Source organism: Budorcas taxicolor, chromosome 11 (assembly GCF_023091745.1).
Source record: "Budorcas taxicolor isolate Tak-1 chromosome 11, Takin1.1, whole genome shotgun sequence".
Classification (NCBI taxonomy): domain Eukaryota; kingdom Metazoa; phylum Chordata; class Mammalia; order Artiodactyla; family Bovidae; genus Budorcas; species Budorcas taxicolor.
Window position 1 is genome coordinate 146,917,593 of NC_068920.1, and position 60,948 is coordinate 146,978,540.

At 46.2% G+C, this 60,948-nt stretch overlaps 1 protein-coding gene across 1 annotated transcript; it reads right to left on the reverse strand.

The window, feature by feature from the left end:
• Nucleotides 1-11,167: 11,167 nt before the first annotated feature.
• On the reverse strand, nt 11,168-60,226 carry GRHL1 (grainyhead like transcription factor 1). Its single transcript, XM_052648632.1, has 16 exons — nt 60,207-60,226; nt 56,920-57,106; nt 54,366-54,436; nt 51,578-51,965; nt 50,447-50,523; nt 48,871-49,027; nt 48,036-48,147; nt 46,979-47,073; nt 28,507-28,665; nt 24,166-24,253; nt 22,788-22,927; nt 21,677-21,714; nt 18,625-18,716; nt 18,203-18,288; nt 14,511-14,575; nt 11,168-11,308 (listed from the first exon to the last, which is right to left on the reverse strand). Exons 1-16 carry the CDS (start codon nt 60,224-60,226, stop codon nt 11,194-11,196), a joined length of 1,890 nt encoding a protein of 629 aa, XP_052504592.1. The 3' UTR covers nt 11,168-11,193.
• Nucleotides 60,227-60,948: the final 722 nt, after the last annotated feature.

A 60,948-nucleotide genomic window follows, 5' to 3' on the forward strand; every position in this document is an offset into this window, starting at 1 on the left:
CTGCAACAAACGGCGACTCTGGCGGGGACTCTTCTTCACCGAGACTGACATCCTGACCACTCGGGGTACTCAGGGGCCAGCTTGCCTGCCAATGGACCAGACCCAGCGGCCACAACTGGGACCCTTTTGTTCCTGGTCTTCTCCTGACGCGGACAACTGGCCAGAGTGCCCCGATCAGTAAGGAACAAGAGACTTTATTGACTGCTCTCCCCTTCCCTCTCTCTTTCCTTTCCTTAACCCTTCCTATCCTTCCCTGTTTTCCTAGTCCCCCGGTCCTGGACGCAGGAATCTGGTTGAAGGGCCCTCAGCCTGAGCTGAGGATTGGAGACTGATCACCTCCTTTTGGCAGAGAACTCGAATTCTGGTTCTGATTTCTGGTAGGCCCGAGTTCCAGTCCTCCCTTCTCTGGAGGCCCAGGGAAAAGTCCCGTAATGCCTGGGTATCTGTAGGTGGCAGGAGACGTCTGTAAGGCCACCCCTTTTGCCCCCCTCTCCCGCCTCCTCCCCCTTCTTTTTCAACCTGGCTTCCTTTCCTCCCTTGAAATCTTTGATGTTAGTACTTAGATCTGAAGTTCTGTGTCTCTATAGGAGGTTTTCTGAGAGACTGTATTTTTGTATTTAAGGGCTTCCCTGGTGGAGCCAAGGTTAAAGCATCTGCCTGCAATATGGGAGACCTGGGTTCGATCCCTGGGTCGAGAAGATCCCCTGGAGAAGGAAATTTTGCTTTGTCTGGCCACCATGTGGTTTAGACCTGCTGCCATTTTGTTAGAACTTGATTTTCTTTCCCTTTGCCTTGAGACCAGGGCTCTCAGGAACACTTATCTAGACCATCTCCAACTCCTGACACTGAGGAAAAAGGGAAAAAAGACTTGAAGCTAGATCTTGCACTGTGCCTGTCTAAATATGTCTTGGTATGTCTTTGTCTCTGGGTAATATTTTTTAGGTTAATTTGTATATGAGCTCTATTTATTTGGCTTAAAAAAGGTAAGCACTTACAAATCAAGCAATTCTAAATTAAACAATAAATTCCAGGTTCATGTGAACTGGGAAATATTCAATGTTAAATACCTGATATTAATGTTTGTTTGTGGACCTATCTAACACAGACATGTCTTAGAGTAATTAACGTTAAGTAGAATATTTTCATTGTACCTAGGTTTAATATAAGTTAAATATTATATCTGTTACAAGTTTGTCCACAAGGAAATTACCTCAAGTGATACACCCATCAACATTGACTAAATCTGGCCAAATGGTCTAAACCCTTTTAATTGACCTTTTTGATAAAACTTCCTAAATAGAACTCTTTTGAAGTTCTTTTGATCTCTAGCTAACTTTGGGGTGCTTCAAAGGGCCCCTAGAACATCCCAAAGAGAGATATTAAACTGTGTTTATTTGGTTGGTTAAATTACTTGGAAAAGATGATCAAATGAGTAATAAATCCGCTCATGTTATAATGAATGGTAAAATTACTAATACAGATATCCTAGAAATTATATGGAGTTTTTAACATTCTGATATGTCCTGGTATTTTAATGGAAAACCTGATGACTTCACAAAAGTTAACAAAAGAACTGAATGAACCAGTGAATATGCTTATAACTTTTATGGTTTCTATCTGAAAAATTATGGGTTTGAATCTTATGTTTTCAGGGAGTAGGGAAAATCTTCCTCTCAAACTAATTATGACAATACTTTGGTAAAATTAAACGTTATAAACAAAACAATTATATTTTCTATCTGACTCCTCCAAAAATTGGAAGTTCTTAGGTTTCCAGTAAGTTTATCAAATGAGTTAGGACGGGTACAAAAATCTCAAGAAATTTTTGAGACCTTAAAAAGGAAAGAATCCACCTAGATTTGTTAGGCAAAATCTGTGATAAGCCTTTGGTGTAAGTTTCCCAGCCCTGTTTTATTTTAAAAGTTCAGTCTGAGACTCTATAAATGTTTCAGCAAAATAAAAAGCCTATAATCAATTATGGTTATAAAAATCATCAGACCAAAATTGGTGAGAACAGACCTATTTAGGAAACAAACTAGCCTTAATTTGGTTATATTTAATAAAAATAAGGGTAACTTTAAGGAGAAAAAGATATTTCAAAATGTTAAATACCAGCTTGTTAATGGAGGTCTGCATCTAGTAAGACTTATATCTTAGATAGTTCTTTGCTGTTATGTGATATTAATGTAAATTTTAATTGAATTCTTGAAGAACGCCCTAAGTTTTTTTCCGAAGCTTATCTCAGTAATCTATCTTTGGATAAAGATCAGATGCCTCTTGACCTGCAACCAGGACTGGAAAAAAAGCATAATTTAAGGGACTGTCTCCAACATGGATGGAAGGACTTTTTTTTTACACTACACCAGGATGAGGAGACGACGACATCAGAGGTAGACAGCTTCCCCGAGATGCTGGACCTGATTCGTATGATCATTTATGTTTTCTTGACTTCTTAGACCTTTGCATATAAGTCAAATGCTTTTCTATTATAGGCATGATCCTATGCTAGTTTTAAAAATCAATCCAATTGTTGGGTTTGCGGCCAATTACCTGTGTCTAGTTCTGGGTTACCTTGGTAAATTTCTCTACTGCCAGACTCTAAGTGGTTGGCCCAGAGAAAATTTACTTAAAAAAAAAATTATAGTCATATTCAGGTCACTGCGCAGATGACCTGAGATATACTGGGCTACATCTAATGGAAGTTCTTAACAGAAGTCTTACTTGTGACTTTACTAATACTGCTGTCTATGTTATTTGTATTTCACCTGTTTTACAAAATTGCTGTTTCTTACACTGTCAAATATGTGTGTGAGGCCTCTAATAGAATAATATATAGTCCCATATGAGATCGATGATGGTAACTCTAGATATGGCAAGAAGCAACAAGAGGGAATATTTTCCTGGACCAAGAAGCTAGTAAGACAGGTGGTCCAGAGAATTTTGGATACTGTTTTATGGCTTAGTCCAGTAATAGCACATTGAGTGGCCTGTCAACAGAGTCTTTGCCAAACCTGAGAATGGACATTCTCAGCACCACGGGATAAAATGGTCATGAAATGCCCCCCTCAAAATCATGGTCAAGTTTATGAGCAAAAAGGGGCTCTGCCAACTGAAGACTGACACTCACCATCTGCATCTACAAAGATTAAATCATGGCCGCTGCAACTGCTGACTTTCAATGCCCCTGAAAGAAGTTCAGGGTGAAAATCAGGAATGAGGCACTCTGTGCTCTGAGAAAAACTGGCAGAACAGGCCTTCAGATAGTTAGATCTTTTCAGGAGAAGATTTTATGACTCCCAATTCTTGCATCTTCTCGTACCTAGAGAAACACTGACATCATTAACGGTGAAATCTGCTTTGGCTATTAAGGAAAAGTTTATAATTAAAAGTCAAAATAGAGTAGCTATGGTTCAGATATCCTGGGAAATAACTAGGTGATGCTATGGGTGTACTTTCAGATTAGACTTTCTATTGCTAAACACTTGAGTTTTCTGAGTTGTGTCAGGCTTGGATGTTACCATTTTCAAAACAATGTCTGCTGGAAGCTAGTAACCTTACTTTTTATAAAACTAGGCAACTGGCTACATGGCTACAAGTCTCCCTGAAGTGCCAGGTCCAGACTGGGTTACAGGCCTATTCTTCTAAAAAGAAATGAGATTTATTTTGTCTACTAAATTCCAGTTATCACTTCTCCAACTACTTCTAATTGGGTCTGTTACACCAAAATGGCAGACCAAGGAATTAGGATTTTAATCATACAAGACTCAGATCTAGAACTTGGAACTCAGAAATACTTCCAATTCAGTGTCTATACTCCAAGCTGGGGCAGTCCTATGCCCCATTTTGACAGAAAGTTATTACAGTCATAGTTGCCTAGTCCCCTAAAATTAAAACTGAGCGGGACTCTGTGGGGCTCTGGAGTACAGATCTGTTCTGTGTTCTCCATTTCTTATCTGTAGGATATAGACTTTGTTCAGCCTCCTTGACCTTCCCTGAATTCCAAAGTGTGGATTCAAACAATTGCTAATCAGGGAAGGGAGGGGATACAAAAACAGAAACAATCAAAGATTGATACAGCCTCCAGACAGAGTCCTGGTTCCTAGTCAAAGAAATATGCATAACAATGTCTTTGAGCCCCCCACCCAGGTGGAAGATGGTAACTTCAGACTGAACACAAGATTCCTGGAGCACAGCTCTGTTGCCTCACCACCAACCAATCAGAAGCGGTCACAAACACTGCAACCCTCACCCCAAACGTTGCCTTCTGTTTCCAGGGACCAGAGATGACCATCCTGTTAGGTCTCCTGTTTGGCCCTTGTCTATTTCATCTCGGAGAGGGGCCAACTAAATTGCTGTTACTACAAGGGTAGAAGCTGGTTTCAGATGTGGAAAACCCCAACTTAGATCAGGTAGAGAGGGAGACTTCTGCTCTGCTAGGCAGGCCTACGCCCATGCACAGCAGGAAGAAGTTACCGAAGAAAGAGACCTCCGCCCCAATTCCCAAGAAGTATCTTGAGTATGAAGTCTCTCAGGGGGCCTATGTGCTGCGTTAGGGGAAGAACGTTGTTTTTATGTGAATCACTCGGGGATAGTCAGGGAGTCCCTGGCCAAGATAAGAGAAGGGCTGAGTCAGAGAAAAAGAGAAAGAGAAAAGTCTCAGAGTTGGTTTGAATCCTGGTTCAGTTCATCTCCCTGGCTCACGACCCTCATATCTTCTCTGGCTGGGCCCTTGATCATTTCACTCTTGCTATTCACTTTCGGACCATGTTTACTAAATAAGTTGATAAACTTAATCAAAGGCCGTATCAACATGGTGCAGCTTATGGTGCTTAGGTCCCAATATGCAGCCCTACCAAACCCACCCCTGGTAAAAGACAATATAAAGCTAACCACAGACCCATGATTGGGTCTGTCTTGGGTCCTTGAGAAGGGGGGAATGAAGAGCCTAAGCTATTCCATCTTGTAAAAGAACTCCATTTTGTAAAGGTTCTGGGCAGACTTAGACTTTGGATATTACCCAACCTTGCCCCCCTGCCCACGAGCCAATCGGCCCTTAGGTTAAACCTCCTGACTTTACGTTCAGGAACTTGTGATTTACCTTGAAAGTAAAAACCAATCAAGAATCCACACACAAACCCTATAGAAGAAAGTAACCAATCAGTTGTCCTTCAGCCTGAACACCCCCTTTTTACCCTTTTACCTGAATATTCCCTATAAAAGCATTGTAACCCCAAACTCAGGGCTCCTCCCTATAGCCTCTGTGTCGGTATCGGTGGGAGCCCCAGCTTGAGCTTGGTAATAAAAACTCTCTTGCTTTTGCATCGGATATCGGCTCCATGGTGGTCATTGGGAGATTTTGCGACTTGGGCATAACAGGAGGTGTACGACAAGCAATAAGCATAATAATCAAGTAAGATATACAGTAGGTTAGGTTACTTGCCGGGTGGTCCAGTGGCTAAGGCTTGGCACTCCCAGTGCAGGGGGCCTGGGTTTGATCCCGGGTCAGGAAACTAGATCCCACATGCCACGACTAAGGTCCTGCAGGCCAGAATCCCCTGGTGGTTCAGTGGTTAAGAATCCGCCTGTCACTGCAGGGAACACAGTTTTGATCCCTGGTCTGGGAAGATTCCACTTGCCTGAAATGTTGGGCTTCCCTGGTGACTCAGTGCTAAAGAATCTGCCTGCAGTGAGGAGGCACAGGCAATTCAGGTTCAATCCCTGGGTCAGGAAGATCCCTTTCTTGGAGGAGGACATGGCAACACACTCCAGTATTCTTGCCAGGAGAATCCCCATGGACAGAGGAGTCTGCTGGGCCATGATCCATGCGGCTATGATCAATGAGGCTACAGGGTCAAACACTGTAGCACATGGTAGGTTAGAAAGCAACACTGCACATCACATGGTAGGTTAGAAAGCAACAAGTGCTATGGAAAAAAACGAGAAGGAGCCTGGGGGGCAGGGTCGGTGAGGGGTGGGGAGCATGAAAGGGGAGGACCTTCACCCTGGAGGGTTATTTTGACATGCCCCAGATCACTGGACCCCCCCAGGAATTTTAGAGACAGCCCGCTGAGTTCCTGTGGTTTTGTCCCCTTTGCACACAGGTACTCACCAGTTTTCTGGAGAAGCTATTTCCTGCCATTCCTATTTCATCAGTGGAATGACAAGGTGACCGAGGTGCCCTCAAACTAGAACTATCTGAGGGCTGGAGACTCAGGATACCCCTGAGCCTGGCAGAGAATGTTCAATATGGTTTGGATTTGGAGCTAAAGGGACAGTTTGGATTGGAGAAAGAAATCTGGGAATAGTCTATGCTCAAGACATTAGAATCTGAGGATGGAGAGACGAGAAGAGCAGCACTTCCTGGGCAGGTGTGGGGTCAGAGAGCGTCAGCCAGACATAGGAGAATCAGAGGATGCTGCCTGGTAAGCGTGTCTTATTCTTTCTCTGACCCGTGTCCCCTCTCCTATCTCCCCAAAGCCCTGATTTCAATTATCCAAGCCGTGTGGTTGAGGGGAGGAGACTCTTTTGGAGAGAACTAATGACAGTTCACCAGCGGATGGGTAAACTGAGATATTCTGATCCAAATGAATTTCAGGACATTTGCTGGGAGTCCTGCGCCTCTGGACTTGAACCAGGAGACACACAGATTTAGGAATTGTTGGCAGTCATCTTGAGACCACACAGGGAGAGTAAAACTTAGGATGGAGCCCCAAAAGGAGGCAAGAAATTAGGTTGCCAGTGACATCAAGGTCCAGGACCAACCTAGGCCACCTTCAGCTTCAGCGTTAGGAGAGCAATACATTTCCTTTATTGTTTAACCAGCTTGCCATTTCTGATTTTGCAACCAAAACTTTCTAGCTGATATACCCATCACAAAAGCCAAAGAAATTGAGGTTTTCTTTATGGTGAAATGTCCGAGAGAGAGAGAGAGAGAGATGAGCAGCTAGGTCATCCGCAACCTTGGCCGGAGCATTTGCAGTGGACACAGCATATGGCAGTGGAGAGAACTGGAGGTTTGGAGTTGGACACACTGCTTCTTTCCCTAGTGGTGCGATCTCCTGGGCCTCAGCTGTGAAATGGGGGTATGCCCCACTCACAGGCCCTGGGAGGATTAAAGGAGACCATCCAGCATCTGGCACTGAGCTCACTGCACGGTGTGGCAGGGACAGAATTCAGGCTGCCCCAGGCTGAGTGCGTAAGAAATGAGGAAGCGGGACAATAAACAGACTAGTCTTTCAAGGAGGTAAACAGAGAACAAAGAACAAACAGCCCCCAAACAAGAAGTTACGCTCAACTCCCCTCCAACAGACACACGAATCAAAGCGCTGAGACGTCGAGAGACAGACTCACAGTCAGTGGGCAGGAATGAAACTGGTTCTCTCTGGATAGCAGTTTCACAGTCTCCACAGAAAGTTTACTGACCACTGTCTCTGACTCGGTACTCCTCTGCTAAGAACTCACTGTGCACTTCCACTTCACAGGTATGGAAGGACAGACCTTTCTACATTTTTTTGCAGCAATGCTCGTAATAGCAAAATCTTGGTCTAAATGTCTATCAGTAGGTACTGATCTGTTGTTCAGTCACTCAGTCGTGTTCAACTCTTCGTGACCCCATGGGCTGTAGCCCACCAGGCTCCTCTGTCCATGGGATTCTCCAGGCAAGAACACTGGAATCTCCTCTAGGGAATCTTCCCGACCCAGGGATCGAACCCACATCTCCTGCACTGAAGGCAGATTGTTTACCATTTGAGCCACCAGGGAAGCCCTGGGTACTGATTAGGTGGTGGTCGTTTCTACAATGGAATACAATGCGGTCACTAAAAAGAACTCTTGTCTAAAGAATAGTGATAAATGAAAATATCTGCCAAGAACAGTATGACCCTACCTGCAAAACAATATGCACAGTGCACCTGAGTTTGCCTGGAGGATTCTGGCCTTGGAGGAATGCATGGCTGGTTCTCTCTGGGCATCGAACTGGGTGTCAGAAAGCTCACCTCTCGGAGACGCTCTCCTGGAGCTCTCCTCATTCCGTCTCCTGGCATGTGTTTTTTTTCTTGGCATGCGTTACATTTGTAAAATTTTCTAAAATTTGGCTAAAAGATTTAAAGGGGGATGATGGCTAAAGGAGTTCAGGATCGAGGGTGTGTGTGTGAGACAGAAGTGATCGGAGCAGAGAAGGGACTGTGGCCTGTTGGTGCACACCTGCTGTGACGCCCTCAGGGCAGCCAGGGTATGGGTTCAAGGCCTGACCACACCGCCCAGCAGCCCGTGCTTGTACACTGGTGGCAGTGTTTGCAGGTGAGATGCAGATGTTGCTGATGTCGGATGATGCCAGCTCCACAGGGTGGACAGAGGACACTGACCTTGAACAAGTGCACACCCGGTCAGCGGGAGCAGGCGTGGTGACCCCGCCCTCTGCACCTGCAGGCCGCATGCACCCCTTGTGACTCCGTCCCATGACGTCCAGAAGGCTCCTTGACACCCCTGCTCCAGGGCCCCGTCTCAGGCGCTGCTTTCCTGACTGCCTCCAGGTTAGGCAGATGACCCCCACTGTGTGCCATGGGGCCAGGTCCAGCCACGCTCACTTCTGAGCTTCTGACTTCTAACCCATCTCGCTGCTGCTGTCCTGCAAGGGGTGGGGCTCGTCAAGGGCACCAGCTTGTCACCTCATCATTGCAGGATCATGGACTGAGCACCTGGGCACCAGGCAGGCTGCCAGCAATCCAGGAAGACAACAGGCTGGGGAGGGTGGTGGGCAGGTTAGGGTCACAGGGTGCCGTGTGTGTGTGTGTGTGTGTGCAGGGTCAGGAGACCTGGGCTCTCCACTGGGGAGACTGGAGAAGCCCCTCGCCTCCAGGGCAAAGCCAAGCTCTGAGACAAAAGGCAAAAGCTAAGTGACCAAGGGAGAAAGAAACAAAGACGGAGGGAAGGCAGGATGTGTGAGGGGACAGGGCAGCAGAGTCCAGAAGGGTCCCCTGGGAGAGGCCACAAAGGCCCCAATCCACAGGCTCTGGGGCCTCAGGGGACCATGCACGGGGTCTCCCCCTCAGGAGTTCTGACCTGTGGCCCCACGATTAGAGCAAGAGGTCCACAGGCATTGCAGGAGACCTCCCTGGGAGTTACTTCATTTCTGTGATGATGTGTTCACTAGAAATATACATTTTGGCCCTGGATTACCGGTGCGTACTTAACAACAGCCGTTTGATTTAGAAATTCTGATGATCTGAAACATTACTGGTAGCTTTTTGTTCCTTTTTTTTGGCCAAGCTACACAGCTTACAGGTTCTTACTTCCCTGACTAGGAATGGAACCTGGACCCTCCGCAGTGAGAACGCAGAGTCCCAACCACTGGACCGCCAGAGAAGTCCCTGGTAGATTTTTAAACCAAACGTTTTCTGTTCAGCTTTAAACTAAGAACCCTGAAATTTCAGGTTTGAAAGCATTTACCTTAAGCTTTGGTGGTTAAATTTTGGAGATAGTTAAAAACTCAGTTGGGACCCCCTCAGTTAACAATTACTCAGATCATTTCAGACCCTCTAAGGCAAGACTAAGAGGAAGGAAGAGAGTTTTCCCAAGTTTACATGCTGGGAAACAAGGAGAAAACACGAAGCTGATTCTTTTCAGCTCTACTTTTTAAGATCTCAGATTCTGCTTTTACTGACTAATGAAAGGAAACGCCAAGCTAAATAACAGGAAAGGACGTATTACGAAATAGACATATAAAAATTTAATCCCTTTGGTTTAAAATACATCTTCAATTATACAATTAAAAACAAGACAAAATCAATTTCATAAAACAAAATACAAAATATTATTATATGACCCGTGTCCCATAAGATCTTATCTTAGAAAGCCAGCAATTTAGTTCACATACTTCATTAGAATATTTTAATGGAAGAATGTAACTATCAATCCTATGTATACAAAGAGCCTATTCTACTTCCCTGAACCTAAAGATACCTGCAATTTTTATTTCCGTTACAAAATTACACTCTTTAGTATTTTTATATATTTAAACATGTATAAAAATGTTCCCCATAGTAATACAGTCTCATAAACTCATGAATGCTTTTTAGAACTGTTAGCATACAAGACAAAGCCTGGAGGTTCTGAAACGTGATAAAACAGCAGTCATTTCCTATAGCACAGAGATCTGGAAGCACTCCGTCCCGAGTTGCATCTCCTGGTTCACGGTGACGACAGTACGCGCCGTGACCGCTGCGTTTATTCCCGCTGTCGGGGACACCTGACTGACACTAGCAGACACAACAGACGTGAGCTGCAGTAGTGCTTTTTCCTTTACTTCATTTGTTAAACAGGGCAGACATCCAAACAACAACCTTCTCAAGAGCGTGCAGCATCTCTGTCATCTGAGGTTTTGCCATGCTACAGAATGGTGGCTGTGTTCGGGAAAACCCAGAGAAAGCTTGTGAGCAGGATTCACTAAGCACAGCATGCTACCTGCTGGGTGTAGGTGGTCAGAAATAACTTATCCTCTCATCTCAAGAAAGTCCTTAGGGTAGACCTCTTCGCGTCTCCTCACTGTATGTACAGACACCACACGTATATATTATCTATTTATATAGGACAGGTATGTACACATTTACAGACACAGGCCTTCAAGACGTATTGCACTTACACACACGCAGCTTTAGCCTGACGGAGGCACACTGTCACCGTTCGGGTTCTTCATAATAGAGGCAGTTGATATGTTCAAGACAGTCGCAAAGGAAGATTTCGGTAACCTGCCCTGTTGGAGTAAACACTTACTGGGGAATGAGAGGCCGAGGAGAGAGGGCGCCCCCGTCTGGCGGGGGCACCGTGCCCGTGACCTGAGGCGGTCAGAGTCACACCGAGTCTGACGTGCACCGTGCTGAAGAGACAGTTCCATAAATAATGTAGCAGATATCCTAAAGGTTCCCAGGTAACCTAGCAAATTTTGGAACAAAGTTTCCACTTTTAATCCTAAGTATTTATAGCAGAAAATTCAAATATGCTTTCTGGGGTCATCTGAAAAATGTCAATGCAATACATTCAATGCTATCTCCAAGCCAAAAGCAGTGCCACCTCCAACTTCCACTGACATCCACCCACATTTGGAAGGTGGCCGACCGGCGAACCTGTGGCTTGCCAACCCCAAAGGCCCAGGTGACAGCTTCACTGAGCTCGCTGGGAGTCGTGGGCGGGGCATCCTCAGATCTCAGTGAGGGTGAGCTTGAACGATCCCCCGGACTCTTCCATCTGCAGCTGGAAGGTGTCTTCATTGGAGTAATGCTTCACGATATTGTCGTCCATGTTCACCAGGATCCTGGAAAAGGGAGATGAGACAGGCCTGCTCACTCCTGCCTGCTCTGCAGTCACACCCAAACTCCACAGCTAGCACTGCCACTTGCTAGCTGTGCCATGTGAGGCAAACTAGTTACATTCCCTATGCCTCACTTTCCCCATCTGTGAAATGGGTATAATAGTAGGGTCAATCTTACATGGTTGTTGTAGGGACGAAATGAGGAGCTTGGGTGAAGCACTTCACGTGCAGGGTGTACGATAAAGAAAACACAGTAGCTGAGTTATTATTTCGGTGTGCAGTGATCTTTCAATAAACAGTACTTATTACAGTGAACAAAGTCAGTCTACAGAAGAATCACATGGTCCAGCTACAGAAGGCACATAAGTCAAGTCAACCTACGCGTCTGGAAGCCACAGCTCCCTGACGACTCTTTTTCCCAATGAGTTACCCTCAAAGTTTAGCCAATCTACTATCAAAGCCAACCCTTCCCACTAGGCCCATCGAGGACATTCCACATGCTTTAGAATTAAGCCCCAAAATGCTTACTCTGTATACCCATGCCAAACAGTACTGACACTTAAGTACAATTCTAAAAATATTAACTTCTGAACAAAGAAGCAACATTCCATGATTGAAAACATGACTAAGGGCAGGAGGGTGGAGGGAGATGGAGCAAAGGCTTTGATGTTGGTCAAACAGAACTTGAAGCTTGGCCTCGGCACTAAGCTGACCCTGATTCTGGAAAAGCCTCCTAGGCTCTCTGGGCCTCAGCTGCCTCATCCAGAAACTGAGTAGTAACTCCTGTCTTAGAATAATGGTAACATGAGAATTAAGTAACACACGTGTGCCTGGTCCAGCACCCGACTCATGATGGGGGCTCAATAAATGGGGCAGCGACTGTTGTCAGCCTTGGTAAATTTCATCATGCGCTCTGGAATTTGGAGCCACTGCACTGCTGCCAAGCATGGGAGAAACAAAGATTTTACTTGGAAAAAATGCACAAAGATGTCCTAGAAAAATAAATCAACTTTATGTGGATAATCTAGTATGAAAAACTGTTATTTTTGCACTGATATTTCTATAACTGGTTATTGACTGGGCACAAATTCAGGTGGATAAAATTAATTTTCTATGACACTGACATCACTCAGAGGGGCTGTTCTATGACACTGACATCACTGCTAGTCTCTGCTCTATGGCACTGACATCACCCAGAGGGGCTGTTCTATGACACTGACATCACTCAGAGCGGCTGTTCTATGACACTGACATCACTCCTAGTCTCTGCTCTATGGCACTAACATCACCCAGAGGGGCTGCTCTATGACACTGACATCACTCCTAGTCTCTGCTCTATGACACTAACATCACCCAGAGGGGCTGCTCTATGACAGCGACATCACTCAGAGGGGCTGCTCTATGACACTGACATCACTCCTAGCCTCTGCTCTATGGCACTGACATCACTCAGAGGGGCTGTTCTATAACACTGACATCACTCAGAGGGGCTGTTCTATGTCACTGACATCACTCAGAGGGGCAGCTCTATGACACTGACATCACTCAGAGCGGCTGTTCTATCACACTGACATCACTCAGAGCGGCTGTTCTATAACACTGACATCACTCAGAGCGGCTGTTCTATAAAACTGACATCACTCCTAGTCTCTGTTCTATATACTGACATCACTCAGAGGGGCTGTTCCATGACACTGACATCACTCAGAGGGGCTGTTCTATAACACTGACATCACTCAGAGCGGCTGTTCTATAACACTGACATCACTCAGAGCGGCTGTTCTATAACACTGACATCACTCCTAGTCTCTGCTCTATGGCACTGACATCAGTCAGAGAGGCTGTTCTATAACACTGACATCACTCAGAGGGGCTGTTCTATGACACTGACATCACTCAGAGGGGCTGTTCCATGACACTGACATCACTCAGAGGGGCTGTTCTATAACACTGACATCACTCAGAGGGGCTGTTCTATAACACTAACATCATTCCTAGTCTCTGCTCTATGACACTGACATCACTCAGAGGGGCTGTTCTATAACACTGACATCACTCAGAGGGGCTGTTCTATAACACTGACATCACTCAGAGGGGCTGTTCTATGACACTGACATCACTCAGAGGGGCAGCTCTATGACACTGACATCACTCAGAGCGGCTGTTCTATAACACTGACATCACTCAGAGCGGCTGTTCTATAACACTGACATCACTCAGAGCGGCTGTTCTATAACACTGACATCACTCCTAGTCTCTGCTCTATGGCACTGACATCAGTCAGAGAGGCTGTTCTATAACACTGACATCACTCAGAGGGGCTGTTCTATGACACTGACATCACTCAGAGGGGCTGTTCCATGACACTGACATCACTCAGAGGGGCTGTTCTATAACACTGACATCACTCAGAGGGGCTGTTCTATAACACTAACATCATTCCTAGTCTCTGCTCTATGACACTGACATCACTCAGAGGGGCTGTTCTATAACACTGACATCACTCAGAGGGGCTGTTCTATAACACTGACATCACTCAGAGGGGCTGTTCTATGACACTGACATCACTCAGAGGGGCTGTTCTATGTCACTGACATCACTCAGAGGGGCAGCTCTATGACACTGACATCACTCAGAGCGGCTGTTCTATAACACTGACATCACTCAGAGGGGCTGTTCTATGACACTGACATCACTCAGAGGGGCAGCTCTATGACACTGACATCACTCAGAGCGGCTGTTCTATAACACTCACATCACTCCTAGTCTCTGCTCTATGACACTGACATCACTCAGAGCGGCTGTTCTATAACACTGACATCACTCAGAGCGGCTGTTCTATAACACTGACATCACTCAGAGCGGCTGTTCTATAACACTGACATCACTCCTAGTCTCTGCTCTATGGCACTGACATCAGTCAGAGAGGCTGTTCTATAACACTGACATCACTCAGAGGGGCTGTTCTATAAAACTGACATCACTCAGAGCGGCTGTTCTATAACACTGACATCACTCCTAGTCTCTGCTCTATGGCACTGACATCAGTCAGAGAGGCTGTTCTATAACACTGACATCACTCCTAGTCTCTGCTCTATGGCACTGACATCACTCAGAGGGGCTGTTCTCTAATACTGACATCACTCCTAGTCTCTGCTCTATTACACTGACATCAGAGGGTCTAAGGGTGCCAGTCAGCACTCACCCTTTTTTACACTTCTTGAAGATTTTCCCAATCTTTTCTTGGGGAACATCATATTTGTCAGAGATCTAAAGAAGCAAAAGAAAAATAATATTACAAAGTTCTGTGTTCATGACTTGACAAAACAAATACCTTCATACAGTGGTACAGTCACTTGGCTTTCTGTTTCTCTCATCTGCACACACAAAGACACAGATGAGCGCCTGTCTATCCTGTGGAGGAGGGCTACCCGCCTTTGGAAAGAGCTGGAATCAGGGGTCTGTTGCTTCCCAAAGTCACAGATGTCACAACTCTATTATATGGCCATGGTGTTTTGAAATTAATACCTTACAGAGAAGTGTTATGTTTACAGAGGAAGTACAGACCTACTCTTTCCACCCAAAATCCGTGTGCTGTACTTGTCATGCCTGATGAGCGAACGCTGCTGCAACAAGAAAACTAAAGTCCTCGGTCCACCTCTCTGAGCTGAGCGCTCCATGCATGTTGGCATCCACGTGGGCCCCTCTCCGAACTGCAGGCTCCATGCATGTTGACATCCATGTGGGCCCCTCTCTGAGCTGAGAGCTCCATGCATGTTGGCATCCACGTGGGCCCCTCTCTGAGCTGAGCGCTCCATGCATGTTGACATCCATGTGGGCCCCTCTCCGAACTGCAGGCTCCATGCATGTTGGCATCCACGTGGGCCCCTCTCTGAGCTGTGAGCTCCGAGCATGCTGACGTCCACAACGGCCCCTCTCTGAGCTGCAGGCTCCATGAGCGTTGACAAGCATCCTGTCTAGGCACTTTACTCAGTGCACAAAGGCCTCACTCTGGAGTGACACATGCCTCAATGGTGCCAGTTCTGACTCAGTTTCCACTGGCAGGTGACTGTTCTAAACCTTGGCCTCCTCTCAACAGGAAAGAGAGACCCTCACCTCACATACCCCACGACTATCGTGGGATTAAGGCGTGTCCAGCCCAAAGCAGGAGTTCATTTCAGATACAGACTCACTGGAAGGAAGGAACTGTTTGATTCCCCAGCTCAGACGGAACATCCAAGGGCCCTGGCCACAGCCAGGCCAGCGCCTCACCAGGGGCGGAGCCTCTCCGGAGTGGGCTCTGGCTAAGGTGTGGCCGAGGGTCCCAGTCCTGGCCCACATTCCCTCCCGACCAGGGGCACGGGGTCCACACAGTGCAGTGAGCTCTGGAGGTTTCCTCTCAGGCGTGGAGCTGTCTGCACAGGGAGGGGACAGCTACTCCAAGGACCAGAGGCTGATTCAATCTAGGTCAGACACTGTTACCTGAGGAGGTATCCAGATCGCTCCCACCCAGGGGTCACCGCCCTGCCCACCCTTGATCTGAAGAGCACGGCTCTGGGCGGCCCTGAGATCGGGGCTTCAGAAGACCAGCCTGCAGATCATTTTCAATCTAACAAAGATACATCGTGCACATCGAAACCACATCCAAGCTGCCATCATACACGTTCACCTCTTTTCTGTACCACTGGACTATCACTGTGTTTATGAAACCCCCAGCCCAGGAGATGGGAGGCTGGGATGAATTCCTCAAACGCTGTGAATGAATTATATTTGCACAGTGAGTCCCAGTCTTTTCCACGCTCTCCTCTCTCTCCATCATCAAGAGGTGAGGAGGGGCTATCAGGAGACAAGGAAGCGGAGGAACCGGGAGAAGTCACAGGAAGCCGAATGACCCAGAGCAGAGGGGCGACAGGTGGCGCTGGGCGCCGCTGGCTGAGGCGCAGGGGAGGAGCTGCGGTGACATCCGCTTCCTAGAGACCGAGAGATAGCGCCCCCTGGCTGCCACCCCCTGCACTGCCTCAGTTCTCCCCGCAGCATCCATCAGTTCAGTTCAGTTCAGTCCAGTCGCTCAGTCGTGTCCGACTCTTTGCGACCCCCATGGTCTGCAGCACACCAGGCTTCCCTGTCCATCACCAACTCCGGAAACTTACTCAAACTCATGCCCGTCTAGTCGGTGATGCCACCCAACCATCTCATCCTCTGTCGTCCCCTTCTCCTCCTGCAATCTTTCCCAGCTTCAGGGTCTTTTCAAATGAGTCTGTTCTTTGCATCAGGTGGTCAAAGTATTGGAGTTTCAGCTTCAGCATCAGTCCTTCCAATGAATATTCAGGACTGATTTCCTTTAGAATGGACTGGTTGGATCTCCTTGCTGTCCAAGGGACTCTCAAGAGTCTTCTCCAACACCACAGTTCAAAAGCATCCATTCTTTGCTGCTCAGCTTTCTTTATAGTCCAAATCTCACATCCACACATGACCACTGGAAAAACCATAGCCTTGACTAGACGGACCTTTGTTGGCAAAGTAATGTCTCTGCTTTTCAGTATGCTGTCTAGGTTGGTCATAACTTTTCTTCCAAGGAGCAAGCATCTTTTAATTTCATGGCTGCAGTCACCATCTGCAGTGATTTTGGAGCCCCAAAAAATAAAGTCTCTCACTGTTTCCCCATCTATTTGCCCTGAAGTGATGGGACCAGATGCCATGATCTTCGTTTTCTGAATGCTGAGCTTTAAGCCAACTTTTTCACTCTCCTCTTTCACTTTCATTAAGAGTCTCTTTAGTTCTTCGCTTTCGGCCATAAGGGTGTTGTCATCTGCATATTTGAGGTTACTGATATTTCTCCCCGCATCCATCAGTGCTACCTGGAAAATTACACAGTGGCCTCTGCCGATTTCACTGTAGCCATCTTCCTAACCAGAATGTAAACTCCATTCAGCACTGGGTCATGTACTCCGGTATCTCTAGTGCCAAGAACAGTGCCTGGCACAAAGTAGGCCCTTCACAAACGTTTGTGAAATGAATTCAACATTCGGCAGTAGTCAGGGGAAACCTGCTTCTAGCCGAGTTATGGACTCACTTTGAGCTCAAAGATTCCAATGATTTACAGGGGCCCGAGGTGGATACATATCAAGACACAGTGCTGACCCCTTGAATTTCACTTTGGGGCAAAGCCAAAACAGGGATCAGCCTGGCACCCTTCTCGTGTCTCTATGATGTCCCCAAGGGCAGGCTGGGGTCAGTGTGCTCTTGGGCCATTTGCTGAGATGCTGCGGCAGAAGGATCTCCGAGCCATCGAAGTTGTATGGGCACTTCTCAAGCTGGACATGCAGGTGATCAGAAGTGTGCAACTAGTGACTTCACTTTAAATCACCTGGCTGTGGTCACCTCTGGTCACAACTCTGCCTTTTCACAAATAGGCTTTGGGTAATGTCTGGACACAAATTCAGTCATTCCCCAAGATCAGAAGTTTCAAAGGCCGATGAAGGAGCCACTGTTTTATGTGTGGAAGTTTTCAAGATTTTGATAGAAATAATTTTTTGTTGGCTTCTAAGCAGTCTGTTAAGTGGCAGTTTCTCTTTAACCAAGCACAGGAAAGTTAAACCATTCCAAGGGTCATTACAAATCCACTCAGTTCAGTGGACTAGACGCTGGTGGGTGATTACTATCTACCAATGGGTGTGCTGGGCACAGTGGTGTGAGGTAGGTACAACCTTGCAACCGCTGAAGACTAAGCTGGGGGTGTGGGGGTCGGGGTGAAACGTGGCATGTGCCTCAGCCACAGACAAGGTGCTGGGACTCAGGAAAGGCTTTAGCACCACCGAGGAACCTGGATGGGCTGGTAAAATTTGTTCTGATCGAACTCTGTGCAAGTAAGAGGATTATGAAGCTCCTACTACTTACAGCTTCCATCAGGCCTTTCAAGGATGGAGTCTTGAGCATCAGGGCATCGAAGACTTCTTCTGACTCCTTCCGCACGTAGAGCAGCACTGATCCCCAGTGGGGAAGAAGGAGGGAAAAGTGTAATTCATTGATAGGAGCAAAACAAGAAAACAGATTGCAGGTATTGGGAAAAATAAAAAGAGACGTCCACATTAAGGATGGCAAACATGAACCAATATAAAATCTGTCTCAAGGAACACAGCTTTCAGCTTCTTTTTAACTCTGCTGGAAGTCCCGGCTCAAGCCAGGAGGAGCTGCTCTGATGGAGGAACAATCAAGGGAAGTCAACACTGATGGGGTCTGCTTGAGGAATTCATACTTTGGCTGGATTCAGAGCTCACTTTCCACTGGAAAATCCCACTATGAAACGTAAACCAACACACCTCTCTTTGGTTCTTCTACCCGGGTCAGCTTAGCAGGAGGCGGGATCACAAAGTCGTCTTCCGAGCTGTACGGCCCCCTCTTCAAGCTGGACCTGCAGATGATCCGAGGTGTGCAATTAGTGACTTCACTTTCAATCACTTGCAGAAACAAAAGGAGTTTCCGGGTGTTATCACTGGATTTTACATTTAAAATGCCCTTCGTTTTAAAATGGGCCAGCCTTTATTTTGTGGATGAAAATCTGGGGCTCAAGGGAAGAAGCTGACTGACCCGGGCTAGTGTGACCGAATAGCAGAGGGGGACCACACTCAGGAGCCTGCCGGACATCCCTGTTGCTCTCACACAGCTCCAGCTGCCCTCTTGGGAATGGGGTTTCTCTTCAGGAAAAAAAAAAAACTTATGAAGGAGGTGGGATGTGAGCTGCGCGTGAAGGTGGTAACAGAGGAGAGAGCACGTCAAAAGAGGGAGGATGTGTGAGCGGGAAAACACTCAGCCAGGCTGGCTGAGACAGAAAGTCCCGGAGGAAGATGAATCTAATCCAGAAAACCTCGATCACTCAGCTCTCAGGAAGTTTAGACTTCTATGTTGCAGTGATCAGGGGGTCATTCTGAGAGTCAAGAAGGCTACAATTGGGGTGTGGCAGAGACTGGAGCGGACACCAGGATCTACGAGCAGAAGACGAATGGGACGACTCTGGAGACAATCACAGCATCAAACCCCCCAAAATACGGCAGTGTTGGTGGAAATACAAAGGGAGGGGAAACATTTCCAGGTGCATATGAAGAAAGAAGGGCTTCCCTGATAGCTCAGTTGGTAAAGAATCCGCCTGCGATGCAGGAGACCCTGGTTTGATTCCTGGGTTAGGAAGATCCCCTGGAGCAGGCATAGGCTACCCACTCCAGTATTCTTGGGCTTCCCTGGTGGCTCAGCTGGTAAAGAATCCACCCGCAATGTGGGAGACCTGGGTTCGATTCCTAGGTTGGGAAGATCTGGAGAAGGGAAAGGCCACCCATTCCAATATTCTGGCTTGGAGACTTGCATGAACCCCAGTCCATGGAGTCGCAAAGAGTCGGACACGACTGAGCGACTTTCATGAAAAAAAAAGTGAAGAGACCGGTGGGACTGGCTATCAAAGGCACAAGTCACAGTGAGCTCACTGTTGTGAGGCTCAGTGAGTGAGCAAGAAAATAGTAAAAAAAAAAAAAAAACAAAACTGAAAATGAAGTCAGTGCGAGCTTCTGAGCAGAACCATCACTTTAAGAATAGCAGCTGGAGCTTAAAATGCTGTGTATCAGCTTCCAGCACATAAGAGCTCTCCAATGAAAGTACTTGCAGGACTCAGGTCTGAGAACACGAGTTAGAGAGGCTGTGGAGAGCCTGTCTTCCACGAGGCACGTGGCCCATTTGGGTGGGCGTGGGGAGCTGGGATGGCTCACAGAAGGGGACCAGACCCTCGCCTGGTGGAGCGCTGGGCGGGTGGAGCGCTGGGCGGAAGCACTGCTGGTGAGGCTGAGAAGGGTGCCCCTGGGAGCAGGGGGCATCAACACCATCACAGCAACCGGCTGTGAAGCTACTCCAGTTTTGCAAAGCTCGATCTCCACAAGGAACCTGGGTTTCTTAGAGCAGAGGCTGATTCTGGGCCAGAGTAGGGCAGAAAAACAAGTGCCTGGTAGACGCCATGCCTGAAGGTGAGGAAGTGCTAGATCAGTGAGGGCAGGAAGGTCGAGCCGGAGTGATCCAGGAGCAAGCGAGAGGGACCCCGCTGGCCCTGGGACCATGTGAGCGAGTAAACAATGATGACCGAATCACAGCGTATTGAATACAATGGGAAACCACAAGCCCATGCTGATGTAATGCAAATGAGAAATTAAAAGCTTGACAAGGAGTGAGATGTTTACAAAGCACCTCCCCTCAAAACACCTACAAGAGGAGAAAGAGTTTCACTATACAGCAGAGAAGCCTGGCAGAGCCTGTCTGAATCAAGTGACCAGAGCGAGCATCGCCAGCAGGAGTGCCCTGAAAACACGTGTCCCCGACAGGACACGCTGAGAGCAGGGCCTCGTCTGTGCCAGTCCTGCCCAGATGCATCATCTACCCTGAGAGGAAACCACGGACAGACCCAGACAGAGGGACAGCCTACAAAACGGCGGGAGTGTGACCTGCAGAAGCAGTAGCTCAGGAAAGCCAAGGAGAGGCGAAGGCTATTCCCGATGGAAGGAGATTCAGGAGCCAGGACAACGAAAGACTCTGTGTGAGTCTGAAAGGGACTCTTTTTTGCCATAAAGGATATTTTTGGAACAACAGCAAAGCCTGGACTGGCTGGTACCGTGCTAAGGCCTTGATGTCAACATTCTGACTGTGTTATGCAGGGGAACATCCTCATTTGTGGAAACATACAAACCTAGACAGAGTATTAAAAAGCAGAGACATCACTTTGCCTATAAAGGTCTGTCTAGTTAAAGCTATGGTTTTTCCAGTAGTCATGTATGGATATGAGAGTTGGACTGTAAGGAGAGCTGAGTGCTGAAGAATTGATGCTTTTGAACTGTGGTGTTGGAGAAGACTCTTGAGAGTCCCTTGGACTGCAAGGAGATCCAACCAGTCTATCCTAAAGGAAATCAGTCCTGAATGTTCATTGGAAGGACTGATGCTGAAGCTGAAGCTCCAACACTTTGGCTACCGGATTCAAAGAACTGACTCACTGAAAAAGACCCTGATGCTGGGAAAAGATTGAAGGCAGGAGGAGAAGGGGACGACAGCGGATGAGATGGTTGGATGGCATCACTGACTCGATGCACATGAGTTTGAGCAAGCTCCGGGAGCTGGTGATGGACAGGGAGGCCTGGCGTGCTGCAGTCCATGGGGTCACAAAGAGTCAGACACAGCTGAGCAACTGAACAACAACAACCAAGGACGCAGGGGTATCGGGTCACCGCCAGCAACTTACTCTCCAGCGGCTCAGGAAAAAGGGAGTTCTCTGTACTGTAACTATTCTAGAGGTTTGAGAATGTTTCAAAATAAAAACAATTCAGTAAAACAAAACATAAACCTTACCCTTCACCCTCCAACTCTTCTGAGGCAATGGGAAGGACCTAAGACCAAGGGAAAAAAAAAGACTGTTTTTCAAGCATATGCTAAAATATTTCAGACCTTAAACAAATTATTCCTAAAACAAAAGTAATTTGGAATGTAACCAATCTCACACAAAATCCGTTAGCCTTATTATTCAATGACCAGATTCTTAAAGATGTCTTGAACTCCTCCAGTTCAGGAGCTGGCAAACTACACCCCATGAACCAAGTCTGGCCTGATGCCCATTTATGTAAATACAGTATTTACTGGTGCACAGCCACGCCCATTCCTGGCACAGTGTTTAGGGTGATTTTGGCCCCACAACAGTAGACGCAAGTCACAACAGAGAGCCTTCAATCCCCCAAAAGCCTAAAATGTTTATTCTTGGGCCCTTTACAGCAAACGATTAGTGAGCCCTGCTCACCCTAGACCCATGAGAAACTGGACACCCTGGCAGTGCCTTTCCTGAAGAACTCTGCAAACACATCTGTCTGTCGGAATCTGTGTACAAAGCTCCTGGCATATGTCTCTGGGGCATCTACCTGAACTCAGGTGGAGGGCATGCTCCACTCCACCCAAGTCCAACCTCCACTGAGCTTCTGCTCCAAGTAGAGCGTGACTGCAGCTTTGATAAATTTCAGATTAGTGGCTGAGACGCGACCAAACATGTGCCAGTGACGGTCCCCTAACTGAAACTGCGAGGAGAGCGCTCAGACATCCTTCATCCTATTAAGGCTCCCACTCCTGGTATTCCTCTGGCTTTTCCCTCCTGTCCAGACCCATGGAGGTGAAATTCACAAGATCACAGACTCAACTTCACATGTTATTATTCCAGCGCCTTTTAAAGAGCTGAAGACACCAACAGATAACATCCGTACAGAATTAAGTCAGCAGGTCTGGGGCTGTGGTTCCACGGCAACGATGCTTACACATACCTGACCGTGAGAACAATACGTTGCCCGAACCAGACACTCCAAAGAGCTGATCCCTAACCCTGGGCAGACCTCACCAAGCTCTGGCCTCTGTTTGCCAAAGACTCTCCTTCTGTGACCTGTCGCCTCCTAGCAGCCACCCTGGGATCCGGGTTACCTACGTGAGCACCCCGCTGAAGACTGGCAAAGTGCACGTCGGGGATGAAAAGGACAGGTTGGGTGTCAAGATCAATGAAGGGCTTGAAAACTGTGATGTCCATGCGTTTGTGAGAGGGAAGAAGCGGCACTTTGACATCGGAAACTGAAAAAAAATAAATAACACGAGGACACCACAGTCAGCAGCTTCTATTCCCAGACTGCAGGCAGGCTACAGAGCATCTTTCTTGTTTAAGAAACTTAAATTATAGCAGAACAGCAGATACAGGTCATGCTGCCTGAACTGCGAAAAATTACACTTAATGTGTTTGTATTTGCACTAAAATCAATCGCACATCTTACCAAAGGCAGGAGAGAAAAAGCCATGTTTAAACACAAAGACACACACACACACACACAGAGAAAGATCCAGAACAGAGACAAAGTATGTGCTACTTCTGCCTGAAAGGCTAAAACTTAACGATTGTATAAACATAATTTAGAGGTAGTTTCACCCTGGATCTCCTCATTAGGTAATCTGTTCTGACAGCGGTGTACTCTTGACTTCAGAACAGGCACCTCAACTCCAGACTTTCATCTTCAGAACCGAACGCCAGGGAGGCAGAGAGACAACGTGACTGTCTAACTCTTTATTTACTAAATTACAGACTCCACCGTCCCCCAGCCCCCTGCCCTGAGGTGCTTAGAGATGAGCTTTCCAAGCTGCTGAGTGGCTCTCTGAAGGGACATCTCCTGAGCTGCACTGTGAGGCCAGCGGCAGAGCCCAGACGGGCATGCTCAGGCCACATCTGCTGGGCGCCGGCCATGCAGAAAGCAGTTGCAGCTGTCCGAGCTCCAGCTGTGCAGAGTGTGTGCTTTTTTCCTTCCTTTTAGCTGAGAGCTACGGGATTCTGTGAATATGAATGCTGGCCATATTAAAAAGGAAAAAGAAAAAAAAAAGCTTTCCCGGTGCAACGTCCAAACAGAAGCCCTATAGATTCTGCAAATGTTAAGAATATCTGACAGAAGAACACCATGCTATTTCAAATTAAGACAACCTGAATTCCAAAGGGTGTTACTATTACTCTTAAAAATCTAGGCCAGTTCCAATCTCATTATCAGCTATTCAAGTGGAACGTGTGTTATTTGTCAGGAACGGGAGCCAGAACTGAGGGCCAAAATCGTCTGAACTCTGGAAAAACTCAGGACTCCTTCCTGGAGTTCCCTGAGCACGACTTAGTTCAAGCCCTCGTCGGTCCTTGCTTCCTGGTTGAAGGAAGCAAAGCTATCACTTCTCAGCAATAAGGAGAAAATAACCACTACGCTAGCTTCTGTTTACAAACTTGAGTTACTGTTGGAACGAAAAGGTCTAAAACGCTTGGCAGAAGAAACACTTCTACTTACAGGCGCTCAACTGGGAGCTGGGGTCAGTGCACTTGCCTTTTCTTTTGCTTTGTTTTCGTTCTTCATCTCTGATCTTTCGTTCGGCTCCCTGGGTGGAGAGAAGACAAGACATGGCTCTGTTCACTGGCCCTCTTAAAATGCTTAGCTCTTATCCTGACCTTCGGTGGGAAAATACCTCCTCTTTGGAGATGCACTGCACTGCTTATGATACTTGTGGAGCTTATTATGGTAGTTTCCTCGAAAAAAGCCCTTTCTTAAAACTATTTTTAAACTAGAAAAAAAAATCACAGGAAAACCCTTGTTTAAAAAACTAAGAGAGCAGAATTCCCCTCAACAATGGATGAGGCCAGGTCAAATGGAAGCCAAGAAAATCAGCTAACGTACTGCACACTGGCTTCAAAGACACAAGTGACTTTTCTTGTCGTCTAATAACAAGAAAATGAGAGAAAAAAATACAAGCTGATCCCACTTTGAGTATACTGTCCTGTACAGCCAATGTGGCTCAGATGGTAAAAGCATCTGCTTACAATGCGGGAGACCTGGGTTCGATCCCTGGGTTGGGAAGATCCACTGGAGAAGGAAATGGCAACCCACTCCAGTATTCTTGCCTGGAAAATCCCATGGACAGAGGAGCCTGGCAGGCTACAGTACACGGGGTCGCAAAGAGTCGGACATGACTAAGCGACTTCACTTCACTTCACTTCACGGCCAGTGTGGTTACTGAAAACTGTGATTCTGTCCAAGGTCTTGGCATTGACTAAGTGATAGATCCAACCAACTATGACTCACAAGAGCAAATATTTAGCTAGAAATCTGTAGTCACTTAAAAGGAAAGCTTTACTCCCAGGCCTACAAAGAGGATATACACACATGGTACACAGAACTACACAAAGAACAGCAGTGCTGCACAGGTGGCCCCACAAGTACATTAGGAACAAACGCAACCTGAAATTGAGCAAGTAGGCAAAATGGAAACAAAATTATTCGTTAGCTATTTTGCTTGACCTACTTGCATTTATTTCTAGATGGTGCAGATTTGTTTACAAAGTTATTCACATTCCCTGGCAGCTCCACGGTAAAGAATCTGCCTGCAATGCAGGAGATCTGGGTTCAATCCCTGGGTCGGGAAGATCCCCTGGAGAAGGGAGTGGCAATCCACTCCAGTGATTTTTGCCTGGAGAATCCCACAGACAGAGGAGCCAAGCAAGCAACAATCCATGGGGTTGCAGAGTCAGACACGACTGAGTGAGTAGCACTTTTTTCTGTTAAAGAACTGGTTATTTATTCTTCAGTAAATACACTCCCTGATAGCAAACAGTGGCAATAAAAATCATCCAGTTGATTTGGCATGATTATACAATAAAACAACATTTTAAAACATAGAATGACAGAGATGTTATGGGGAGGGAGGTGGGAGGGGGGTTCATGTTTGGGAACACATGTAAGAATTAAAGATTTTAAAATTAAAAAAATAAAAAACTTAATACTAAAAAAAATAAATAAAAATAAAACATAGAATGAAAAACCACCTTCTACGTTTATCGATACATCACTAATGTAGCAATACACACAAACTTGCCCATCACCACTGCTACGTGACGCTGATGCAAACACTACGTCCCTGACAGAGAAGAACAGGCGAAGGTCATCAGGCTCCTCGCCGTTACCGTCTGGGGTTGGTCTGTGTCTTGCTCAGTTCCTTCTGATGGTCTAAAAATAACTCCACATCAAAGTCTTTGCAACCCCATGGACGGTAGCCTGCCAGGCTCCCTTGTCTGTGGGATTTCCCAGGCAAGAATACTGGAGTGGGTTGCCATTTCCTTCTCCAGGCGGATCTTCCCGACCCAGGGATACAGAACCTGCAACTCCTGCATTAGCAGGAGAGTTCTTTACCAGTGGGCCACCAGGGAAGCCCCCAGACCCGCCTAGCAGACCTGGAAGATCCAACAGAAGATCTGGAAGATGCAACTGTTTCCAAGGAGGTTCGCCAGATCTCAGGACAAGACTCAGGAAGACTCACGGCTGACAGGCACACCCGACAGCCAGCAAGGTCAAGGTCACAACCTTTGGTGTCCTGTAAGATCCCAGGAGCCAGGAAACCCCGAGTGAGGAGGAGGATGGAACCACTGCAACAACCCAGAACTGACACGGGAATCCACGGCTAGGCTACCGAAGCCACAGTCCGTGTGCTCAAAGAGCCTGTGGGAAAAACTGAACATGGTAAGCAGAGTCTTGGAAGACATAAAATAGATTCAAACTGATCTTCCAGAGATGAAAGCTACATAGGTGGGACTGCAGCAGTGTGGACAAGGCACAGGGAAAGATGTGAGCACATGTGAAAAAAAATTTTTTAATTAAATGGATAAAACTTTAACCTCTCCCTAGAATTTTTAGAAAAACGACATGGAGATAACAATTGTTTTTCTTTTGGCTCTAAGAAGAATGTGGCATGAACGAAGGAAATCTGAGTCGGGGTCAGAGACCTCTGCTCCAGAGCAGATGTGACTTACCACTGGTTAAGATGCAGCATGTGAGAAAGTGGGGGGCAGGCAGGGGGAACGGAGGAGGAATGAGGGCCCTAAGAGATGCCCACGTCTGATGCCCAGAGCCTGGGCCTCCGTTGCTTCCACAGCAAGAGGAGGAGGCTGGGCTGACTGCAAGATAGGCAGAGTCACAAGTGTCCACACAACGGAAGAGCCGGAGGAGGAGGGGGCAGGATGGCTCTCAAGGCAGGCGCGGCCACGAGCCAAGGTTGTGGGCAGCCCTAGACAGCGGAAAGGCAGAGGAACGGGTTCTCCACGAGAGATTCCAGACGGAATCAGGCTTCTGCCACCTTGACTTTTGCCCAGTAAGACTTGGGTCAGACTCCCTGACCTACAGAACTGGAAGATGACAGATGCGTGTCATTTCGAGCCACTAAGTTTGTAGTCATTTGTCAACAGCAACAACAGAAGAATAATACAACTGATACAACATGACGAGGCACATGACAGGTACTCGATAAACATCACTGGACCTGCCCTTTGGACCTGGAAGGTCTCAGGCTCAGCCCCTGGAGCCGACACAGTGCTCCGTGCACCCAAAGCACAAGTCAAGACACCAGGCCTCTGATGGCAAATTCCCTTCCGGGTTCTTAGCACCTTCTAAAAAAATCTTCATAACACAGAGGTTCAAACAGGATGAAAAGAGGAGACTAGCAAGAAAAAAAAATACAACCCGGTATTTCTGAGTGGGAAAAGTCAGAGTCATCTTCAATCTTAGTTCAGTGGACAGTTCTGCCCCATTCTGGAGGACACCACTGTCTTCAATCCCCATGGCACCAGGGCCTGCCAGCTTCTTTCTGGATTTAATCCAGCTGAGCACTGCACCTGGCAAAAGTGCCCATCTCTTCTCCAGAAAACAAGGAGTCACAGCAGAGAAAAGGAATGACACTGACATCATGTGGGTCCGTGCTCTCGCTTCCCATCCACCTGCTGCTGTCAGCAAGAATCTGAAGCTCACCTTCCCTTGCCTTAGTGAGCTGCCGGACAACCTGCCAAAAAGCCTGGAGGGAGCTATGCCAGTGACGACGCAGACTGGGAGTCCTCGGACACAGAGCTCAGGAAGAGCTCCAACTCCAGGCCACTGCCCACAGGTCCCTGTGAGCTGAGGGCCCACCCAGGACTGGGCGCAGTGTCCCTGCGTCCCACCCTATCAGGCATGCCCGACAGAACGTGCTTATCAACCCTTCTGGTTTTTCAGTCAAAAGGAGATTGGTTTTCTCCCCTGAATTATGTGATTTTGCATGGCTAAAACATGAACTGCTAATTTAAGATCAGCTATATTATGTGATCAGCAATATATGCTTCAGTTCTATTAGTTGCTCAGTAGTGTCCAACTCTTTGCAACCCCGTGGATTGCAGCACGCCAGGCTTCCCTATCCATCACTAACTCCCGGAGCTTGCTCAAACTCATGTCCATCAAGTTGGTGATGCCATCCAACCATCTCATCTTCTGTTGTCTCGTTCTCCTCCTGCCTTCAATCGTTTCCAGCTTCAGGGTCTTTTCCAATGAGTCAGTTCTTCCCATCAGCTGGCCAAAGGATTGGAGTTTCAGCATCAGCATCAATCCTTCCAATGAATATTCAGGACTGATTTCCTTTAGGATGGACTGGTTGGATATCCTTGCAATCCAAGGGACTCTCAAGAGTCTTCTCCAACACCACAATTCAAAAGCATCACCACTTCTCCAACACCACAGTTCAAAGTACATCCTTACTGGACTTAAGTATAAGAAAGGCCCTGGTCTTTTCCTATGAGGAAGGGTAGATTCTAAGTGTCTACATCCAGTCGATGGCCTTACCTTGTCACAGAAGACCTTTATCTGGCAGTATGCCCGATGCACAGGCTTGTTGCTGCGGTTGTTATAGCTGTAGGTGTCAATCTGGATGTTCAGAGGTAACCCCTTCACACCCTTCTGAGAAGAGAAGTCTGTGCTCAAGCAGTTCACAGAGATGAAAACCTGCAAACGGAAGAAAAAGATTCTGTAAGCAACAGGCACCGACAGTAACCTCTTGCACAGCTGGTAAAAATACTAACACCATGGAAATGATTCAGATAACGCTTGAAACGAGAGCTTGTCTTCTCATTTAAAAGAAGATTTTTTTTTTTTTAAGAATAAGGGGTTAATTTAAAATCACTTCTGGTCATAGGAATGACAGCTCTGATCCCTGTCAATTCTCCTCCTAATAGGAAGGTGGATGAGGCCGGTTGTCCTTCTTGACGTCATCATTAAAAGTTTCAAGGGGCACAGGTGCTCTTTGCAGCTTTTTGAGAGCCTGCTGCAAACTCTTTGGGGATTCTGCCTGCATTTGTGTCTCTACCATCTCCTAGGATAACCTGTAAAACCTATTTTCCAACATCCTGGAGTTTATGAACTCAGTGAGTCACACGACTGAAGTGGCACTGAAGGCTGTTACAGAGACTCAGGTTAATCCTGTACACAAGCATGAACATGCTCAGGGGACCCCACCCGCCTCCCCATATCTGTGAGTCTGGATTTTAACCTCCTCATGCCTGGAAAATCCCATGGATGGAGGAGCCTGGTAGGCTGCAGTCCATGGGGTCGCAAAGAGTCGGACACGACTGAGCGACTTCACTTTCACTTTTCACTTTCATGCATTGGAGAAGGCAATGGCAACCCACTCCAGCGTTCTTGCCTTGAGAATCCCAGGGACAGAGGAGCCTGGTTGGCTGCCATCTATGGGGTCGCACAGAGTCGGACACGACTGAAGCGACTTAGCAGCAGCAGCATGCCCGGTCCACAGCTGTTTGAGTTCCCAGTCAATGCTGTCGTTTTAGAATTTATTTCTGATGCATAAGCACCACATGGTGGGTATTACTGGAACTACAGTTTTTAAAACAGCCTGGCACATTTGAAGGCCCCAGACCCTTATTCTGGATTATGGCCAGTCCATGAGGTAACAACCCAGCAGCCCTAACAGCTAAACACAGGCCTCCTACACTGGTGCACTGTGAGTGAGTGAGTGCAAGTCGCTCAGTCGTGTCCGACTCTGCGACCCCATGGGCCATACAGTCCATGGAATTCTCCAGGCCAGAATACTGCAGTGGGTAGCCTTTCCCTTCAGGGGATCTTCCCGACCTAGGAATTGAACTGGGGTATCCCACATTGGAGGCAGATTCTTGACCAACTGAGCTATCAGGGAAGCCCCAAACTACATGGTAAATACTCAGTAGCCTAGGTCCATTTTCTCCATTTGGCACCTTTTTAAATAAAAACTTTTCATTTTGTGTTGGGGTCTAGCTGATTAACAATGTTGCGACAATTTCAGGTGAAGAAGGAAGGGACTCAGCCACACATATCCATGTATCCACTCTCCCTCAAGCCCCTTCCCATCCAGTCTGCCACAGAACATCGAGCAGAGTTCCCAGAGCTGTTGGCATCTTTCTTAATACTTGGCACAGTTTCTGATCTAGTACTGCCTTACCTTGCCTATCATTTTTTCTTTCCGTTTACCTAATTTTCAGCATATGAGCAAATTGCTCTAATTTTTTAAATACATACATCTAGATACACAGGCAAAGTAGCACATGTGAATTTCAGATCTACAGATCGACAGAAACTCAAGGCTTTGACTTTATACCTTTTCATATACGTTTTCTTAAAAAACATTTCATGTACAATCTGTAAGTCCAACTTAAAAAGTTAGCCTATGGAATAGATGAAAGAAGGACAAACAGAATCGCAGACAGAAAGACAACAGTTCATGCAATTACAGAACGCATACAGTAACCGAACGGTCACATTTTCTATTTTACAACTTGGTAGAAAATCTAAGCTTTCCTCTTACCACTCTAGGCCGCAAGGCTCAATTCCTAACTCAAAAACAGCTGCCTGGGAAAACTACACTTTACCCTCCACAATTTCAGGAAGTCTTTGCCCCAAAGTGATATTCCCTTTACAAGAGGATTTCACGGTAATCCAACCTAAAACCTAACCTCCCCTGGCTTCCCAGCATCAAGTTTCTATTCAGAGCAGAAGTAAGCAGGCGCCAAATCCCAGGGTCAGTATAAACACGGAGCCTTCAGAGAGACACCGCTCTCCCTGCCGTCCACGACCCCTTGTGATCACTTTCTTGTATACGTTCTTCAGTCTTTTAACACCAACTCTTTCCAAACCTGGCAGTTTTCTACATGGGATCAGAGAGAGTGGACAGCATCCCTAATTCAGCATTAAAAAATGCCACCTTGTCTCTGCAGACAAGCAGACATACCAGTAAAAGGTGAACAGTATGTGCAGTGTTTGGTCCAGGAACACAAAGTTCAGAGTCAGTGGGCTAAAGGCCCACAGGAGAAAGACGAGGGCGGCACGGGAACACGCCGGACAGTCCCAGGGACAGCCAGCCCTGAGGGGGACACGCCAGCCCTGAGGGGGACATGCATGCCGTGTCTAAGCCTCAACCAAAGGCTGACAAGGGGGCAAGATGCCGTACAGACGTCCTAGCAAGCAGTGATGTGGTCAGCAGGAAAGGCTTTGGTCTGAAAATCGAAGCATCCAGTTTTGGTCCCAGCTCTGTCACTAACTGTGCTGTGACATGGGCCAGGGTCCACTGGCCAAGCACAGGGTTGTTGAGACCACCCCTAGCTGACTTTTAACTGCAGTGCCAGGTTGGAATTTATACTGAAAGATGATGAACCCTACATTCCTACTCTGTAAGTCTAGTAACAACAATTTTATGTAATATGTTGATCAATCAACTTTTACATATCACACTCTTAAAAGAGTACCATGTAAGGTTGCCACTTAAAGCAATCATACTAACTACTTGTATAAAATTAAGAATCTTGCGCAACAGTGGTTCTCAAAGTGTGGCCAGAACATCAGCCTGCCTGGAAGTGTGAGCACTGGACACCCTGACTTGCCTGGAAGTCCAGGCCGTCAGCCTGTACCGGCCGCCCCTGCTGTTCCTGCTCCCAGCGGCCCGGGGTGGGTTTTGGGCTTGAGGACAGTTTCAGGTCCTCTCTGGTCATTCTCGTGGTTGGCCAAGAGAAAACCACTCCTGTCAAGTAAGTAACTGTTTACGAACTTACACACTTTGAGCCATAAAAGAGCTCCTTTGGCTCCAAAACTCTGAGGTTAGTAAAACAAGTTTCAATGTATGATTTCCTTTCTTTAAGAAGTTCAGATGTGCTTACATGTGTTTATATTTATCCCATCAGGCATTTTTATATTAAAAAAAATTTTTACAGAGATACAGTCCTATCAAATAATAATGTTCATTTAATCAATGGAAAGATAAAGATTAAAGCATCTGCTCAACCTTACTATTCAACAAGGTCATGCAAATCCTCAAGAATTCCTAGCTTAGAAGATAAACAGACCAGAGAAGGGGGTCTGTCAGACTGTACTTAAGTTTATTCCTCGTGTGACGTTTGGTTTTCACAGGAGCTGATGAGTGGGAATGAGCTGTGTGTCTGGATGGGGGTGTCAGGCTGACTGCTGGTGTCGTCCCCAAGGAGGACAGAGGCCAGCCTTTCTGTTCCTGGGGCTGGGACACAGCACATGCTCAGCACGTAGGTTTTTAACAAGAGAAAGAAAATGTAGAGAGAGGAGTGAAGAAACACAACCGAGATACATGAGGGAGTTCTCAAGTATTCATCTAAACCGGGAGTGGGCTAACTTTTTCTGCAGTGTCTGATAAAGAGTTTTCACCTTCATGGGCCAAATGCGACCACCCAGCTCTGCAGTGATGGTGCTAAAGCCACCACCACAAACAACACGTGAGCAGAGAAGGATGGTGGTGCCTTGAGAATAGGCCGCTGGATGGCCAGTCTCCAAGCCACTGGGATGTAACTGATCTTCACATCACCACGATGTGGGAACAGTGAGGAAGTGTCAGGCCCTTTTTGTGACTCAGCGTTTCCACTTTGCACACAAGTGGCCTTCTGAGAAGACAGGCGCTGGGGACGTCTCACCAGTGTGACCTCTCCCATGGACCACCCCCACCCGCCCCCCATCAACATAGCCCAGGCTTGCCGAGGGGACTCCACCAAGTCCTGAAGGAGAAGCGTGGTATCCGGGAATCTTTATTTAGGAAGGTGACACACTTTTCGACAGAGAGACAGCAAATGTACGACACAAGACAGAGCTCTGCCCCGGGTCCTGGGGCAGCAACAAGACAAGGGTGTTCTGATCCTCAGCCACGTCAACCCCAGGGGCTGGTTCTACCTGGCGGCTTGGCCTTGACTTGACCTTGGACAACAGGCCAAGTCACCCACGTCTGGATAAGACAGAATGTTCAGACCATTCTCACTGTGTAGAGAAATACTTTCTATAATGAGATTACAGAAAAACTCCAGTATCTGCTAAAGAAGGTGGGAAAGAGATAGAAAGAGGAACTATTATGTATCCATCCTCCTCTATAAAACACAAGTATGTGTGCATGTACACAGACACACACAGATACACACACACTTTAAAGAGTCTTATATCTGAAATCCGAGAGTAGGCTGAATGATACACAACCTTCCTTCTTCAGAATGACGTAAAGATCTTTAGGAACGCAAATAATGACCCTTACTCTACTTTTGTATTTCTTTACCACTGATTTAGAGGAAAAGTTAGATTTTATTCAAATAATTGGAACATAAACTCAAAAGATGAGCAATCAATGTCCCCATCCAAAATCACTAGAGGAAAAAAAAACCTAACCCTCCCCCCCACCACACACACACAAAACCCTGCTAAACAGGTGGAAGATGCTTGGCAAGATTCCTCTTTCAATGTCCAGCCCATTTTTCTAAGACAGTTCCTCATTACTAGCTGAGAATTCACGAACTTAGAACTTTTCAAAAAATCTAATTTTGTTTTCATGTACTTAGACTTTTTCAAAAGATTTAATTTTGTCCTCAAAACTCAGTTTGAAAATAAAAACAAAAGAATAAAGAATTGCATTATCAAAGAAGTAACTTGTATAGATTTTTTTTTCATTCCAAATGTTGACAAGCACAGAACCAACAAGCAATCAGACCCTGAGCTAGTTAACAATGATTTTCCCAGGAAGCATTATGGCAGCCACACAATACAGCTCACCAGCCAGCTGCTGTGCCCACTGCTACCCCTCAGACGGGAAGAAAGAGAGGAGGAAGACAGAGGCAACCAGTGTGCTCAGAAGACAGTCACAGTGAGCAGCTCACGTTCCAGCAGGTGGAGAGAACACGGCTGAGAACAGATTTTATAAACTCTCAACTTGCATGCTCTTCGGGGGCTTCATCATCTATACCACCAACCAAGACATAATTCCAGAAAACTTACTGACTCTCTAGTCTAAAGGGAATAGTCAGATGTGTGAGCTGAAACAAGTGAATTTCACTTGTAGGGAGAAGTTCTAGAAATATTGTTTATCTACCTAATTCACAGAAAGAAAGCACTAACAAAGTAATCAGAATTCATAAGGTGGAAGTTACAAAAGTTATAAGCAGTTTAGTCAAAAGCTGAGTGATGAGACTGATTAATTTAAATATATTAGGTTAATTTTCATAAACAAAAAGGCTTTTCTTATCAAAAATCTACCACAACAGTCATACTCACTCCCTACTACTCTTCACGTACAAGGAAAGAAACTGAGAGCCAGATAATACAGCTTTAATTTTTTTCCCCACTGATTTTGGTGAAATTTTACACGTTATCATAAGACAATGACATTGCTGCTACACTGGTGAAAATCATTTCCTCTGACTTTCATAGTATGGTTTTCTCAATGCGAGGAAAGAAAAATTTCAAAATGTGAACCTTTAGATTCACTGAGAACCTTCTGAACCACCCTTATGACAGTTTGGATCAAATTTTCTTAATTAAACTTTTTTTTCAAGGAATAACCTTTTCATTTTAAGGGCTCTAATTTTTACATTATGATAAAGTATCAAAGCAACGCTCATAAGTGAGAGGTGAGAGTTGAGCCACGTGACGTCACCTGGGTGATGGGGACAACTGAAGAGCTTAGAGAAAGCCTGAAGGAACGGACCTGAGCTCTCAAGGGCTCCGCGTGCCAGCTCCACACTGTTTGGGTCCCACCTCCTTCACAAGACTTTTTATACACACTTTGGGGGGATCCTTATTTTGGGGGCTCAGCTGGTAAAGAATCCGCCTGCAATACAGGAGATCTGGGTTCGACCCCTGGGTTGGGAAGATACCCTGGAGAAGGGAAAGGCTACCCACTCCAGTATTCTGGCCTGGAGAATTCCATGGACTGTATAGTCCACGGGGTCGAAAAGAGTCGGACACGACAGAGTGACTTTCACTCTCTCAATTTATGATAACCTTTATTTCATTCGCTACTGACATCTCTCTTATGACTAAAGACCTAATAACAACTGAAAGGACTTCTCTGAGATGCATTTCCCTAGCTACCCCCAGAGAATCACAGCTCCGTATTAGTATCTATCATGTGGTAGTTAAGTAGCAACCCTGTGGCCTTTTTCAGGCCAAGGGCCTCTGCACCCATCACTGAGGTGAGGGAAAGGAAGGGGCAAGAGCACCGAACACACCACCTCTATCGAATCCCTGGTCACTCTGTCGCCCTGTGAGTGCTGCAAGCCAAGGGTCCCCTCCTGCCCGACGATGTGAGATGGAGCTGATGTAATCACGATAGACAGAACGTGCACAGTAAGTCTCATGTGCCTGAATCATCCCGAAACCGTCCTCCCCACCCTGTCCGTGGAAAACCTGTCTGCCGCAGAACCGGCCCCTGGTGCCAAAGAGGCCGGGGACCGCTGCTCTAAGCCCCTTGATGGCAGGGATTATGTGTGATCCATTAAAAAAAATTTTTTTCCCGGTGTTTAGTATATTTTTTGCATTTCTCCTAACTGGTGCTGAACTAAAAACAGTTAATGAGAGACAGAAAAACCATAGGTAGATAAAAAAATCCATTAGATAAAAAATTCACCTCCAAATCTTAATTTAACAACTTTCAAATCCTAACAAAACTTTAAATACACATAACAGTGCCCTGCCCCCAGAACAGACAAAAACAACCAAAAAAAAAAAAAAAGCTAATATAAATTTACATAAATTAACCCACCTTTCTTCCAACTCCTAGGAGAGGACTGTCTAAACAATAAAATGGCCACAAATCAGGAAACGAAAAGAGAGAGCCTGCTTCCCTGACATTAGGCAACCACCAAACACCGGGATCACTACAGAACCTTAATCATCTATTCTTACTCAACGGCGCTCAGTCGCTCACCTCTGCCTATGTGATAGACTGAATCTTCATCAGTCAAGAGCTGCCTGTGAGGCACCCCACCTGTCCAGCTGTGATCCCCAACACCTACAGCATGTTTCTCAAATGTGAATAACACATGCATCCTTTTTGAAAGAGAAAAAAAAGTTCTTCCTTGCCCCCTAAGAACATATCCAATCCTAGTCTGAGAAATATCTGCTCTATTCAAACAGCTGAATGCATAATGTTTGACCACACAGCACCCCCAGGAACTCACCTGGCCTGTGTCTGGCTCTAACTTAATACCTAAGCACAAACACTAGCGAGGAAACCTCCTGGCAGCAGCTGGCCACCAGAGTATACCTGTGAATTTAAAAAGTCTTATCACTGAGTTGAAAATGCAAAGAAACTCCAACCCTGATCTCTTCGGTCCATAGACCCCAAGGATTTGAGACAGCTTGCTTACAGGGTAGGTCCTCACTCGGGCAGGACAGGGCCTTCAGGGTCTGGACTCACCTCCTCACCCCACCCCTCACTCACCTTGAGTGTCAGGTTCTGATTTGAGCTCTGCACTCACTCACATCACGGTCACAGGCTCATTCTGGGCTCTGAACACTTGGCTCATTCTTAACTGCTCTTTAGGACTCACGCAAGCGTCGCCTAAGGGAACCTTCTCTCATCTCCCTATTCTAAGGTAAGTTCTACTCTTTTCTGTCTACTTCTATGACTGCGCATACTAGAGCAGCAACCTTCTCCACTAAATTCTGAATTTCCGGAGAACTGGGCCGTGTTCCACTCAGCTTTACATTCCCAAAGCACCCTGGCAGTGCCTGGCCAATAAGAACAAAAAACGTTCACTGAATGGATGACCCCCAGATTCCTAAAGTCCAGCCAAACAAAACTGCATGCTGCTGTATGTGAGTTACATTTGCTGTATTCTGACAATGTACCTGACCCTTTGGCCCTCAAAACAACCTCTGAAACTGGCTCTCTTCTGCCCCCAGTGCACAGATGAGACTTTTTCGAGGTTAGGTTATCTTGCTGCCCAAGTTCACAGGTTATTCACTTCACATCTTTTTTCCAAGCACATGTGAACACTGAGGTCATCTTTAGAATCCAGGACATCAAGCAGTTTTTCATACACATACACGCTGGATATAATTAACTGTAAAATGAACAACTGACTACATATACCCCTCAATCTGGAAAAAGATTATGGAATTTCGAGGCTCACTGATACACAGAGAGGGACAGATATGGTAAGTTCTAGGGCAGAGGTAAGGCCACAAAGGGAGCCATGAGGTGACTGTCTACTGTACTGATTTACTTTTACACTTTGAAGTATTATGTACAGTGACATCTTTCCTCTACAGCAACTGCAGGTACCTAACAGTGGGATGTGATAATTAGGCATGTTATCCCTTCACATGGTAAACGTATGTGGGGAGCACATCAGAGCATGCCTGAGCAGAATTCCATGTGGATTACTGTGAATTAAGTGCACACTCAGACAGTTCGAGGGAGTTCTAACTGCCTGGTAAATACAAGCCAGAAAAGAGAAGAGATCTAATAGAAGGAGGAAAAGAAAAAAAGAAAAATGGGCTGATTTAACTGTGGAAGATGCTTCAGAAAGCTGATAACCAAAGAATGTTTTATATCCCAAGAATGCACTTCTCCTTGTTGTGCTCCCCAGAAACATTCACCTAGCTCCCCACAGAAGCGTTTACATAGCTTCCTGTCATACGGACAGTGTGGTAACGTCTACGACTTTCTTACAAGATTCGAGCATCGTAGCAGCTAAGTCCTGGTGCTGTTTCCCATGCTACAATACATCAGAGCACTTCTGCAGACTGAGCTGTTGCAGGTGCCTCTGAAATTCACAGGAGCTACTCTGGGGGCAGGAATAAGGGAGAAGAAAGGTCCCATCAGACGGCCTTTGCAAAAACACTCTGCAGCCGCCATCTCTCAAAGCACAGTGCCCGGTGCCGTCTCTTCCATAAAGTCTTCGCCTCCCTTAGCTGAAGGGACCCCCTTAACCTGGAAACCTTGGGAGGATTTTTTAAACCTCACTTATGACCTGTACATCACATAGAAAGTGTCCCCTCTTTTGAGGACAGGCTTTCTGCTTATACTGTTTTTCACTCCCTCAGAGTGATCCTAGAGAGAAAAGCACAATGAATAATGTGCTGAATGAACGGAACATACCGTCCACACAGTAGCAACAGATTAACTACCTTGCATAGAATTTCCTGGAAGGGCATTAGAAATGAGTTAAACGGATCGATAATGACAGAAACAATTTGTCAAGGGAGAATGGTGCTTTCATCTTGGAAGTTAAGACTGTACACGACAAGGATTTTGGAAAAGCATCAGCCTGCACAGCTGAGAGCATGCCTGATCAGAATTCCATGTGGGTCACTGTGAATTAAGTGCACATTCAGACAATTCGACGGAGTTCTAACTGCCTGGTAAATACAAGCAAGAAAAGAGAAGAGATCTAATAGAAGAAGGAAAAGAAAAAAAGAAAAATGGGCTGATTTAACTGTGGAAGATGCTTCAGAAAGCTGATAACCAAAAAATGTTTTATATTCCAAGAATGCACTTCTTGTTGCGCTCCCCAGAAACGTTTACCTTGAACGTGAGCATCACCTGGCTCAGAATCTGGCTACTCAACACCTTAACTCAAGAGAGACACAGCGTCCAGTTGTGGCTCAGGCTCTGGAGAGTCAGGCAGTAAAAGATACACGGGACACAGATGACCAAGCCAGAGCCAGGACCTACGCCTCCTGCACAAATCTGTGCTCTTGAAATCACAACGACACAATGAACACAGAAAGCCTGAAGAAGTTCCTAGTGGAAAAACTGTGTTGCAGCAGAAAACAGGGGAAAGAGTGACCCTCAAGGGGCTGCGAGCAGAAGGATCTTTTCTGATCAGGAGGCATGAAATCAAAGGTTCCAATATTCCAAATCAAACAGGGCTTCTACGTCCAATTTCCAGGTGACTTCCTGTAACTCACGAGACTTAGCTGATGCCTCGGCCCCGGTAGGCAGTGGCAGCCCTCGTGGGTATTGTCCCCGCTGCCTCTGGGAGTCATTACTGCTTTAACTCATTCTAGTATTAAACTCAACTTAGTCAAAGAGATCATATTCATAATCTCGTTCCTGGGATGTAACTGATCTGCTAAGTTGAAAGCAGGAATCCTAGAACAAGCTTTCATTTAACTCATTCCCACATCAGTCAAAAAAAAAAAAAAAAAAATCACTTGAAAATATTTCTAAGTCGCTTTTCTTAGTTAGAAACCTCCTGACAAATTAAATTACAACGTGAGATCAACAGCATAGGTTTATTCTCACCCCAAATCTAACAGCACTACTTCAAGATAACAAAATCCCCATTTTCCCAATATGTGTACAGGGAAGTTATGCCAGCTGAAACCAATGGAGTAGGAAACGGTTTAAAGGAAGGAGTCAAGGTCCAAGCCTAATCAGACAGGAACATCTACTGAGTACTCTACAGCAGACACCTGATCTTCAACACTCCCTCTCCCACAGCTGTGGGGGGAGGACCCAAACCAACCAACTCTGGTTATCTCAGTTCTGCAGGAGCCTAGTCGCCCCCCCTGCTTACTTCCGATGCGCAGGCCTAATTAATTAATTACACCCCCGAAGGTATCAGAGGCTGAGTCAGGACGGAGACGCAGAGTCCAGCTCCACCACTGACTCATCGGCTAATCCCAGGAAAGTCACACCTCCCCACTATTCTGATGACATGCTGGGAGTAAAAAGTCCCACTATAGAATTAACATTGGCATGAAACAAGAGCCTTCAAACGTGCGACCAGCGTGTGCGTGCGTTCTTTCTTAGACGATCAGACGGCCATCAGGAGAGGAGAGAAAGAACAGGAAGGCTGGGTGGCGAGGGGAGGGGTGTGGAGAGAGCAAAGCACCGGCTTGCAATCTTCTGCCAGCAATGTGGGGCGTCTCCCCAAAGACAACACAAGGGTCTAGTCATCGCCCCAACTGCGGCCACAGCGCTGCCTTCCCACGCCACCCACACGTCAGCTTTGGCCTCTGCAACAGATTGCAGAGAGCCGGGAGAAGTCCCAGAGACAAAGAAAGAGAAGGGGAGAGAGAAAAGCTTCCTGGAGGCACCGGTGGGCCGTCTTCCCTCTGTCACGTTCTACAGGCAGGGCCTGGTGAACTTAAGGACACTTGGCAGATACAGAGGCTTGGCACCTGTTGTCCCAAATAAACAGAATGATTGTTTGAAATGCGAAGATCTGGATGCAGGTGCGAAGCAAGCCAAACACAGATCACATGCCAGCATCTCTAGTACAGAGTATAGGACCGGGAGCAGACAGTCACAAGGGCAGGCTTGGCCAGCAAGCTGACTTCCAGTCAAAATTTCATATTAGACGCTGGAACTTTTTTTTAAAAAGCTAAAGAAAAAAGTGCTTAACTGGGTAATTAATATAGAGTCCACTTATTTTTACTACTAGATTTGGAGTCTCACAGGAGCCTTGTTAAAAAAAAAAAAGAAAAGAAAACCTTAACTCCCAAGTCCTACACTGTCCCCAAATCTCTATTCCAGGTAAATTCAGTTATGACTAATAATGTCCGGGTAGAGTCAACCCTCTCTGGCTGAGATGACAGACTCAGAAAACCACTCGAGATGGAATTTCCAGGAAGGACCCAGGAGCAGGCGGGTTAAGGTGACAAAGCGTCAGAGCAGAAAGCTTGAGAGACAGCGCATTGCTTTGTGACCGAGGCAGGGCGGAGGGAGGGGGAAACTCTGACCCGCCCCACTCCAGAAAGACTGAAAAACAAGTTTAAGTGACAGCACTTTTTCACAGAGGCTGACACAGTGCCTCAAACCCGTTTCACAAGATGCAGGTTTCACTACCAAACTGAGGCTTTCTTCAGCTGCCAAGTGCCTCCCTCATCCAACCAAAACCATCACAGCCTGGCCCTCACCCGCAGACGTGTGCGGCAATGAACGTGCGCTTTTGGCACCTGCAGGTTCGGGAGGCCCACCGGGAATCGGCGCATTCGGTCTCACCACGGGGCCAACCTCCTGCCCAGACACTAGGGTAACATGTGAAACGCTTCCAGCTCAAGCCCAACAACCCTCGCTCTAAAAAGAGAAACCTCCCTCGTAGTCAGACCCAGGGCAGTCTCTTGAGAGTCAGCTTTCCAACTACAAAGTCAAGAATTCATCCCATGTCATCTAATGAAAGGCATTCCCCACACATTTCCATTCCAGAAAAACTTCTCATCACTTTCAGTTCTGATCAAACCACAGCTCAAAGACTATTCATTCCCTGTAGAGGAGAGTGACTTTCTGGCACCAACATTTTTTATCTTTCACTTTAACAAACACGTACTTTCCAACTGCATGGCGTAGAAAGAGGGTCAGCTCAGAAGCCCCCGGGCTCCCTTGAGTTCCTCTAGGGTCTAAGGACAGGATGCTTGGAGAGTCCAGCCCGCATCTGGCTGGACTCCGAAAGTCTCATACCTCCATTTTAAAAGTAACAATGCCTCCTGGCTTCCTCCAGTATTTAGGCCAGGGAAGATACACTTTTGTTTGAAACTCCCTGCCTACACTTAATTGCAATCGCAAGTAAGATGTCTGACTCACCTCTCCCGCCTCCCTCTCATTCACACTGGAAATTTAAAGTTGAGAAACAAACCAAACCTGCCCCATGCTTAATGCAACCAGGGTGGCAACACCTTCTTTTACTGGAGCGCTTGCTGGGTGCTTCACCAATTTGGAATCCCTCTAAATGCAAGCAGCAGGCTCACTCCAAACAAACTAAAGACTACTCTCATGATGAATTCCAAATATTATGCTTAGATGAAACAACAAACTGTTATTATACTCATAAACCTGCATCCCACAAGCACACACAGAAAGCCTTAAATTCGAGTCACCAGCACAGGTCCACCCCTCTGTCATCCTGTGGCAGGAGTGCCGTAGCCCTCTGCTGAGACAGGGAACAAAGGGAAAGACCGCCGCACTCCAGCCCAACCCAGGCTCTCGGTGCTCCTGGTGGGCTCTGTGTTCTACTCCAATCCTCTTTACTTTGTAACACGAGCCTCTCGGTGACACAGAACACATTCGGCGCAGAAGGACAACCCGGCAGAACGCCTTGGCGTTTCTCCTGAGAGCTGGCACGTTAGAATTCAAAGCACACAGCGCTCTCTCCCCAAGGAGGGAGAGGATGCGCTGATCTGGTCCTGCCTCTTCTCTGCGGGCCCCGGCCCTGTCCCGAAGGTGAACCAGGCAAGGGAACTGAACCAGGAAGAGACGAATGGCGTGTTGAAACGGGCTCTGACCACCCCCTCCCAGAGATGAGATCTTGCCAGGAGGAGGAGAAGGCACAGCTCCATCCACCGCAAGAGCCCTCCTCCCACCCGACCTCGAGCGCCTCCTCCTGCGGGTCCAATGAAGACATCAGGAAGCACGGCCCACAGGACGGACTCTTATGAGTCTTCGGGTGGTTTTAAGCCACGAAGGCAAAATCCAGGAAAGAAACCAAGACTCCACACCTACTCCTCCTCTGATGGTGCTCACTTTAGCAGGAGCTGAGCACGTGTCTGACAGCAAACTCTTCACTGTTAGTGTTTCAAAGATGAAATTGTGTGATTGGCAGCTGCACCCAACCCACCTGGCAGTAAGAATTTAGAAGTCACCTCTGGAAAAAAACATGTGAGATAGTCCACCTCCCTGGCATTTCATCACATCTTTAAAAGGTATGCTCCATACCCAGGAGCTCAGAGCACGTACAGACGATCAAAGCAACGCTGGGCTCTGCTTGCAGCGGCCCCTGCTTTCCTTCCCACCTCCTACACTGTCCAGTTAACTATAACCAAGTATGTCCTGTCCCACTAGCACAACCCCTTCCTGCAAGCGGGGCTCCGCTGGATGCCAGGCTCCCTCAGAAATGGCAGTCCTGGGTCACTTGATTTCATATGGGGGGTTTTTGGTTTATACTTTCCACTCCTCTGGAGCCAGACACCACTCATCCAACAATCAGCATAAACTGTTCCCTTGCAGCAAAAGTGCTCTACTTACCAAGGCAATCTGTATTACTGAATCCATAATGCCTCTCTATTAATAATTAGGGCTGACTTAGATGTCTCCCCCTGGCAGGATCACTTCCTGTCCATTTCAAGGTGGAGATGCCTGCCTCCTTGGGTGATCTCACCTGGATGACAAGCAGCAAATGTCTTCCCACCTGGAGGACTGAGCACCCAATTCCTGGGTAATGGGCAGGCGGCACTGCCCACTAGGTGCCAACACAGGGAAAGCCCCTCAGCATGGTGCCAGGCCTAAACCTGATGTTCAGACAAGTTAATCCTCTCCCCCTAACTTTTTTTTCCCTCTGTTTATTTTAGATCTTCAGGCTTTGAGAGGCCCTTACTCCGTATCACTATCCAAATCTCAATGCTCTTGTAAACTCTTAGATCTGTAGTCCAAGCAAAAAATTAAACCTTGTTCCAGGACGTGAAGGCTATCCAGAACGACTCACTTGACTGGAAACACGGAAACTGGTGCAGAACAGATAACCCCAGCCAATAAGTTATCTGTGTCTCCAAAGTTCATTGGTGAAGTTTCATTTCCTTAGAAACACGATGCTATATTTAGGATCTCAGGCCACAAAAGCCCATTTAACCCGGGATACACCTGAACTACACCAGTGTTTTCAGCCAGGATAGAGCACTGGGCCGGGGCACAGCAGGTGGCTGGATATTTGGAGGATGAAGTTACGAATTCTTGCAACTGGGGGCAAGGGGCACAGCTGGCTTTGGAAGAAATCTTTACAGAGCCCAAGTCTGTGTTTATCTTCCTCCCACCTTCCTTTACGTCGCCCCCGACCCCTGCAGCAATCTCCTAATCCTCCAGGGACCAGTGCCCTCCTACCTGACGGATTCTAAACTCCACCCGAGCACCCTGTTTTAATGTTTTGCAGGGAACCGCTTCTCCCTACCAGAATCACCTCAAGCGTATGATCTCAGTCATAAATCAGGAAGGAAGAAATCTGATGAAGTCATTTCTCAATGAAGTGTGAATGCCAGACGAACTTTAATTTGTCTGGGTACTCCTGACTCTTAAGAAGATGCATGGCTACCCAAACAGACCTAATTTTGTGCGGAGTACAGAAAAATGAACGAACTGGGTCTAGACACGGGAGAGACCAGGGCTGCCACGGGGGCTTGTTTCTAAGACATTTCTGCTTTTCCAAGCAACTTCCTTTTCCCCTGATGCTTTGAAGTCTAATAAACTTTTTTTTTAATATAAGTTTCATAATTTCTTTGCATTTCCATGGTAACAGCAAATACATGCTTACGCTGGTAAGCGGAGTGTAGACAGGAACAGGAGAAGATGAATCTAACTTAGATAGGGTTTTCCCCAAACTAGAACCTAAGCCAAGGTGCTCAAGATTAAACCGGATGAGTCCTAAAAACAATCACCCCTGAAGAACAGTGGAATCTATACAGAAGATGCTCATGTTGACCCTGGGCTAGAACTCTGGTCTTAACTTCTCCTGGTGTGGCAAACAGGGTATATGTTAGGTATCTTTTTTTTTTTTTAAGTTGGGGGAGAAAGGAATGCCACATGTCTCTAAGAAACCCTATGTTTGTGGGGGAGAATGAACTGGAATTAAGAATCAACAAACGCATCCTAAATCAAGACAAGAAAGTGGGATGATTTCAGAAACTGAAGTTCAAAAAAAGCCACCTGTACAGGATTCTGCGTGTCCATCTGTTCACACTAGTTACCCTGGGGCATCCATTACTTTAAGTGTAAAGACAGAAAACATCAACTTGGCCAGGGGAAGCAAAACATCTACAGACTTCATTCCAACAAACGCTTGAAACTGATGCCTGATACTGCTTCAAAAGGCAGCAGCCTCATTAAGAAATGACACCAGCACCATCCAGGAGCTGGCAACGGCTGAAAAAAATCAAGTCTGCGCGGGGGTCTGGAAGGGGAAATGAAACTGAATTTACCTACATCAATTAGCAACGCTATTAAGACTACTTAGGGACACGCCTCCAACAATATTTCTCTTTAATACAAACATGCTGAAGGCCTTCAGAATGAAACCACCCATTATCCCCACCCGTCAGCCGGGTTTTCATTACTCCCACCCTGAGGAGTGACACAGTGAACAAACAAGCCGCCCTGCCCACACGCAGGGCCTTTCCATCACGACCTCCACGCACCCCGACAAGCACCTGCTGAGTCCTGACGACACCCCAACAGAGCTGGCCACTGTGAGGTTTTCGTTCTCCAAGGGGAACAGGGAGGAAACTGAGCCGGTGAATCAAGGGACCAACCCGAGATCACAGATTAAGTCAGAAAAGTGAGTTCAGGACTCAGGGGTGCTTGATCAGCTCCTCCACAATTTCCCTACAGCCCCTCATGGTGATCAGGACAGACTTGCATGGTTCAAGGACAGAAGCACCCAGGGATGGGTGGGCAGGGACACAGGGCCCACTCTTCTTATAGGCTGCTTGCACACCAAGCCCTATTTAAGGCATCTCATTTCAGAATAACTGCAACAACTATATAAAGTGGAAAGTTCACTTTTCCTTCTACTAGCTTCTCCGCAGTGTTTGTTCCAAATTCTGGGATAAGCAGCCTACAGACATTTGCATAGGCTGGAGGTGGTCAGCAGGAAACCCTCGGGGCAACTACAAGAACTTAAGCTTCCTAACAGACTGGGGGACCCCACTGACTATACCCTGCACTCTTAAGACGCACTTTTGCTTTAGACAATAAGAAAGGAAAGCAATTATAGTACAAACTTAAAACGGTTCTCAAGAATCCAGTCAGAGAATTTTTTACAAGCAATCAGGCGGGAAAAATTAAACTCGACGATATTTAGCACTTAATGTAGTGTCTTACTCCGCAACTGCTAAAATTCTTGTTGAATACATAGAAGAGAACTTGAGAAAGGACAGGAAGGTGAGGATAACTTTGAACGTGGACCTTGATAGAGAAAAGTATTCCTACTACTGCCGCAAATATTAAGATCAATCTTATATTAACAACTGCCCCAAATTCATATGTTTCTACTGTGTTACCTGAGCTTCCAAACTTTAATGAAAAGAAAATAGTGGAACACTGTTCAGTTCAGTTGCTCAGTCGCGTCCAACACTTTGCAACCCCATGGACTGCAGCACATCAGGCTTCCCTGTCCATCACCACCTCCCAAAGCTCAAACTCACGTCCATCGAGTTTGTGATGCCATCCAACCATCTCATCCTCTGTCGTCCCCTTCTCCTCCTGCCTTCAATCTTTCCCAACGTCAAGGTCTTTTCCAATGAGTACTAATATTTTATACTAAAAGAAGAGAAGGCTGTGGGAAGGGCAGGAATGACTTTAAAATATACTTAGTTTTTCTTAAAAGGTACTAAAACTTCCAAATGACCATCTGAATTGGAGGCAGTTCTTCACTTGTCAAAGCCCAAGAGAGAAGAGCCGTAGTAACCGAGTTGCCTTCACAAGGCATCAACATGAGATGGAACCCGCTGATGACAAGCTGTAGAAACTCCCCCAGCTTCACGGTCCTATTCCGACAACCCTTACAACATGCCTGGAGGGGGGCAGAAATGGATTAATTCCACTTCACAAAGGAGGAAGCAATGCCCACACTCAGGAGTCCAAACTGAGGCCGGACAGTGGCTGCTGGCCCCGCGAGGGCCCTGCTACCCAGGACACAGTGTCCACCAAGACTGTATTTTGAGGAGGAAGAAAGAACAGAAAAGGGGAGAGGGACGGTTCTAGAACATCTGGGAAGACGCTATGCTTCCAGAAAATGTGCACTAATGAAAAGGCAGGAAGTGAGACCCAGCTGGCTAAGGAACAGGACACGGGGGCAGGCCAAGGAGGGGCGCTGTTGTTCTCCTGGAGGCCCGTCGTGCTCTGAGCCCCTGGGGACCACGGCTGTGACCTGCCTTCCTAGCCCCGCCTGTTCTCCCTCCTCCGTAGCAAAGGAGTGAAAATGAGAAAAACTGTGCCAAAAAAAAAAACAGTTGTCAAATCACTAAGCCCCTCCCACTCCTCCAAGAGCTGGTCACCTACCTTTGCTTCATCGTTAATGTCCCAAGTGAAAGAAATGGCATTATAAGCGATCTCCTCGATGTTGCTGATGGTATTGAAGCTTTCTTTGTAGTCAGCTGGGTGAGGGATGAGAGAGGGAACTCATGATTTCCAGTTTCCAACGTGAGATTATAGCAGTTCACTGTAAGGTTCAGCTTTTCATATAATCATTGCTGGATAATTTAAATTAATATTTTGTTGGGTTGACAGAAGTTCAAAGAAGGTAGAAAAAGAATCACAGAATCTTTTTCACAGAGCCAAGCTTAGATGTATTTAATTTTATCCCGTTATGTCAAAATTAGGACATTTAGGTCTAAAAAGTTTAAATAACTGTCCCAAGGGCACAGAACTAGTCCAGAGAATCAAGACTGGAACTTGATTCTTTTTATACTTCTGAAAGAGAACATGAACATTACCAAAGGCAAAGAAAAGAAGTAACTCAAAGATTAAGAGTTGTTCTGTGACCTAGACAGTGCTTTCACACTCACGACAAGAACAGGGTTTTCACTAAGCTGCTTGACAAAATATGACGTGCATAGGTCTGCTGCTGTACTGCGAGTGATGATGAATCTTTGGGTGTATTTACAGACAGAAGAGACTTGCAATGCAGTTCAGCATGCAACTAGGGAAGACTAATTGTGTTACTGCACAACAGTAGTATTTTCTTTTACTTGTTGATTCTTTTCCTCCACCTTACAATTATCTCCAAAAGATTCAAAATGACTTAAAGAAGACATCATCCCTCAAAACAAATCTGTAGGCTGGAAAGCAACACGCTCTTCTGTGAGCCAGGCTCTGTAGCTCCGGGCCCCAGTGTCACGTGGGAAGCCTCTGCAGGGGGCACCCGTCCTCATGAAGGAAGTAACGTTAAGAGCACCGATTCCAGGAGGCCAAGGACAGGGTTTGGAACGGAGCAGTGGCTGGCAGAAAAATTCAAATGTGTTCGGCAGGAAGCTGATCACTGCCAAAAATAACTGGATTTAGAAAAATCTGGATGCGAGCGCCTCTGGGAATGGAAGCCGGCTCCAGGGCTCCTTACCTATGTCAATACACCTTTGTTTTGCCGTGTGCTGCCGCGAGTGCCAGTATTTCCAGTGCCTCAGCTGGTCTTCTCTGCTCTTGTCCTCAGCAAAAACCACCATGATCACACTCTGGGAGAGAAGAAACATTATCAAATAAAGACGCTACAGGCTGAGTATTTTTCAGTAAACCTAGTTTTTTTATTTTGCAGTGAATTGATATGGCAATTTTATGATACAAATTAATTTACAAAACAGAAAGAGACTCGTAGACAGAAAATGAACTTCTGGGTGGCGGGGTGGAAGTGGGGACAGATAGTTTCGGAGTTTGGGAAGGTCATGTACACACTGCTATATTTTAAATGGAAAACCAACAAAGACCTACTGGAATTCTGCTCAGTGTTATGTGTCAGCCTGGATGGGAGGGGGCTTTGGGGAAGAATGGATACATGCATATACACATGGTTGAGTCCCTTCACCGTTCACCTGAAACTACTACAACACTATTTTGTTTAGTTTTCACCACAACATTTTTATTTGGCTATACCCTAATACAAAATAAAAAGTTTAAAACAAAAAAAGTTTTTTCAATTAAAAAAATTTCATTATCTTAAAATTGTAATTTTTTGTAGGGAAATTTCATTATTTTGAAATGAAAATGCAATTTCATTATTTTTAAAATTTATTTAATTTTTTGGCCACCCTGTGTGGCACGCAGGATCCCTGTTCCCCGAGCAGGGATGGATCCCAATCTCCCTGTAGTGGGAGCACGGAGTCTCAACCACGGGGACCTTAATTTAGATCTGCTTTGGACCTGGCAATAATGAGCTCCAACCGGCCCAGAGCAGGACTCACGCGGACTTTGCTGATGGGGTGGTGGACACCCTCGTTGCCGCTCACTTCCTTTAGCGTGACAGGATAGAACTGGCCTTTGTTCAGGTACGTCATAGTGCTGTCTCCTGGCTTCTGTCGGAGCGATTTGGAGGCTTCCAGGGTGTATTCAAAGTTGTTCCTAGAATACAATAAGAGTCACAGACCTCTAATCCACCCCCTTGGAAGCTTCCCCTATGCCTGAGCTCAGACGTGAGATGCTGCAGTGGGGAGGCATGCACACAGCAGGTGAAACATCCCAACTGACAGTGTCATCTCACCACCAGCATTCGCTGCTCTTCCCCAAATCACCTCAAGCAGCCCAGAGATCCTCCCAGATGTGGGACTACAGACCACCTCTGGAAAACCAGTGAAGCCATGTTAACAAACTAGAGGTTTGGAGGCTAACGATACTAAAGCTACGAATGAGTGACAAGCACTCTGGAAGGAGATCTCACAGGACATGCTGCCAGTCCAGTGCTTACCCAGCAAGGGTTGCAAACAGGAGGCTGGCAGGCCTCTGACGAAATCTGACTTGGCCCGCATAGCACTTTTTTTGCTGTTTTTACCTATAATTTAAATGTCCTCGGATGGTATTCCATGGCCCTCTACATTTCTATTATCTTCTAACCCCACCTATAAATCCCCCTGAAGTTGTATAATAACCTTGTCAGGCCGGGGGTTGGCACATTACCCCTATCTTTATAAATGAAGTTTTACTGGAATGTGGCCATGCCCTTTGATTCTGCATTATGACTGCTTCTGTGCTACAGCCCAGAGCTGGGCAGAGCTGAGCAGTTTCGACAGAGGCCGTATGGCCAACATTGCCTGAAATATTTGTCATCTGATCCCTCAGAGAAAAAGCCTGCTGACCCCTGCATCTCAGGTCCTGAAGGGACCGGAGTTTGTGACTTCTGGACCTTGATGCAGGTGTGCCTTACATATTCCCGTAAAATCCTAGACTTTTAAATAAAACTTTTATTTTAAAACACAACACACATAAAAATGCATAAAATGAAATTACAGAATGAAATCCCAGACTCCTAAAAAAACCTGAAGATGTTTATATATAATGTTAAAAATATTCATATTTGCAGAGTGAGATGTAATTCTGTGATGCATAAAGAGGTTGTCAGCCCAGTAAACAGTTGGCTTATAATTAGTGAGACTAATAAAAATACAAAAGCCTAATCCACTTGATGCTGTTCCTAAATTATCACAGGATTATATACTTTTGGAAACAGAACGGGACCTCAGATCTGATTTAACCCTTTCATGTCTTCTCTGAGATTCCACTCTACTACATCACATAAAGAAACCACAGGGAAGGAAAAGCACCAACACCAAGAATCAGGGAAACGGGAAACACAGTTCAGAGATCAAAACCGACTGCACCAAAACAAAGCAAAAGTCCTCCAGCAAAGATGCCACCACACTAACTGCAGGAAGGCAGAGTTGAAAGCCGCCAAAAGCCACCTCTGATTTTTCAAGATCAAATTAACAAAAAGAGTTAAGTTGCACAAGTTGAAAGTTAAAAATCAAAATGAAAGACAACTATTACCCAGAAACACTGTCAAAAACATAGTCCTCTGAATTCATGCCAGGCATCCGCAGACTGAGATCCGAGGGGAAGAAAACCTGAAATACCAATGTAATAAGCCACAAGGATGTAACTGGTGATCAGGCTCACTGAAGACCGACGTTGGGTACAGCATCAGAGTCTATGGCATAAGGAAACCCACCGCTCTTTTAAAAGTTGTCTAAGCCAAAAATTTTAACTCTACAAAAAATTTAAAGAGAAAATTAGAAAAAAAATGTCCATTTTATACGTCACTTGATCAAACTAAGACAATCTATGTAGGTACTCTCACAAAGCGCTTCCTTCTCTCTTCTCCCACCTTTCCCACACACCCCACTTCTGCCCAAACTCTGGGGTCTGCACTCCCAATCTCATGACCCTTAGGAGTCAGCTCTGCCACTGAACCAAGTTCAGACAACGGTATCAGGTTGGCACGGTGGCTGGCTGGAGTGAGGTGCTTTCTCAGGAAAGGCTACTGTTCTATTCACTCTGTAAGCGGGGAGGGACACTCCGTCCCCCCATAAGTCATTAAACACAGTTCCAAACGTCCTCAGTCCCTCACTTAGACCTGAGTGACATGTTCATCACCCCGAAACCCTTGGAAGTTAAGTACTGGAAGTGATGGGTAAATGTCACACAGTGCATTTGTCATTGAGATCGACCTGCTCCCCGACAATACTGCCAACCAAGAAATACCAGGCAAATACATGATAACTCCTTTTATACTAAGACTGGTTGCAGGGAGCTTGTTTTGGTTGAGGACCAAGGCTGAAAACAGACTGTGAGGCTGTGTCTGTCGTCTGTGGAAGATTATGTATGTGGCTTTCCTTCTTACTCTCCAGCAAAGCGCTTGGCTGAAATCATAATTGTTAACTCAGCTGCTGGTAAGATTAGCCATGTGCCCTTGATAATAATTTCTGGTTTTATAGGTTTAGTTTACAAATTATACCCGTGGACCTTTTCTCTTAAAAAAAAAAAAAAAAAAGAGAGAAACCTCTTTTGTTCCCAATCCACTCACAGGCTGAGTTTCAAGCTTATATAACAAGGAAGCGGTGGAACCCAATACTTAAACAAACACGCAGCGTCTTAGGAAGATGCTTGCGTTTCCTGTACCTCCTGAACGCCTTCCTTGAAGGTCTCCGAGAAGGTAGAGTCTGGAGTGCGCCTTTGCGCATTTGGGGGTTGAGCACCAGAGCCGAACTGGTCAGCATTCAGGTTCCGGTCGAAAACCACCACACGCTCCGTGGGCTCGGGGTGATATACTGCTGGGGGGATGCCCACAGCGAAGCCGTGGGGCTGGCTTTCCGTCTTGATGGAGTGAGTGGGCATCGCTGCGATGGAGACGGTGACCGTGGTGTCGGGGGCCGTCAGGTGTCCTCTCTTGTCGACGCCCAGCTGGTTGCCGTGCGGAAGGACGATGTTGAACGGCACGTTCTTCAGCACTTGCACCCTATTTTCGCCAGCAGAGATGAGGGGCTGCTCCGTCACGTTTGGTACGTTTCTTTAAGGAGAGAGAAGCGTGTTTTCAAACTCAGAGCTGATACAATTCCTGTGACAATTTTAACCTTTCCGAATGGCACTGGGCTGCTGCGTCCTGGGCAATAGTAATAATAACACATTTGGTAGAAACCAAATTAATAGGCAATGGCATGATAACTCATCACAAGAGAAAGGAAAAAGCCCTCTACAGTTACAAGTCAAAGCACTGAGTAAAACTTCATTTGGAATGCTGAGAACTCAGAGCTTTCCTCTACTATATTTTATTTCCAATAACCCCCATAAAATTGGCGTATTTTACTAGCAGTCTGAAGCTACACACATGATTAACTGGAGCAGTATAGGCTGGTGGTTAAAGTATAGATGCCAGAGTCAGGTAAGGTAGATTCAAGATCTCTTAGTAACTACATGCTCATCTATAAATGAGGATAATGATGGTACCTATCCTCACAAGGTTGTGATGAGGATGAAAGGAAAATACACTGGAAAGTGTGCAGTGATGCCTGGCACACGGGGGCCCACAGCCGTCACTTTTCGTGGGGGCTTCCGGGATGGCTCAGTGCTTGTAAAGAATCCGCCTGCAATGCGGGAGACCTGGGTTTGATCCCTGGGTGGGGAAGATCCGCTGGAGAAAGGAATGGCTACCTACTCCAGTATTCTGGCCTGGAGAATTCCATGGACAGGAGTCTGGTGGGTTACAGTCCATGGGGTCACAAAGAGTTGGACATGGACTGAGTGACTAACACTTTCACTTTCACCAACACCACCCCTCACCCCATGATTGTACTGAACCATCATATACATCAACATAGAGTTACTTTTGGCTCAACAAATGTCCTGTGCAATATAAGATGATATTTAGCTTAGGGTAAAATTCATAAATTTTCAAAGTTCCCTCAAATCATACAGGCTGATACAAGGAAAAAAACAATTTGGTAATTTGGCAGATTTCAAGATCAATAAAATAGTCAAACTTAAAGCCATAAATTCACTCCCATGACTATTTTAAAGAAATTTCTTTACAGAAAAAGGAGAAAAAAGAAAAAGCTATCTAGAAAGTTGTTCATTAAGGCTTTGTAACAGCAAAAATCAGATACAGCCCTGATACTCAGGATAGCTAGAGTTTGATTTAAAATACTCCAGCAAAAATAAACAAAATTTAAATATTAACTAATTAGAAAGTTGGAGAAAGGAAAGAGTAGATCAAACAGATACCAGTCAATCCTAAAGGAAATCAACTCTAAATATTCATTGGAAGAACTGATGCTGAAGCTGAAGCTCCAATACTTTGACCACCTGATGTGCCAACTCACTGGAAAAGACGCTGATGCTGGGAAAGATTGAGGGCAGGAGGAGGAGGGGGTGAAAGAGGATGAAATGGTTAAATAGCATCACTGACTCAATGGACATGAATTTGAGCAAATTCCGGGAGACAGTGAAGGACAGGGCAGTCTGGCGCGTTGCAGTCCATGGGGTCACAAGAGTCAGACATGACTTAGGGGCTGAACAACAACAGCAGCAGCAAGGATCAAACAGCAGGAATTAAGCTGATAACAGTTGAAGCTGAGTACCTATCGGCTTATGCTACTTCTCTACTTTTGTTATGCTTGAAAGTGCTTATAACAAAAAGTAAAAAATAACAGCTATAAGCCCTTTTCCAAATTATGAAGACTAAAACACTAATGTAGAAAAAACTTATGTAACGTATTAAGTAGAAGAAAATCCTACCTGTGAATACAACCACAACCACATGAAATGCACCTGCCTGCCCAAACAGTGATCAGATAAACTGTCAGCAGAGTGGGATTCCAAGTGATCATTCTTTCTTCAAAAATGTTTCATTCTTGTATTACTAATAGAACTCAGAACAATTTTAAAGAGATATTTAGCTTTTTTCCCAGGTCTATAAAGTCAAGCCTTAATTTTCTGAAAGTTTTAACTTAAAATATTTCAAAAATAACCTCAATAGGCATTTGGAATACAGCTGAACATACTCTATTAAGTTTCACATGGGTAGTTACTTAAGGTCATTGGTGATGACTTTTTTAAATGGACCCCTGCCATTGCCTTAAGCCACACTGTTCTTAAGAGAACCTAAGACAAATAAGCAAACAGCGCAGTCATGTTGTTAGTCAAAAAAAAAAAAAAAAAAAAACCCTTTGGATGAAGAGAAAGTTATTGTTTTTGTTTTTAGGAAAAGGGAACTTCTCCTACAGAAACTGGTGACTTCTCAGTAACAGAATCAGAGTAAGGGGCAGATCAGTAATGAAATCTGTGTTCAGACATAAAGAGTCCAACTTACCTATGTCTTCCTCCAGTTCCTGTTCACTTAAGCTCTTGCTTTAACTTTCACAGAAACCGGGAATCTGTAGTGTATTGTTTCACGCTCTGTCTTAAACCTTACCTTTTGCTATGGTCCGGCTCGGGGTGCTCAACATCTGCCTTTGCTGCTGATGACCTTCTCTCTCGCGGAACCTGAGATATCAACATACAGGACCACAGTTTCGTTCTCACTCCCGAAGTAGAGACACAGTCCCTACTTTTCGGTAAGTGCAACCCTTCAGATGATTATGGACTGCCTACCGAACCCCAGCTCCAAGGACACGCAATGAATAAGACAGTGTCTGCTCTCAAGGAGTCCACAATCTGGCCACTGGGTTGATATGCAAAAACCAGCTTCTCTTCAGTTGGCAAAGAAACTCAGAACATCACAAATTTACTTTGTCATGGAGTGTGGGTTTCATCTCTTTAGAGAAATACCTCTGGTTGGGTTTTACCCATTTATCTACGTAACATAACAGAGAAGAAGCTACTGAAAAGACAACCAGGCTCTTTCAGCGTTCTCCCTGCTCTTCTCTGCCACTCTTCCCTTCGGATCAAACACAAAATCAAAGGCATCAGCCACATTAACAGTTCACTCCAAGATCCAAACGGTGACTCCAAATGATACATTTCATCAGAGACACTGGGATTCACAACGTCTGTCACTCAAAGGACAAAGCGGACTCTGTTGGGTCTATTCCTTTTTCGAGCCTGCTTCTCTGCACAAGTGAGAGCAGGCCAACATTAGTGGGTGTCCTGTAGACATCAACCCAACTGAGACTTATCTGCAATACACACTCCAAAAACAATAAGACGTTTGAAACTAGTTTTCAACGTAAAAGTAGAAACTCTATTCCTACATTCTTATTTAACCCTTAAAGACAGAATGAATTATTGTTTCTGGTAGTAACAACGTGTTTTTTAAACTTTACCAAGGTTATTATGGAAAAATGACTGAGGGGTACATTCAAAGAATTGAAACAAGTAAGTCAGTTGGTTTAAAAAAGGAAAATAAATAACCCTACATCTGTTGCAAGAAGGCTGACATATAGTACTACTAAGACTGCCACCCTTGATGGGCAGACATGAGGATTTATCTCCTCCTAAGATGTATAATACTTTTAGGACCCTTTATTTAAAACACACGCACATACAATCACTGCAACTAGTGTTATTACACAGGTTTTTCTGGCACTAAACTTGTTGGTTTCCTCCCATTCTAGAAAGTTTCAGTTTAAAATATCTAACTTCAAACTCCATAATTAATACTTAGGAACTTACAGCTTCTATACTGAGTCAATAAAACAAGCCACAAGAAGAACAGATATATAAGTTCTACTTCAAAGGAACCCTTTGTGGCTACACTTCCCAGGCAAAGTTTTTTCTGGCATCCTTGATTACTATGCAAGTTTCCATTCATATCTAAAGGAAAAAAAAAACAACCTTACCTCATTCCCTCAAATACAAGCTGGACACATGGCCTTACATCAGAAAACAGAGCTTTGGTTTAGGTTCCTCCTCCCCACCCAATTTTGATAATCAAGCTATCTTTCTTGCTTTTTACCCTCTGCATTTCTTGTCTTCCAAAAAGAATACAGTGTCAGAATGTAACAAAGAGCTGGAAACTGGTGAATCTGAGAGGAAGCTATCTTGTTATTTTAAATTTTCTATAGATGTGGAAGTTTTAAAAAGACAGAAAGATGGTGAAAATAAACTATAATATATAGCCATCCCTGCATGTGGGTTATTGGTTAAAAAGAATGCCAGAGTGAACACAGCAAGCAAAGCCCCGCCCCCAGGAGGCAGCATGGCATACGGAAGAGGGGGCCTGGCACAACCCGAAGTCCTGGCTGTACATACTAGTCGTGTGACCTGAGAACCTTATTTTTTATCACCCACAAAATGGGGATAATGGCACAGAACTTGCAGGGTTCCTGGACGGATCAGAAACAACATGCACTCTGGTAACATGTCTAGCACAGTACAGGTAATCAGTAGGCGGTACCTGGTATCATTGGGACAATGATGATGACACAGACCAGGGGTGTCAATCCAGATACAAACACCAGGTAAAGCTTCAGGCAGAGGACAGACTGCACTGAATTAAAACTAATCCAAACCTTGAGGAACAGACAATAAAACACATCCTGAACCTTAAACTAGAAAATATGAGTGTTGTTTTTTTTTTTTCCCCATGAAATCTCACAATCAAATCAAATCAGATGCCCTCCAATACCATTTAGGGGCAAGGAAACCACGCTGACTACCTAGGAAGAAAGGGTTAGCACACAGGCAAAGGGAACCCCTGTCCACTCTTGATGGCGCTAAGAGCTACCTCTGAAGAAATGATCACCCTCATTAAGACACAGTGAATTTCTTCTTTCGCAGTAGCTTCACCTTTCAGATAGAGCCAGAACAGCTGGCTACTGCACACGTTTTAGAAACAACCTTTTGATTCCGTGATTGTAGATTTTCAGCTTTGAACCACAGTACGTCAAAGCACTCATTAAACTATTTATAGTCACTACAGAAGCAACTTGCATTACAGTCTACCAGCAAATTACTGTTTTTTACCCTGTTGGATCAAGTGCACCTTGCACAGTAGTTACAGGGTTCTGAAGAGCAAGCAAACCCACCTTGTAGTAGTCATAGAGCAAGCCCAGCGCGGCGGCACTGTCCTCATCGCCATTGATACTCATCATCGCTTTGGTTGCTGCAGTGAGCGGGTTTTCCAGGAAAGACTTCCAGGCTTCATCCTCACTAGTATAGGAACGCCGCTGTGAATAAAGTGCTTCATTCTGAAGAACCAAGACTGGCCGTTTGCTTGGGAGAGATTTTTTTTAAAAGAAAAGAAAAAAACAACATATATATGTGTGTGTGTCTATATATATATATATATATATATATATATATATATATCACATCTTCTATTGCAAATCATCATAAGCTAATTTTTGAAAAAGCAAACAGCCAATTCTTGATTTTGCAATAAAAGAGTCCACTGTTCCATTATTTCATCATTAGTAAAGTAAGTTAAGACACAATCAGAAGACAACCCACTTAAATGTAGCCCAATGGGTCACCCACGAAGATGTACAGTATTTAGACAGCCAGGGAACCTGCAGTTACCTTCATGTGGAACCCAGGACACACTAAGTGACACAAAAAAAAACCCCACTAAAACCAAAAGTCAAAAACTCACTCCAAGAAAATGTGAAGCTATTCAAACGCTTTACATAAACAAACACAAGGACAAAGCAAGGCCAAGGAGAACACGCACTCTCCTCAAACACAGGCACTCAGGACTGTCCCCTCTTCAAAAGTACATCTGGTTCCATCCTCAAGCTGCTATACTGCTATTTCCCTCTTTCTCCCGGTGATGCCATGCCTCAAACTACCAACAAAGTGGGGATGGAAGGAAGAAGGGATAACTTGGATTAATCCTCGGGGGTATATGAGAAAGTTAGAATATTCTACTGATTGCCAGCAGATTGAGCATGGAATGTGGCCAAAGGGGACTGTAAACCAATAAGGAGACACAATTTTCTGGCATGGGAGTTCACTGTTTATCTTAGAGATAAACACTTAAGAATCTACAATAATAAATGAAGCTGCTGGACAAAAAGAGATTTTTTTTTTAAGGAAATAGGTTGAGGAATCTGTCCTCAAAAATCTTTCCTGGTTTTTCATACGGGGCAAGAACTGCTTCACATTAATGCTGTAGTTTGGTGGGAAAAATCCAGAACATCAACGGAGAACTTTAGTAGAGTCTTATAGAAGATTTAACTTAAAAGAGTAAAGCAAACACGACTGATTCCAAAAACCTGAAATGTAAACAGCCTCAACAACTGTTCAGTTGGCTCTGTTTAGTAAGTCAATAAAAAGAAAAAGTGGAAAACTACCTCCAGCAAAATCAAGCACTTTTTTCTTTGAAAACAAAAAAAAAGTTTAAATATTCAGAACTACTCCGAATCATCACCATTCTAACAAGCAAATTAAAGGGGCTATTCTCATTGCAACACACAAATGAAATATGTAAATTGCCTAAAGGTGACCTACCTACTCTAAAAGTGAATGTAGAAAGACTGATTATCTTCTCAAGTAATCAACAAGGTTAGGGTTTGGCAGTCACCTAGGCCCTTTAAAAACAGAGATTCTGAAAAAGGAGGGGAGAAGGGAATCCAACAACTTAACTCATCCTCAGTCAAAATTAAATCTTATTTCAAGGAGTGCACATTTGGCAAGCAAAGAAATCTTGAAGGTGGTATACTATTTTAACCCAAAACAAACACAATGGGTTGTTCAAAGTGCATAGTTGGTTTAAAAATGAAGACTTCCTACAAATCTCAAATTTAAAAAAAAAATTAAGAATATACAAAGGAGCATTCCTTGCGCCACCAGGAGAGAACAAGAGCTGCTGAGCCAGTGGCACCCCAGGATTACTCTCTGGGATCTTGCTAAGCTGTAATATTAATAGTATAATAGCTACTTCCAGAAGACTATGACAGTACTTGGCTCATTCAGTTCCCCTAATGCTAGTTCTTCAGCTTCCCTTCTTCCACCCCCATCCCAAATCTGCACAAGCAACAGAAAATAAATATTTCTTTGCAAATGATTTTGTGTGTGATCACCCTGAAGGTGTCTTAAACTATTTCCAAACTGTGCCTCAGGCCAAAATTTTAGCTCTGGAAATATGCCTTATCTAAACTATAAGTCAAGAAATAAACACGAAACCAGCTGCCTTTTTTAGTCTACTTCCTCATGACAGTCCCTAAAGGCTCATCACTGCCCTCTCCTTGAATTATATATTTTCAAGCAATAATTTATCTTCATACTGTACAACACAAGGTTAATTTAAGTTATTCCACTTAAGCTGTTCCATATATAATACTATCTAAACCTCTCCTCCAGAAAAAGAGCACCCTTACACAAAATGATTCTCAGCAATTAATTACAAAACTGGGAGAAGTACTGCTGTGCCCTGGATTCACTGATCTCAAATATAACTGATTGGTTGGGTGCGATTTACTTGCATTTTTTTCTGAACAATTTTATATTTACAGAAAAGCTGCAAAGGAGATACAGAAGCGTCCCTCGCCCGGTGTCTCCTAATGTTAACGGCTTACATTACCGCCTTATAGTTAATGAAAACATTTCTTCAATCACGAGCTCCAGAAAGCATTATTAGTAAGTACAAAGCTTCCTAGTTTACCACCCTGATTTCAAAGTCTCATCCTTCTTGATATTTCTGAGCATTTTTAATTACAGCAATCTGTAATTACCACCAATGATGCAAGCGGCAAAAGAACTCCTACAGCAATTTTCTCACTCACAGTCAGCCAGGGGAAAAAAAAAAGAAAATGCCAGGACACCCGAGCACTTCAACTTTTCCCTAGATCTCTCGGTTCCGAGGATCTAGCAGGCGACCGAACGACACGGTTGAGCGACGAGAGACTTGATTACCTGAGAAGGCTTCCCTTTTGCAGCCGCGGAGTGCGTCCCAAAGAGCAAAGCCGCCCGGGTTAGGGGAGGGGGGAGGTGGGGGGTGGGAGGCGAGGCTTCCGCGCCCCCCTCCCCCGGAGAGCAGAATCGGGGCGCGCCCGAGGGGTGGCCCCCCACCCACCCCAGACCAGGACCCCGAAGCTGCGGGAGAGGTGGGGGGTTCCACTCCGTAGCGCAGGGCCGCACCCCTCCATGCATGGCAGGGGTCTCCCCCTGGGCAGGGGGGCTTTGGAGGAACAAAGGCAGGGAGGGGGTGCGGAGAAGCCGAGGCCGCGGACAGCTAGCCCCGCGCCCCCTCTCGCCGCCCGGCCCCGCGCCCCCCGCTCGGCCTTGCGGCAGGTGCGGCCGACCGGCCGGGCGGGCAGGCAGCAGCGGCCCCGGCGGCACGGCCGGTCTCGCGTACGCCGGCGCCCTCACTCACTTGTCGTACTCCTGTGTCATCGCGCTCGCTCGCCGCTGCCGGGCCGCAGAACTGGACTTTCGGGTTGGGACAGTACACCCGATCCGGGGGGGAGGAGGCGGCGGCGGCGGCGGCGGCAGCGGCGGCGGCGGGTCCGGAGCAGCGGCCCGGACGGGTTGGGTCGGCTTTTCTCGCTCGGAGCCGGCGGGGCACGGGCAGCGCGCACAGGGGGCCCCGCCTCAGCCTCCCATTGGCTGGCGGCGCCTACACGGGGCGGGGCCTCAGGGCCTGGGGGGGGCGGGCGCCGCGGTCTGATTGGCCGGTGGGCCGGGCCGCGGGGCGGGGCCGATGGGCCCCTGGGGGGCGGGGCGGGGCCCGGCCGCTCCGCGTGGCTGCGTCCGTGCGGCGCGCCCGGCGCTCCGGGGCCCAGCTCCCGCCCAGACTCCGGCCAAGCCGCGAGGCCCTCGGGCGCGCACTTGCTGCCGCTCGGCGGTCTCTGGCGCGCCTGCGGCTGGGGATGCCGGACGCTGCGTCCCTGCTGTGCCCCGCGGCCACCGTGCTCGGCCGCCGCACCCGCCGGACTGGCCGGGCCCCGACGCCGCCTTCCCGGGGCTCTGGGCGCTCTTCCAAGCCCACCGCCGCTCCAGTGATGGAGCCTCCCCTCCCCACCCGGCGGCTGCATCCTCACGGCGCCCCGCGGTCCGCTGCTCGGCCGCCTCGGGCATCTCCCGGCCTGGGGCCGGTGGAGCCGGGGCCCTGCACC

Bases quoted from the DNA above. Each gene is read 5' to 3' on its own strand.
- GRHL1 (XM_052648632.1), bottom strand. From the start codon at position 60,226: ATGACACAGGAGTACGACAA. The intron at 54,437-56,919 runs GTGGGTTTGCTT...TTGATATCTCAG, and splicing joins TGCTCTATGACTACTACAAG to GTTCCGCGAGAGAGAAGGTC. The intron at 14,576-18,202 runs GTAAGTAGTAGG...TTGCTTCTTTAG, and splicing joins TGAAAGGCCTGATGGAAGCT to ATCTCTGACAAATATGATGT.